Raw genomic sequence first — 71,635 nt, 5'->3', positions numbered from 1 at the left:
ACCACTATGAATAAAACTAAAAGATTTTACAGTAAAATCAGCCTCCAATAAACTACTCATACTCAAGGAAACTGTAAACATTTTTATTCGTACAAAGAAATGTTAACATTAGAGAACATACTGTGAAAAGAAAATATATACAGGATTCTGTAAATGTGAACAGTTATAAACACAAACAAAAAACAAAAAAACCCCACAAATAACCCTAGCCTACCATACTGTAAATAAAGTTTCAGAACTATAGTACAGTAATATTTGCAGTGGTCGCCATTGTCACCCTCTCTTTCCTGGCCACCATCCTCATCCCCCTGGCCATCGACGCGCTGCTCTCTGTCAGAGTTTCTCTCAAATGGTACCCTGTAAATCTGTTTCATGGTCATCTGATGTTTCTTCAATACCCGGTCTATTGTGGAGATGCTGATAGAGTTTATATTTTGGAACATTACATTGTCTAGCAGGATTGCATTACGAATCTGTCTCAGTGTGATGGCATTATTTGCAATGACCATGTTGCATATTTCTCGTTCTTGTTGTTCATTTAGAAGTTTTCTTCTGCCACCCACTTGAGGCTGTCGTCCAATCCTAGACATACAAGTCAAAGGTCAACACTGTAAATTTGTTACAAAATGAGTTACCAATGTAATTGTACTGCTGTTTTATGGTACTAAAAGTGTGATGCACTGCACAGTGACTGGAATACTATTCACAGTATTTTCTCCATTTGTTTTCTTTGTCATTTTTATAGTATCATATGACATCACATGAAGATATTACGGTACTCTAGGCCTACACACACACCAACACTGAATAGTTCAATAGCATAGTTCTGTACCTGTTTTCCCTGTGAAAGGTTTGGATGATGGAGGAGACTGTAGACCGAGGCACATTAGGCTGCACTCGGCGACCTGCCATTGTGAGGCGATGGTTTATAACGTGGTCAATAAGGGTGGCCCGGATTTCATCTGGGACATCATGGTGCCTCCGTGCTCCTCGGCCTCTTCCCCCTATTCCTCCATGCATTCTCACTCCTCCTCTTCCTCTTCTTCTTCCTCCTCTTCCTCGAGCAGGAAGTTGCTGTTGTACTTGGCGAGGTGCTTCCATGTTCACACTGCAAATGAAACTGGCCCCGGGCCAAGCTCTGTCTATATACTTTTGGCAGCAGCCATAATCATAGACAACACCTGTCAGGTATCTAAACAACCTGTTTGATTGGTCATCTGAGATGTGGGGAACTTCGTTAGTTCTAATTTCACCTGATTGATTGTCAAGTACTGTCATAACTTTATCAAATGTTCCAAGATATTCTTTCATGGTATTATATCTTTGACTAATTTTGACAGTTGAACAGACAATTGTGCATATGATGACTTACACAATGAAACCATGCTGATATGTTTTGGAGTGAGTAACCATTTCACTGAAAAATCAACTAATCAGTTTAGATCGCCAAGATCTATTTATTTGGAAAATGTGCTAAATGTGGGCTCATTGTGCTAACTGTAGCTACTTGTACATAATCATTTGAAAAGAAGCACAGAGTCACTTGAGACATGTACTAAAGCATTTGCAATTTGATAAAACCAATGAGAAATGACATTCTGTTGTGAACAATTGCAAGGTGGTTTGGAGATTTGTCCATGTTATTTTGAGAATGTCATTTCGGTTTCAAGAAATGAGCCAAACCAATCGAGAAAAACTGTAATCGGCTGAGCTTAAAAAGAAAATATGTAATGACACATTTGTTATGCATAGCACCGCATCACTAATTCAGCATAACATTTCAGATAGATAGATAGATAGATAGATAGATAGATAGATAGATAGATAGATAGATAGATAGATAGTAGATAGATAGATAGATAGATAGATAGATAGATAGATAGATAGATAGATAGATAGATAGATAGATAGATAGATAGATAGATAGATAGATAGATCGATCGATCAGTTTTGGAGCTATACATAACTCTTTGTTCTCTTCCACAGTGTGGCTTTTGTCCTGGCTTCCTCCCCTCACTCTCACTGCAGATGGCCGCCCCTCCTCGAGCCTGGTTCTGCTGAAGGTTTTTTCCTGTTAAAAGGGAGTTTTTCTTTCCTAATGTTGCCAAGTGCTTGCTCACAGGGGGGTTGTCTGATCATTGGGGTTTTTTCTCTATTATTTCAGGGTCCTTACATTACCATATAAAGTGCCTTTAGGTAAGTGCTGCTGTGATTTGGTGCTATATAAATAAAACTGAATATAATTAAATTTTTCACCGTATTGCCTTTTGATCATTAGACCTTAAACTGGAAAACAGTCCCCTGTTCTTCTGGGTTTTATTCAGCTTATAGTTTATCCCTGAGTAGAGAACATGGCATGAACACCGTCGCTTGATGTTTTCTGTTTTCTCTTGACATTCAAAAGGGAGATCTTTTGGTTAAACTGAAAGCCTTTGAACTTGTGAAGATCATGTAACTTTGCCCCATCCCATTTGTTTCCCCTCCAACTGCACCTACTCTAAGATTTCCTTTATGTTCTCTCTGACTACACTGTAAAATACAGCAGTCAAAGAAACACAGTTAAACTGAATGTTGTGGATGCACAGTGAACATCAGACTCGCACGCAGGTTTTGTGGATTTGGTTTTCTGTCAAGATGCAAGGTGGTGCAGGAATGCGCAAATGACATTTAAACCTCTTCACATGTCCGCAGTTATTTTATTTTTTTACCATAAAGTTTGGCAAAGTACCACGATCTGCAGTCGTAAATTTGTCATGGTCAAATTTCCCCTCTGACTCCAGCTGGCACTGCTGCACCTACTTGCACCACTGTGCATGAGACAACCGGATATCTCCCAGAGAGCAAGAGGTTTCTGTGTGTGTGTGTGTGTGTGTGTGTGTGTGTGTGTGTGTGTGTGTGTGTGTGTGTGTGTGTGTGGACCTGTCATTCTTGTCTGAGTGATGCTGATGTGAGCTGAAGTGGCATGACTCTGGCTGGCTATGGGGGAGGTATGACACAGAGCCCAGACTGGATTGGGTTATGCTGTTTGTGTGTGTGAATGCGTGTGTTTGTGTGTGGCTTGGCAGACATGAGATGAAGGGATGCCATGCCCCTCGGGCGCTCACACACTCGAACACAAACAGCCACATCCAGCATCGGTGAGCATGAATGGTCATTCAGCACCAGCCAGCAGTATGAAAACAAGTCAAGGGGAGGAAAAGGGGGAGGATGAAGGATGGGGTCTCACGCCAAAAGAAACATGGTGGGCTCGTCTGTCCTCCTCCCCGTGTCCTGATGAGCACCCCAGGCAAATATTCTGTGAATGAGAGCATATTTGTGGGAGCTACACTTCAATTTCACCCTGCACAGAAGAAAGAGGAGGAGGTGGCGGAGAGGTGATTCATCGATGATGTCATACAAATGAAAAATGTTAAATGAGTCTCGGTGTGCAATAGAGGATGTGAATTTTGGCTTGCTTATTCATCTGGTAGTTATATTGCTGTACAATTATTCCTTACAATATTGCTGAAAAACCTCCAAAGGACCTTACAATGCACAGGTACACGCAAAACATTAAGGTGGGGATTATTCGAGGTCTTTCAGAGTGCTAGATAAAAGGACTGATACTGCTCTCTGTTCTGTCTGCAAGCTAAAGCTGTTAGCGTAACTTAGCAAGAAGACTGAAAAGAGGACAAGCTAGCCTAGCACTATTCTAAGGCTATTTAACGCATGGATAAAATGCAGACTTTGAACATGATTATATTTATACTACAGGGTATATGTAGAAGGGTATACTAAATCAGTGCAATCCACATTAATGGATTAAGAAGGTAAATGGTCAGGACAGAAAGAAAAATAACCCACATGCTTGTAAAAAAGAAACAGAATATGCTATATGCTATACTATAGTGTATAAAAGTTTAGCTGAACCACCTGCACATGTAGAACTGGATTTTTGTCAGACATGCTGAGTGACATGTCTTGGGTATCCTTAACAAATGAAGTTGGACATTTCTGCATCTCTGTTTTTACACAAATAAATTAAAAGACATATAAATTCATACTTATTGGACTTCATATAGGCTGACAGGCACAGTTTGTCAGGTTTGACAAGAGGAGCTGTTACCTCACACATAACCTTTATGCTTAGCTAGGCCAGTCTAGGCTTTAGGCTAATCTAGGCTTTAGGCTTCATATTGAGCGCAGAGATGTTCAACATGTTTCAGTTTAGCACAACATGATTTTTTTATTTAAACGGAAGCTATCCTTACAGACTGAAGAACTCTCCAGAGTGAACCCTACTGCTCACCCTGTGATAGGCTTTAGCCCCTATGACTCTGAACTAGCTACCTTCACCATGCATGTTAGTTCCCTTTCACGCACTTTTGTTGAAAAGGTTTTCATTCATGAAAAACACAAGCATGTTCAAGGCACCACTCTATCGATGTTAAACTAGGATCTGTGTTCTAAAATAACTGTTAGTGAGAAAGCCAATTAGCCTTTTTCCTAAAAAACTCAAGCTATTCCTCTGTTTAGCCAAAACCACAACTACAAAGAATGGAAATTACATTTTGGACATTTATTCCACTGTTTTATTCATATATCAAGTACAAATAAGTCCTTGTGGAATATAGAGTGTCAACCCATTTAATATTTCTGCTTCAACACCTAATTATTAGCGGCCTTACTGCTAATAAGGATGGCGTGTGTGGGACACTGGGCCTTTGACGTCTGGCAGCAAATCCACATTAACGAGGCGACTTTATAATCACTGAGAATTTATGCTTATTGGATAGAACAGTTTGAAATACAGAAAATGACGAGGTATGTCTTCTCTAAGATTTTCTTAATTCTCCTATGGCAGTAAAGTGTTGAATGAGGGTTCTTACAGACTTTGCTGCAGGTGTCTCAAATACTGGCGGGGGTTTAAATTACCTTTAAACATGTGGCTAATGACTGTGCTGAAGCAGTCCTGGCTCAGTGCACAGGCATCAATATAGAGCTTAAAGTTTCATAGTCAAAAACTGTCAAAACATCAACTGTAAATTCTCCTCAGAAGAAATGACTCACTTTCTGTGTTCAGCGTTCACCAAGAAATAAAAAGAGGAGCACAATGAGCACCTTGTATTCAGTGTAAGAAGGCACAAATCATGACGTGAAAGACAGCAGATAGAGAAAGATTCTGTAATAACACAGGTGAGTATTAAACACAATTTACTGAGCTTCTATGACAGTGTGGAGTTTTCTCTCTTTGTAATATTGTACCTGAAAGGACCATGAGTTGACAAAAGCATAAAGTTAAATAGAATATCAGTTATGTAGTAGCTCATCCAGCTCACAATACATAAAATGTGTAGTACAGAAAGAAAGAAGGTTTTTTTGTCATGCACAGGGTACATCGCCCGTAGAAACCATGGCCATAAAAGGAAAGGAAGGAAAATATGTCATATGGCTGTCACTATTGGTCACAAAGATAATGCTTCTAGTGATTGATGTGGTCACTACTAAATTGCCAGAGTCACGTATTTTGCATAGAAGATGCAAACTCTGCAAACAGTTGCCTTTTAATCTCCAAGCTGTAGTAAAACTTGATAAAAGTGCAACGCAAACAGGAAACAGAGAACATTTGCGTCAAAGTAAAAGTTATGCCTTTTAAAAAGTGTTGGTTCCAGCAGTGAGGCACAATTTTTACTTTGAAGGTAAACAAGAGTTTCCACATATAAACGAAAAGGACTGGTGCTTGTATAAAATCTGCTCTATTGCAAGGAGGTTTACTGGTGCAGCATTGTACACTTCTTTACAACCTGGCAGATGCAGAACACTTTTCCCAAGCAACCGGTTATCAAAGTGTCAATTGCTGATCTCTTGACCTGGGATCAGGGCTTTATCGATCAATTTTACAGCAATTGCTAGAAACCCCGAGAAACCACTTGCATCTGGTTGTAGACTTTTCCCCTAGTGCTTCTCTAGTGTATAGTCATCAATTGTTCTGTAGGCTGTAGGCATGTTCTGTAGTATGTGGCAATTGATATTTCAAGTATTATATGACTTTGTATTTTATGAAGTTTTTTCTTTATCATTTGTGTAGGAAAAATGTATCAACATTGACAATCTTATGTAAATCACATCACAGCCCTGTTTTTGGGCAGCCTTAACGGAGTTTAAGACATTATTTATACCAAAAAGAAATCATCTGACACTGACCCTGAGCAGGGTTTATATGAAAACCCATTATTAGGTTATCATTGTGTGCAAGTTTCACTGAAATCTGATCAGCACTGAAGGAGGGGTAGTGACAAGTGACTGGAGTAGTGAATTTTGGGCAGGTGAATGATGGTGGCTGTCCATGGTGCAAACTCGTCGGTTCTTTGGCCAGGTGAAAGAAAACTAATGACACTGCTGGAGTTTGTGAAAAAATATTGGACGATAAATAACTATCGACCAGATCCCTGAGCCAATGATCATGACGCATGAAATAAATAAACACCATTAGGCTAAAGCAAGAATTTTCTAGATATAGATATATTGTTATCAGAAGAGGGAAAGTTTCCGCTGTAGAATGAAGTGTTATTATGAAGTTCCATTAACTTAAAAAAACAAAAACCAACCAACTCTTTTCCATTTTTGGAAATGGGTTATATTTTATATTATTCATTAATCTAAGTTAAAAGCAGCAGCCAGGAGCATCTGACAAGTTTTAGCAAAAAGGGATTTATTCCCACCAATCACATCCCCCAAAAAGCGAACCTCAGGCAAACCTTTAGATGGCCTTGTAAGAAGTTCAACAGGCAACCTCACAGTGAGAAAACACGTAAAGGTTGGGGCCACCCAAAAACCACCTGATGGAAAACAGCCCTTGAACGACCAAGACTATGAGGCCAAAAGTCGGAAACGACTGTAGTCATTTTTCAAAGAAACCACAGGTCCGCTGTTTCTTTCTAACAGATTAAATGTGAACGGTGGTCTCGAATATCAGCAGCATGCACTTTGTGCCCCCATTCATCTTAACTGATCTGCTTCTTCATCAGTTTTGTGGCACTGTAACAACTTACAGATAATACCAGGGCTACAAATCCCAGAGGGGGCAGATAGTAATCCAGCCAAGGCAAAAAAATTTCACCTTAAGGGTTTTGATAAGTGTTTGGTCAAATTATTAATGTTTTTACCTTTTTTTTCTGATGAGGACAAACACAACTGTGCTGATCGTTTTCACAGTCACATATGCCTACTTTGAAATGGGGCACAAAAACCACAACACCACAAAAAGAAGACTCACAAGAGCAATGTTACTTTTCCAAACCCTATTATAACCAATTAGACTGCCCCACGCTGAGTGATAACATCTTTTGATTACTCTCTGGGAGGAGGCTGATACTATCTGGCTCTTTCCTTGAAGCAGCACGACCTTTTAACACGCCACTGTTTTACTGAAGGGGATCCCAGTCCCAGCAGAGTCCTTTATCTCTGATGTAGGACACAGTGGTGTCAAAGAGTGCCTTGTGATCCCTCTCAAGGACCAGCAGGAGGTATTTTAATGGATGTCTGACCCGTGGTGGTGAGAGCACGTCTCTTACAGGGAAACCATTGTGCTACAGCAGAAACACACAAAACAGCTCTCCTTTTTTTCTGCTACTCGCTGCCTAAAAGAAACTGTCAGGCAACAAAATGACACGTGTTTCACCTTGAGACTCGGCCATCAGTCAGTGAAGTTCCTGTCTGAACACTCATCATGGTTCAGATTTTCTAAGCTTGGAAGATCTAGCTTTAGTAATAAAGCTTCCAGAGGTATAAAAATAAAATTTTTCTGATCACCCAGGGCTAACTGACTGCAGCTGAAGCGAACATATACCCACATAGCAAAATTGGTATGGCCTGGATCTGGCCCACACAATGTGCTTACACATGGCCACATACCGCAAAGAATGAAGGCCCTTCGGTGGCCCAGACCTGGTTTGCCAGAGGTGGCCCACACATGGGCCAGACACAAGGCCAGTTGCAGACACACTAGTGGTCCTGTGCTGGCCCATGTGTGGATTACCTCTGGCAAACCTGATCTGGGCCACAGAAGGGCCGTCATTCTTTGCAGTATGTGGGCCATGTGTAAGTGGTGAGCAGCCACGGCCCAGTTGTAGACACACTGCTGGCCCTGTGCTGGCCCCAGATGTCAGCCTAATGTGTACCTTAATCAAGCCATGCAATAACAACATGTGCCAAAACATGCAAACCAGTGCAAAAGTTACATGACAAAACTCTGTTCAGACAGTGAATGGACTAATTCTTATATAGCACTTTTCTACTCTCCCGGATTACTAAAAGTGCTCTATAAAACATGCCACATTCTCCCAACCAAACACTTTCTCTTAACTGAGTGCTTCCTAACTACATACACACTCTTGACAAATGTGACTGGAGGATCCAGGGATCAAACCACTAACCTTCTGATCAATAGGTGACCTGCTCTACCTCCTGAGCTACAGCCACCCACTGGCAAAGATGAGCAAACCGTTACTAGGTTTTGGAAGTGTACACTCACAAACCTGTCAAACCTGCATTTGAAACGTTGGCTACCACAGCAGTATAGTATTGCAAATGGCATTTGGGTCTTCTAACTAAAATAGAAAAATAGGAACATAAATAGCGCCATCATTGCCAGACCTGGCCCACATCTGGTTGACATACACCCTGCCATGACACCAGTCCGTCAGAAAGTGCCAGCTTGATGCCGGATCCAGGGAAGACCTGACCCATATCTGGATGACATACGTCTTATCATGCCAGAAGTCAGCCAGCAGATCCGGCTTGAAACCAGATCTGTTTGCTATGTGGGTAAACACTAAGACAGTAGTAATAAATAATTCTGTGTTACAAGGTTGTTGTTTCAAATATGTGTTTTTCATGGTTGAACAAGCAACCTGCAGTATATTAGCAACAGTGCAAGTGTTGTTTTAAAATGCAGTTTTGCTAGGATAGCTCCAACACAAGTCTTCTTGGGCACTTTATATAGTAAGGTCAAGTCCCTACAGTATTAAAGAGGAAAACTCCAATACCTCTCTTTGTGAAAGCACTTGGCACCTTCTCCCTTTCAACAGATAGAAATCTGCAGCAGATCCACAGTCTTGAGGGGTGATCATCTGCCTCAAGCAGTTGTTGTTTGAAGCAAGCAAAAATCCCAAGAGGTCTTGGGGTTTTGACCCTTTTCAAGACTTTTTACCTTTTCTGTGCTGTAATGGTGGAGTCATCCAAGAAATTCCTTCAGGCAAACTTCAAAGGGAAGGAGAAATGAAGAAGGTGTTGTTGCAGCATCTTTTATTGCCTCTCCTTTGTTTGAGTATAAACTGCTTGCAAAATGGGTGATGGCTTGCAGATAGTTAGAGTACAGAAGTTAATTACATGGTCATTATTGAATTGTAATAATGGGCAATGTTTAAAGAGTGACATGGACGATATATGAATATGATGGGATGACTTGTAAGCCAGGATCAGTGTGCGTTTGGCTTGACTGTAGAGTGCAGATGAAAACATGGACATGTATTCACGGTCTGCAGCTGAAGGAAGTGCCTTAAAGCTGCATTCTCGCTAATGACCACCAGACCTCTAATTGCAGAAAAAGTCCAGGTTTATTTAAATCTCTGACAAAACATCCCTGCTTCTCGGTTTATTTATGACCACAGTAAACATTTTCCTGATGAGTTTATAGTTTTGATCACTAGTTCTAAGTCCCACTTAATACAGCATGATGATCATTTTTGTAAACTATTGTTTGATGGGGGTATTTTGCTTTCTTCGGTTTGTCAGTCAGATTGAGGCTGATGATGTCAGTTGTTTTTTTCAAGTTAAAGCATCAGAACTTGAGAAATCTGTCTGATGTCACAGTAACAACATGTATATGTTTTATTTACATTTTAAAGGCTTAACCAGTCCTAATGGTGACACCACAAAAGGTGTAGACCTGCAGTATACTGGTAATTCGTCCAGGCTGTGCATCACCTTTTGCCCTGTCACAGGTGGGATAGGTTCCTGATTTGGTTAAGTGGTAAAGAAAATTGATGGATGGATGAGTTTTAGATGGATTTTCAAAGTAGTCTTCCAGTGCAGCATGATAAAACAAAATTATTATTATACTCCATCATAATTATTTTTTAAACGCCCTCATAAAACTCTCAGTGATAGCGCAGAATGGTGTTCAGCATGTAGTCCTTAGTGTTGATGCATTTTCTGTCAGAGGTCACTGCCTTAAGAAGTTTTGGATTGTGAAGCCTGTCAGTGCTCATGAGCACTTCACATAATGGGCTGCATGGCTCTCGTTGGCTGCGCGCTCTGAGGCGTCACCATCTGTCATCCTGCAGCAGCAGCGTCTGCGCGGATCTCCTCCCATTGTAGAAACAGCTGTAGACCATGAACCGTGGAGTTCGGATCTGACACGGATAACCTGGGCATTGATTTGAAGTCTGGGTGGGCAGCAAACTGGCAGGACCAGAAAGAGATTTTTACAAAAAAACAACAACTAAAAATTAATTAATTATTAAAAATAGACAAATAAAAATTTTTATTGATTGAAGATAATTTTAATAGAATCTGCTTCCACATCAGCTACGATGGAGAACCGGATTTTTTACACCCTGTGTTTACTGGCGGTCCTGGAGTCCAGCTGGAGTTACTTTCAATCTGAAGGTCTGGAAAGAGCCGTGCGTCAAGGTGCCGAAGTCTCTGCAGAGCAGCGCGTCTTTGCGCAAGAAAGCGCGAACCGGGACATGGTCACCATCAACATGTTCAAAGTGTACGAGAAATACAGTAAAGAGCCGCAGAGCCAGAAGGAAGGAAACACCGTGAGAAGTTTTATAGCTCTTCCGAGTGAGTGACAACACCTATATTTGTTTAAGTTCACCGATAAATATGTCAGAGCAGAGCCGCGCGTGGTTTTGTTTAACAAGATTTTCATGCGTAAAACTACAAAGTAAATATTCAGTTATACATTTTTATTGGATGACGTTAATTATTTGGTAAACATGTTAAAATGTTTTAGCACAAATTGAAGCAGGTTTGTTGTTGCTGATATCATAATTACTGTAGTCGAACACTAAGTCAGCGTATTAATGTAATTGGTCGAATTGCAAAAAAGGGGGGAAATTACAGAAGCAACAAAACTAATAATGTGTGGATCTGGATACCAACATGTATGTATTTATCTTTATAAAAGTGCAGTTCTCTCACTGTAGGGTTAATTTCATTTTTGTTTCACCAAATATTAACTTAAAAAAAATACAGGAGGAAAAAAAATGTCCAAATTAAACTTTAGTAGATAAGATAAGAGACTAAAAGATCTGAATTACTTTTAATCTTTCAAATTTTAACTTTTCATTTCTTTATCCTAAGCATCCTCAGCACAGGTGTTTTGTCAATCGCCCAGCAGACCTCGATTCCCTTTGTGCCAAACGTCTTCACCTCTGTCTATGCTGTGATTTACTGAACTGAGAAAACGTTATGTCTCAAACACTGTTGTTTCCTCAGTAGCTGTAACAGCCTAGGTGTCAGACAAGAGCCCATTATCACACTCAGACACCGCATAAAGCCTCAGAGGAGCTCTTTCTGCTATAAGCATTTCCATATGTCAATGATAGACCTGCTGGTCCGACCCAATGTTTGTCTTTCAGGCTGCGGTGGAAGTGCAGGAGACAAGATTTGAACTTCAATAGTGTAGCTTTCAAGGGTGAGGTTTTTTGGTCATGCACGAGGCAGGCATTTAACCGTGCCGTGCTTAATGTTTTCCATGCTGCTGCTGCTGCTGCTTATGTCCATCAGATGTGTTGAGCAACATTTTGCGAGTGATATATTGACATTGTTACTGAGTTGAATCAAACGTGCCAGCGTGACATGATAAAGGAGTTGCAAAGAAGAGAAGGGGAAAGGGTCAAGGCAGCAGTGCGATCACTTCACTCGTCTTTATTGTTCATTTCAGAGAGAGGTGCTCCCTCAGGGCTGTAGCATCTGTTCAGCAAAAGATCTGTATAGCTGAGCTCATCACATCACTGTTTATGTGTGTATTTCCTGTATTCGGATCATAAAAAGCACTGTGCGCGGAATGAAAATGTTTTTCTCTCAGACATTTTGTAACCTGAAGAACTTTTTCTTGCCAAGCTTTTCATTTGTCTCCTGATTCCTTTTCATATTCCCCAGGAGTCTCACAGGGCAGAGACATGTTCCAGTTCAACCTGTCCTCAATCCAAAACGCCGAGCTCATCCTCTCCGCCTCTTTTCACTTCCTCTACAAGAGGCCCCGCCACCACCAGAGACCGGCGTGGCGTTTCCGAACGCCTCGCCACCCGTCTGGAGGCATCCAGCATCCCGATCCTGCTCATTCGCGGCTCCTCTTCTATGGGTCTTCCCTAAACTCGGCTTTTCTGACACCTCTGGGAAACGTAACTCTGTCTCCTTTCAAGAAAAGCTCTTGGCAAACGCAGGACGTAACTGCAATGCTGAAACATGCCAGAGATGTCAAAGAGCTTGTGGTCATGGTGGAGTTTGATATGGGATTTGGGGGGGCTCGGGTACAGCAGAGGAGCCCTCATGGCCAAGAACGCCTCTCACCAGCCAACCTGCCGTATATCTTGGTGTATGCCGACGATCGAGCTATAGATGAACCAAACAGCGTGGCCATGTCACTACAGAGGTATGGGCCTTTTCCAGCAGGGGATGACTCATCCACCTCAACGTCAGCCTCGAGGATTCGGAGGGAGCTTCATCTACAGATCCAAACCAACGATATACCGGAGGCGCACTTCAATAACCTGAAGAACCACGAACTGTGGCAGAGCACATATTTCCCAGCAAAAGCAAAAACTGTGGTCAAAACGGGAAGAAAGCAGGGCCTGGTAAGCAGCGAGGGCCTGAGCAAGCCACAAGTGCTGAGCTTTGATGAGAGGACGATGAAGAAGGCCAGGAGGAGACAATGGAGTGAGCCCAGGGTTTGCTCCAGGCGCTACCTCAGGGTAGACTTTGCAGACATCGGCTGGAGCGAGTGGGTGTTGGCACCAAAGGCTTTTGATGCCTACTACTGCGCCGGGACCTGTGGATTCCCCATACCTAAAGTAAGACATGAAAACCTTCTTATTGTCACTCCAACCATTAGCTGATTTTTTTTAATTCAGTCAGTAGAATACTTCATTATTTTACCAAATCCACAAGTAGAAAAACTATTAAAACTATTATAAAAACATGACTTTAACTTTATTTTAAGGGTTAGGAAAGTTCTCTTGTTATTTTACTAATAATCAGTCCTTTACAACTCCTTACTTCCTCAGGTGGCACGTCCTTCCAATCACGCCACTATCCAGAGCATTGTCAGAGCTGTGGGAATTGTCCCTGGTGTGCCTGAGCCATGTTGTGTTCCAGACAAAATGAGCCCCCTCAGCGTCCTTTACCTGGATCCAAGCAGGAACATGGTGCTAAAGGTTTACCCAAACATGTCTGTGGATACATGCGCCTGCCGGTAGGGCCACTGCATGAGCCGCTGGAAACTGTGATCAATGAAGATAGGAGACAATGAATACAAAGAAAGTGTAGCTTCAGCGCCTAACAGGAAGCTCGTGTCAGATGGAAGAACAGTTGTAGAGAGAAACAGTGAGAATAACTGATACATACAGAATTTTCTTCCGAGATCTTGGCCTTGTTTCGTGTCTGCCAGGATTGGACATTGCCTTAAGTATTTTTCTGCTTGTCTAACAGTGTTCATAGATGCCTTTCATCCAAGTTTATTTTCTGAAAATGCTTGGGTGCCCTTAAAGAAACACGTGTTTGTATTACTTTTAATCTACAAGTTCCTGCAAGTAGATCAAGTTCCCACTGATCCTTAAAAAGCTTTTTTATTTATTTATTTGGAGCAGTTTATCAAGTTTTTTCTCTGTTTCAGTTTTTAGAAGGATGTTGTTTTACCATCACCTTGGACTCAGACTTAACTGGACTTGGTTTGGGAATCTGCTCAGACTCCTCAAAAGAGCTCAAAAGGCTGAATTTCAGCAGCTAATCAAATGTTCTGAACTGTGGTCAAACTGATAAGAAGAACTTTGGACACAGATGCTACATGTCAGCATATTCATATTTTCTGTTACTCAGCATTTGTCATGGAAATCATTACACACGAACATTAAGTGGTACTTAGTGAGTTTAGCCCTTTATCATGCATGAGAGGTCATATCTTCTTCAAACTATATCTCAGCAACTATTTGTTTATATCTTGTATATAATGAGTGTATTTTGCCATATGGTGACTGTTAATGCATTGAAAGCAGGGTTAAGCCCGTTCACCAATCACACATAACCAATGCACTGCTGCCACCTGCTGTGCATTTTGTTCAGTTGAAAGGATGTCAAACTTGGATGACTTTCTGTACTTCCTGTGTTTATTCACCACTTCCTTTAAACACTAAAACATAATTTATCCATAAAGACATGTACAGTTTTTAATGTGTACAGTAATGAAAGTAGATTTCCACAGTAACTAAAGGAGATATTGCTAAACTGTAATCAAATATTAATGGGATGTGCTGATGTGTGCTTTAATAGACCACAGACTTGGTGTATGCTTGGTGTATAAATAAACTGAATTGTACATACTGTCAAAAACACCTGTTAACGTAGGTTTTTATGTATTAAAGTATGTATACCTAACCATAACATGCAGTACTTTATACACACTGTACCTCTTGTCATGCAACATTAAATTTCATATATAAAGATGGAGGGAAAAAATTTAAATTTCACTTTAGAGGAAGTGCAAAATTGTTCACCTTCATTTTATAAATACTTATTTCCTGAGGATGATAATGCTTGAATCATATACCTTAATAATCAGCAGATGTCAGTCCAGTTTAAAACCTACTACAGACTTTGAATGAATATGCTCTCAACACTACTAACACCATTAAATGAGGAAATATATTTTGAGGTAATGGTTTCCATGTCTCCAGTAGATTTCCAGACACTTAAAGAACCAGTGCCAAAGGGTATTTGTGCTGACCTGAGACACTTTTGTGAACTTTTCCTTTAATTTCCAACTTCGCTGATGTTTTATTCAGCAAATTGGGACATTAGGTCTGATCTGTAGGTTTACTGATTTTATTTAATTTTATTTAATTTATTTAGAAAGAGGGACAATACATATTAATGAACATTTTAACAAATGTAAATATGCCAGATTATAGCCTTGGCTAATGTCCATCTGCAGACCCTCTGGCAGCTTACAGGTTTTTGCATTTTTTTAAATAGTGGCAGGTTAGTGCTTTTTAGTTATGAATGCTAGTCTACATGACCTGTAAATACATTTGATTAAAAAAAGTTTTGTTTTTGTTTGGTACTTTATATAAATCGATGTGATATGTGAGTCACTATTGATGATAACCACAATCCCAGCTCCAAATCCCAACCCTGCTGTCTGGAGACAAGAAAAAAGTATTTAAAAATACATTTTATTTTATTTTATTTTATCCCCTAATTGCCAATAATTGGGAGAATAATTTTTTTTAAAAAAGCACTTTTTGATAGCATAGTGTTACGATTAGGCTCATCACCAGTGACGACTTAAACTTCAAATTGTTAATGTAATGTATGTTTTGAAGATTCAGAGTAGCTGTCACAGGGCAGGAGTCACTTGTATGAAGCTACAGAGAATATCACCACATAACAGAAACAAACGTAGACCTCATGGAGACTATTAAGGTCTTTAATCTAACTGTTTTTATTGCCTAAAAATGTTTTTATTCAGGTTGGAGACTGATTTGCTACCTGATGAGAAAAGAATCTGGAACAAACATGCAGCATACTGACAAATGCCTGACCTTGAAAACAAAGCTTGGGCCAAAACATATTGCTGGTATGACACATGATCAAGTCCTCACTACCCTAAAACATTTTTATTATTTCTCTTTTCTTTTCACAAGTTCATCCAACTGATCAGGTGACTGCACTTTAGATCATATTAAAGTTTTCTCATCGTGTTTGTTTTCCTTCTGCGTGCCTACACTGTTTGCTGTACCCATGCCAGTACATTTGCTCCTCGTCTTTCATCACTGATGGACTCCATAGAGCAGACCTCTTAAGACCATCAAAGGGCCACAGCGAAACCCTTTTATGAAACCCAGTGTGAACCAAGTAATAAGAGACTGAATGATTGAGAAGAAGAAGAAGAAGAAAGAAATTCCACTATAGGTCGGATGTAAGCCAACGTCCCCAGACTCACTGGCTTGTGGTTTGGGCTCAACCAGTTCGTCAACATTCTTCCATATGCTGCTTTGCGTCTGGTTCTTCTTCGCACAGAAGAAGTGCACAACAAGAGATACAGTCACACACTTTTTTTAAGATTAGTCCACAACATATAGAACTTGCCTGATATGCAATCTCTTATTTTATTTTTGTATTATCTGTACTTTTACAGTAATGCATTACGGCTATTAAATCGCTCCAAAACTTCACATAGGGTCACATCTCATTGTTAGTTTCTTTCATTTTATGAAAGAGTTTCCATTGAGACAAGAAACTCAACATAAATACATTTTGAAATCAAACACAGATTATATTATATTAATATTTTATCAGTATAAATATGATTGTAGCATATATGTCTACATACTCTATCACCTCCTTAATGTTGGGACAATCTGAATGAAACAAACACATAATATCTATATGTTTAAAAAGAAACATTATCAATCCAAATTCTTTGGCTTTTCGTGTATATTATGTTAATTTCATCATCCCCCTGTGAATATGATGTTATGCTCTCCATTGTGTTGCCTGTACATAACTTAATCACCAAAATGTGTATCCTCAGTGGACTCTGTGGGACTAGCAAAAGTTTAACATGAGTATAATGGTTGTAAATAATGGGATTATTAGGTCATTGTAAAGAACTTTTGCATTTGCAAAAACAAGTAGTGTTTGAGCAATAGGCTAGAAAACTGATGCCAGAGATGTGAAATGTGAAATATGCACACTGATAGGTTGGATCCTGCTGTCTAATTAGAAATTTCTTGACATTTTGACCACAGCACTAAAACCACGAGAGCTACAATGCTAATCTAGCTACAGATTTTAACAAGCAAGGCTGTTACGCCTTCAAGCTGACATTTTATCACTTTTTCTTTCTTTTCTTTTTCTTTTGGCTGGTTTCGTTATGAAGCCACATCCGAGTTGGGGAAAGTAATTTTATAAATGTCTGTTTTTCAGAAACCTCGCAATTTCCAGCACCCCCTTCATTATCCCTGTCAACTGTTTACAGTGTCTTCATTAGCAGACACCCCTCTAATGATAACAAAGCTTTAAAGAAGGCATCGGCTGCAGTGATAAGCATGGCCAAGCTACTATTTTAGTTGACACAAGTCCCCCTGTTTACTCTGGGAGCATGGGAGCGGACACCAGGAGTCTGATATGTGTACTGAGAATTGCCATTTTCAAAATTTGCCACAGCAAAGTCTGTTTTCGAGCAGGGGAGACGGTGAAGTTCTCACCAGTTTAGTCACATTCAAAATGCAGCTCTCCAGAAGCTCCCTGTTCCAGGTGTGTTTAAGTTTGGTGGCTACCATTGGTTCCTGCCACTGTAAACCTATCAACAATGACATCAGAAGGAACATGGAGGAACTCTACTCTCAGCTCTCAGAGGACCTTCTGGAAGAGGAAGAGACAGATTCGAGGATGGAGAACCTCCTGGGAACCATGAAGGAGGGTTTTCTGAGACAGCTCAACTTGTCAGACGTTCCTCAGGAGCACAGCAAGATCATCCCCCCTCAGTTCATGATGGAACTGTACAACAAGTATGCCTTGGACACCTCGGCAGCCCCTCAGTCTGATGTCATACGAAGCTTCACTGTGCAAGGTATCTGAATTGGATTTAACTGGACACAGCAAAAGTACACTCTGAGTTACATGTAGCTGATGGCAGAGGGACATTCATGGATCATGAAAATGAGTCTTGTTTATTCCAGTATTCCAAATCAAGACTCATATCTGGAAAAGCCACCTTGAGAAATGCACATTTGTGTTATATCTGGTTTAGATCTTTGCAGCTAACACAGGTAATACAGGTTTCCCTCTTCAGAGCTACAACTAGCTGATAAACCCACATTGCTATTTTTTTGTTGTTTCTTGAAATGTTCAGCTGGGGTAATATTAACATTTCCTAGCATATATGAGCTGAAACTTCTTAGAAATAGAGAAATATTTACTTCTAAGCCCTCATCAGTGGCTTTTCCTTTGCTATTACATGATTTTATATATTCTGGTGAAGATGCAGGATGTAAAGTACCAACGAAAGTATCCCCAGATGATTTCCTTTGATTGATTAGCCAATGAGAACTACACATCAGTTTCTGTATTATGGTTACTGCCTGTGTGGTCTTTGGATCTCTAGTGTTCGTGAACTGTTTTTGGTCTCGACAGACAGATATCGAATCTATCAAATAACATAATATTGTCAATGTTAGGGTACTATTTCAGCAGAAAATGAAATAAGACTCGGATTTCACTTCTGACTGTAATAGGTACACAGTCCGTGGCCGACCATGACAATCCCTGCTGCTGTTTCAGATGTGTCAGTGATCAGGGTGTTTTTTCTCTTTGACAGATTTAACTCTCTCTATGACGAATGGGACAAAGTCAAAGTACAGGCTGCAGTTCAACATCAGCATCCCCAGCCATGAAAAGATCACAACTGCTGAGCTGCAGCTTTTCTTTTTCCCAAACTTCAGGCCAAGAGTCACCTCCCACAATTTCAAGATCATGGTTAAAGTCTACGAAGTCGATACGAACAATTTCACATCCTCAGCCCAACTGCTGGTGGGCAAAGAGGTGGCAGGCTCTCAGAGCACATGGACAACGTTTGATGTGACCACGGCTATTCAGAGCTGGATCAAGTCAGGCCCTGCACCAACTGTTTTTGACGTAGCGGTGGATATGAAAGATTGTGGGGATTCTGGAAGCGGGGCGGCAGGGGCCAGCTGTTTAAACATGAGCGTGTCCGTCGGCGATAATACCTCTGCGGCTTTGATTGTCTTCTCAAATGACCTCAGTAACAGGAGGAGGGAGATGAAGAAGGAACTAAGAGAGATGATCCTTCATGAAGAAGAAACCATCCTACATTCAGGGGCTGACTGGAACAGAGGATATCAGCTACCAAACGAGATCCCTGATTCTCAGCACCCACAGAGAACAAAAAGACGAGCACCGAGGGAACACTGCCGGCGGACCTCGCTCAAGGTCAACTTTAAAGACATTGGCTGGGACAGCTGGATCGTGGCGCCTCGGGAATATGATGCCTTTGAATGTCGCGGCCAGTGTTACCATCCACTGACGGATGAGTCATCTCCATCAAAACACGCCCTTATCCAGACGCTGATGAACATCAGGGACCCCAAGAAGGCCAACATGGCATGCTGCGTCCCAATCCAACTTGACCCCATCACAGTCATGTATCAGGAGAATGGGCGCATCACTATAAGATATCTGTATGAAGAGATGAAGGTAGCAGAGTGTGGCTGCAGGTAGTTTGCCCTTACCCTAGCAAAGGTAATGATCATCCTAAATTTAAATTTTATTCCATTTAGTTCAATGTTCAAGGATAACAGGTCATATGGCAACTTTCATGCCCTGTATTGGTCCAAAAGGTTGTAAAATATTCCAGAGTTTTTGTTTAGTTTTGTTTTTTAAAGTCTTTTCTATTAATTCTACTGATTTTTTTTTATTGATCTGTTGATTCAACTGATATATGCACATGACTTATATGTAGAAAAAAGTTCAGTAGCAAACTATGGCTTCATGTGGGAGTTAAACGCCACCCTCCCTCGTGGAAGTTCATAATAAACGCGCACCACCTGTATTTAGCTTTAAGTTCTCCATATTATTTTATTCTAACCGTGAAAAAAGCTGTGATTAGCTCTTCTAGACTAGAAGGGGTATTTCTAATCTATCATTGTGGACTAGAATTCTCTACAGCGTGAAAAGAGATGTCATACAAGGTACAGGAGTCTGTTGATTGTGCTAAAAATATCTCCCATCCCTAGGTTCAATTTTAGGTGAAGCTAGGAAGAAGCTAAACTTCAAGATAAGAACTTTTCTAGCAAATATTCTAAATAAATGAATACTAAGGAATAAAGAATTGCTCTAAACTATGCACCTATTTTTTGTCAGAAGTAAGGTACTATGCATAATTGATGAAAAAAAAAACTGGCAATCACTTAAATTAATACCCCAATGCTAACAGCATGACAGACTTGCTGCTTTTGAGAGTTCATTGTAAGATATGCGTGACGGTTTGTCAGACCAACAGGATAGTGGAAGAGCAAAGGAAAGGGACACATTTTGCATTTATTGTATTTAATTCTCATTATGTGTACATTAAAGGTTTTCCCTGTATGTGTGGAGTACATAATAAAAAGCATGTAAAAAGCAAAGTTAAACGAGTTTACTATTACAGGTAAAACAGGTATAATTATTGTTTGTAATAAGCTGGTGAAACACAAATTCACATATAATCACTGCTCATTTGCTGATATAACACATCTGTATATTGATATTGTAAGTATAAATTATTTATATTGATATATATCTGGTATTAGTCTGTAAATTATTAACATTACATTCATTGACAGCATAAACATGCCCACCATGGGCTACTACAGAGGGGCAGAAGTCAAAAATTGATAGGTGTGTATCTGTACTTATGATCCCTGAGAGAAAGAAATTACAGAAAAATGTATATTTAAAAGAAATAATAATTATTAGAATATTTGCTCTCAGTGTGCAGATTTTTACTCTCCTATATGTAGCATGATGTCATCATTTTGTTTCTAAGGTATTCCAACCCTGAAATTAATAAAAAATTCTCGGGCTCTTCTCAGCCAGAAGTCTCCTTTTTGACTTACTCACCTCCTCACCTGTTATTGATATTTCTGGCCAATAAATGAAATGCTGTGAGTGTCAACAGGGCACAGTTTGTCCACTAGAGGGCACTCTGCCACTTCCCTTTTGGCAACATCCGTGAGTCCGGAAAACCACAAGCACATCAACCAGCTGACCTGACCATAGCTGTCCAGAGCATGAATTAATTAATATGTTCCTAAAACAACTGTAAACAAATACATATAACAAATCAGGGAAATCTGTCTTTTACATGCATATGAAAGGAAAAAACAGCCAAAATATCAGATTTTTAATCATTAAATATCACCGTTGCTCCTAAAAATCCGATATCAATTGGACTCAAAACACAAGATACAGTTGGGGAGACTGGCTGATCCACAAAGACAATTATTCATTAGGTACTGAAACAGCTGCTATACAGTGGAAGACTAATAAGATGATTAGAGGCAGGTGATGAAATAGGAAATATCACAGTTATTCACATTGTGCAATACTGACTTTTTATTGCACAGAGTAATAGCGTTACAAAAAAGCCTGTATAACGTCTCCATGAATGCTATTTTCCAAAATTCCACAAATTATAGAAAACAACAAAGAGAAAGAGAAAGTGATGTTCTACATTTTAATGTAATCGTGGAAAAATGACTGTATAAACTAATGACTATGTGGAAAAAACAATTAGTTATCCCCCTTACACACACTCATCATACAGTAATCTATACTGTCAGCTGTGTAAATATTAAATGTCAGTGACATAGTCTTATCTGAGTTTGACCCACCATGTTGAAATCAATGAGGGGACAAGTTTGTGCAAACACTTCCATGTCCTGTAGCACTAAACTGATCTTGTTTTAAAATAACATTGGTGTCGGGGTCAGAATTCCTGTTTCCTGAGAACCAAGGAAAAAGCTCCATTAGTTTTTGCTTCATAACAGTGTGTTCCTTCAATCACCAACAGCATGGGACAACAGAGCTTTTAAGTCTCTGCTTCTACTGTTTAATATTATCATTTAAGAACAGCGATTAGAACAGCCACGAAAGGCAACATGAAATGGACACTGATGATTCTTGTGTTTGTTCATTCCTGAATGTGTGTTGGGAACTCAGCTCTAAATCTTGCTGACATTAATACGTTTTGTTGCGTGACTATCACAGCTAACATCTTAACTCTTACGACACTTCATTTCTACAGTCTACTTTCTGAATCAGTTCTGAATCAATGTTAACCCTTAGGTATTTTATTATCAGCGAAAATGATATAATCTGTTCTTTTATTTGACACAAAGTGACAACATCAGGAAGTATTCAGTGTTTTGAAGTTCTCGATAAGCACCCTGGGAATTGGATGAGACTGGAATTTGTTATGTAAGGTATGAGGCCGTAATAAAGGCTAAGACGTTAAGCTTAGCAAGTCTAGTATTTGGAATAAGCTCATGTCTGGCACTATTAGTTGTGAGCTGGTCTTATGATGTCTTGCTGTTTAAATCTGAGTAAACGATGGAAAGTTACCAGCTATCAATTTTCTATTATATCCAAACTTGTCCTTGTTGTGAAAATAAGGCATTCAATAGACATAAAAACTTTCCACTCAACTGTTTGTTCCTTAATTCAAAGTGTGGGTGTTACACACACTTTGAATTAAGGAACTTGTTACCCAGTTCTGATCCTGGATGTGTTTTAAGAAGGCTTTGTCTGTAAACTGTGTAATCATGTCACCAGTGAAATGACCCAGACATGACCCACTAAAGCTACCAACAGCACCAAAATACACCACCATCAGCTTTCGTAACAGGCAAGGAAGAAAGAGGTAAAAAGGAGTGGGAGTGTTTCAGTTGGGGCTTTGGCACAAATCAGTGCAGCCTCATTTATCACCTTTTTAGTACTGAGTATTCCACGGGGAGAATTTGGTAAATGATGCAGACTGTAATAGAAAAATAAGTAGAAAAATAATAAACAGTAAACTGTCTTTCAGTTACAAGTGTTAAAACTAGAGGTACCAGAACCCAAACCTCTATTACATTTGTGTCAAAAACAGTGAGAAACTGTACCTCCCATTTATCATTTTTCATTCTGTCTGCTATCGTCTGCAGGCTGAAGCACTACATATAATGCGATTAAAGGTTTATTGTAGACAAAAGCCTCTTATGTTGATGTTGCTGCCCAAAAAACCTTTGACAATGACATATTCCTTCCAGTGAAATCCACAGTCTCTGAACACAAATCAACTAACACAACCCAGAAAAAGCAAAGACGGAGGTGGTTCTCTTTCTATCAGCGTTGATGAAGATATTAGAGATGGCGCATACGACAGTGCCACTTCTGTTGATGTTTTTTCTATCTACTCTATCCAGCAACTCGTCATTCCAGCCTGCTCTAGTATTAGAAATGGCCAAGATTCTTTTGGAAAACTACTGCTTCCCTGAGAACCTGGTTGGGATGCAAGAGGCCATCCAACAAGCTATCAACAGTGGAGAAATCCTGCAGATTTCAGATAGGAAGACCCTGGCAACTGTGCTCACAGCTGGAGTACAAGGAGCATTGAATGATCCTCGGTTGACCATTTCCTATGAGCCTAATTTTGTCCCAGTGATGCCACCAACTCTGTCATCTCTTCCAAAAGAACAGCTGATCCGGCTGGTGAAAAGCTCTGTCAAGGCGGATATCTTGGAAAACAATGTTGGCTATCTACGGATAGATCGGATCATTGGGGAGGAAACAACAGTAAAGTTTGGCTCGCAGTTCATGGGAAATATCTGGGATAATATTGCTCACACATCCTCACTAATCTTTGACCTAAGGTACAGCACAGCTGGAGAGCTCTCTGGAGTTCCTTTTATTATCTCCTATTTCTCAGACCCTGAATCCGTTATTCATATTGACACTGTATATGACAGGCCTTCAAATTCAACCAGGGAACTATGGACCATCCCATCTATAGTGGGGGAAAGGTATGGAAAGAAAAAAGATGTCATTATTTTGACCAGTAGATCCACAACGGGGGCTGCTGAGGCAGTGGCGTATGCTCTAAAAAACCTAAGGAGGGCCATCACAGTTGGAGAAAAGTCTGCTGGTGGGTCGGTGAAAGTCCAAAAAATAAGGATTGCTCAGTCGAAGTTCTACATAACAGTTCCTGTGGCAAGATCTGTCAGTCCAATTACAGGTCAGAGCTGGGAGGTCACTGGTGTTTCTCCAAATGTCCACATCATTGCCAAGGACGCTGTTGCAAAAGCCAAATCACTTCTGGCTATAAGGAATTCTATTCCAAAAGTTGTCCAAAGAATCTCTGACAAAATCGACCGGTTCTACACGTTTACCGAAAGAGTTCCAGCTCTTCTTCAACTCTTGGAATCTACAGACTTCGTGTCTGTCGTATCTGAAGAGGGTCTAGCAATCAGACTCAACCAAGTGCTCCAGACTGTGTCTGAAGATCCCAGACTGACAATCAAATACATGCCAGAATATGCAGCCAATGTAGAGGAAGGCCATGAACATGAGAAAGTTCCAGACGAACCTGGACTATTAACGGAATACATTGATACATTGCTCAAAGTGGAAATTCTCCCAGGCAACACTGGTTATGTCCGCTTTGACAGGTTTGTCAAGTCATCTGCTGAATTAGAAGAGGTCATGGCTAAAAAGGTATGGGTACCCCTCAAAGATACTGCTAACTTGATTATTGATTTGCGCTATAACACCGGTGGATCCTCTACCTCTCTAGCCATTATTTTGTCTTATCTACAGGACACATCACAGAAGCAACACTTTTTTACAATATATGACCGAATTCAGAATAGTACAACAGAACACAACACTTTGCCTAAAATTACAGGACCAGCGTATGGCTCAAAGCGGGAGATTTACGTGTTAACCAGTTATTACACAGCAAGTGTTGGTGAAGAGTTTGCTTATCTGATACAGTCATTACATCGTGGCACAGTCATTGGGGAAATAACATCTGGTACCCTGATGCACTCAAAGACCTTTAAAATAGAGGGGACCAATATTGCCATCACTGTTCCTTTCATAAACTTTATCGACAACAACGGAGAATTCTGGCTGGGAGGTGGAGTGGTACCTGATGCCATTGTGCTTGCTGAAGAAGCAGTGGACCATGTTCATGAGATTGCTGAATTTCACAAAGGACTAAATTCCCTCATACAAGGAGCTGGAGATTTGTTAGAAGATCACTACGCAATCCATGAAGTCGCGCTAAAGGTTAGCAAGGTGCTGGTAAGTAAATGGGCTGACGGATTATACCGCTCGGTGGTTGACTTTGAGTCTTTGGCATCACAGCTGACAGCAGATCTCCAAGAGACTTCAGGTGATCACCGACTGCATGTTTTCCACTGTGAGGTTGAGCCTGAGTCACTTCATGAACTCCCAAAGATTCCTACAGCAGAGGAAGTGGGCTATATAATTGATGCTCTTTTTAAAATTGAGCTTCTACCAGGTAACATTGGCTATTTAAGGTTTGATATGATGGCAGACATAGAAGTGGTAAAAGCCATCGGACCGCATCTCATAAAATCTGTTTGGAGCAAGATAATAAATACAGATGCCCTCATAATTGATATGAGGTACAACAGTGGTGGTTATTCAACCGCGATTCCACTTTTGTGTAGTTATTTCTTTGATGCAGAACCTCTACACCATCTTTACTCTGTTTTTGACCGAACAACAACCACAATGACAGAAGTCATGACAATTCCACAGGTGAGAGGTCAAAGATACGGATCCTCCAAGGAACTATTCATCTTGACCAGTCATATGACTGGGTCAGCAGCCGAAGTATTCACTTGCACAATGAAGGACCTAAATCGGGCCACAATTGTTGGCGAGCCAACAACTGGTGGGTCTTTATCAAGTAGAACCTATCAGATCAGAGACACTGTCCTGTATGCCTCCATTCCTAACCAAGCTGTTTTTAGTGCCATCACTGGAAAAATGTGGAGCTTTTCGGGGGTTGAGCCCCATATTGCTGTCCAGGCAAATGAGGCTCTATCTGTAGCTCAGAAAATTCTAGAGTCAAGGTTGCTGAAGAGAGTGCAAGGTAAACAATAAGAATGCAACTAAAATGACTAGTTAATTAGTTTTTCTGCTTAGGCACCACTTCAATGTAAATGTGTGTGTTGTTGTGTTCCATGTGTAGCATGTGTGGCCTTGTAATTAGATGTTTTGTTTTGTTTTTTATTTAATTTCTTTGGCTCTGACAGCAAAGTGCAGGGATGGCTCAATAGGTAGAGTGTTTGCCCCATGCACGCAAGGTTGCAGGTTCAAATCCACCAAATGGTCTCCACACACTGCTCCTCGGTTGCTAGATTGGTAGCTACCCACTGAATGAATGGGCATGCTGAGCTAAACTGGCACCTAAAGTAATTTTATTTTAAGTCATGGGTGTCAAACTCATTTTAGTCAATGGGTACTTTCCTCAGATTGATTTTAGATCCAAAATTGTGGGTCAACTCAAGGAAGACAGTGGTTTTAGAGAATCTTGAAACTCATGGGGACCTTGATACTTTCAAAAGAACTGTCTGTGTTTCCAGCACTTTTCCCTATGTTCCCACAGATGCAGGCACCTGTTGGTCTTTAAAACAGTCAATAAGTAAAATAGCATAGGAGTGATCTTATATGCTGCACAAAAGGATCAGAGATCATTCAGAGGTCAGATCTTGCAAGAACAAGCAACTGCAATATAACAGAACAGTCTAAAGATCAAAAAGGGGTAAAGAAACAAGTATATGCTGGAAATCTTCACATTTAGCACACCGTTCATTTACAAAACTGATGAACAGATTTGTCTCAGTTTCTCAACATTTCTTCAGCTCACTTTTATTACATGTATTGAAAATCACTGGATTTTTAAAGATCGAGCCCTCAAATAATATTACAGTACACTACAATAAAACTATAATAAAATTAAACTTTTTCCATACATTTTCACTCCTGTTCAGTTAAGCTTGCTTAATCACAAGAAGATTTTATTTAAAAATTAGAAACTTTAATTAATTCTCTGCTGTTTTCACAATTAATATTGCAAAGATATTCAGTGGGACAGAGTTGACCAAATGGCACGTTTGACACCCTGATTTAAAGGCAGTGTTTTTTAGTAGTTTAACAAAGAAGGTCTTCTATTATACCAAACTGTCATCAGTTGTTGGTTTGTTTTATATTTTTTTGGCATTAGGCTTCACGTAATCTAGTCTTTTTACTTTTTTCGAAGGCCTTTCTACAGGAACTCAACTTCACTTCAATATGAAATTTTAAGCTCCAAGAGCACTTGCTTGTTATTCCATTTAGAGAGACTTTGAGTAACTAAGTAGCACGAATTAGTATTTGATCTTATTACAGAAGGGAATGTATAAGCTGTGGACATTTTAACTGTGAAAAGCATGTGATAGTTGATGATTCCTTTACAATACATTTGCCCCATTTAAGTGTGAATATTGTGTAAGTAAAACAACTTCCAGTTATTCATAATATAGGAAAGGTTTTCGTATTTTTTCTTTCTTCTTTACTTGTTTTCTCTGTGTTACTCTTTAAAATTATCACATTTTTAATTATATGTAAAATAATGTGGATATTCTTTCGACCCTGTCACGTGAAATCCCTGTTTGTTTTTTGTTTGAGTTTGCCTACTTGTTTTAGTGTACTTTTGCTTAGTTTACTGTAATAATGCTCTATTTTTTATTTTTATTTTTTTGTTTTGGTCTTTAACAAAAGAACAGTCCAGCAGAGGGAGCAAGTACCAAGCAAACAAACCTAAACCAGATCTCCCTCTTTAGTTTTCATTTGTGATGCTTTGCTGTTAAATGTGTATAATTTCTAAAAAATAATAAAGACTTAGGTGTTTCTCAGTTATTGATGGAACATTATTGATGGTGTATTCGGCATTTGCTGGGTTTTTAATGTTTTTACAGTTATTCTCCATTTCCATTGTTTTCCTTCTTCAAATATTATGTAAGATTTAAGATATAATGTTGACCCCCATTTGTATATTGTATTTGCAGGTAGTGACTTCCCCAGGTCATATCTTCACTACCCTTAATGCCTTTCTTGACCTTTATCAATTATAAAACTGACCTTATTTGACACAGGAACCTTTCACTCCAGGATACATTGCGTAACTCTAGCACCAGTATCTTTAGCAGCACCTTGTATTACTACATCTACTTAGCTAGGTTGTTATTACCTTGCAGAAGCACTCAGGATAATGCGATTAGAGGTTTAATGTGGGATAAATCCTCTTATGAGTGTACTAACCAGAAACCTTGCAGCCAAAACAGTGCCATTTGACAGAAGACCTCTTTGGGGAAAGAGGTTTGGTTCAACAACGTGCGTTTTGTGTCTGCTCGCTTTTTTGTCAGGCTGAACTGGCAAAAAATGGCAAAGACTCTCGTTCTGGTTGCATCTCTGCTAATTTTGGGAAATGTTTTCTTTAGCCATGCCTCCTTTTCCCCCAGTGTCATCGTAGACATAGCAACAATCATCTTGAACAATTACTGCTCACCAGAGAAGCTGGTGGGGATGAAGGAGGCAATCGAAGCAGCCAGCAGCAACACGGGTATTCTCAACATGCCAGATGCCGAAACTCTGGCGAATGTCCTCAGCAGTGGGGTTCAGCACACAGTCAGTGACCCACGCCTGAAGGTCTCCTATGAGCCAAACTACGCTCCTGCAGTTCCCCCAAAGTTGCCTCCCCTGCCCCCTGAGCAGCTCATCGCAGTCATCCAGAACTCCATGAAGCTTGATATCCTGGAGGGCAACATTGGCTATCTGAGGATTGATCACATCCTTGGAGAAGAGGCAGCTGAAAAGGTTGGTCCTTTGCTTCTAGACCTTGTCTGGAGTAAAATCTTGCCTACATCTGCCCTGATCTTTGACTTGCGCTACACTGGCAGTGGGGAAGTCACTGGGATCCCCTACATTGTGTCTTACTTCACCGAAGCTGAGCCTCTGATTCACATCGACAGCATTTATGACCGTCCCTCGAACACCACCACTCCATTTTTTACTATGCCGGATCTGCTTGGGCAGAGATATGGTACAACTAAATCCATCATTGTCCTAACCAGCAAAAACACCAAGGGCATTGCCGAAGATGTTGCCTACTGTCTTCAGAATCTGAAAAGGGCCACCATTGTTGGTGAGAAGACAGCGGGAGGCTCGGTGAAAACTGATAAATTTAAAGCTGGTGATTCTGACTTCTATGTCACTGTACCAACTGCTAAGTCTATCAACCCCATTACTGGCTCCACTTGGGAGGTCACAGGTGTCACCCCAGATGTGGAGGTAAATGCTGAGGATGCTCTTGCTACCGCTATCAAGATCATCAACCTCCGTGCCCAAGTTCCAGCAATCATTGAGGGATCAGCAACCCTGATCGCTGACAACTATGCCTTTGAAAATATTGGGTCAGATGTTGCAGCAAAGCTCAAAGAGCAGCTGGAAAGTGGCACGTACAATATGGTTGTCTCCAAGCAGAGTTTGGAATTGAAGTTGTCTGCTGATCTGCAGACCCTTTCTGGGGACAAGAGCCTGAAGACCACCAGCAACACTCCAGCCCTACCACCTATGGTAAGACACTCAGGCTTGAGGTTGTTATTTTGTTTCAGTTTGATGGACAAAAGTTCCTGTTAAGCAAATGAACTGGTGAGCTATTTAAAATATAATGCAAAATATTGGTCACAATTATGATACATGTTAAGTTGGTGCCTGTTGATTTCCACAGGATTATACCCCAGAAATGTACATTGAACTGATCAAAGTCTCCTTCCATACTGACGTATTTGAAAACAACATCGGCTATCTGCGTTTTGACATGTTTGGAGACTTTGAGGAGGTGAAGCCTATTGCCCAGGTTATTGTTGAACATGTCTGGAACAAAGTTCTCAACACTAATGCTTTGATCGTTGACCTCAGGTGAGTAATATTACTCGACATGACAGTCCAAGTTTCTATTAAAAACGTTCCTTGTGTCTACATCAGTCATTAAAGCTGCTATAGCTCAACAGTCTAGCTCTTAATAAAGTGCATTTGATCATTATTGAAGAATGGAGAATGCTTTTTCCTCAAATCGTCAGGTTGATGTCCAGAGATAGCCTAATGTGGGTTGACATCCATCAATAAAAAGAAATCACAAATGACCATTAAATTTAACTAAGAATCAAACCTTTCCATGAATGAATTTGCAGGAACAATCTCGGGGGGCCAACAACAGCTATCGCAGGCTTCTGTTCCTACTTTTTTGACGCGGACAAGCAGGTTGTGTTGGACAAGCTTTACGACAGATCATCTGGAACCATCACAGAGCTCCAAACTCTGCAGGAACTCACCGGTAGTTTAAAAAAATCCAGTCTGTGTATTTTTTTGAATATGTGCAATAGATTTCAGTAGAAGACAGATGTTTCAATAAGAATCTGGTAAAGATTCAAAACCAGAGCTGAAACGAGACGTTCATCTGGTATCCAGAAACTTGTCTCCAAATTGTTCCCATTGCTTCATATATATATATTATTTATATATTCATTTATTTATATATATATTTATATTTGCAAGTCTGATGAAACAGTGATACGCAGATTTATGAACAGACAAAAAGGCACCTTTGCTTTTTAATACGAACAGACCAGCTGGCCCTGTGCTGGAGGTTGTAATGCTTTCTGAATTTAATACCAGTCTTTCAAAGTTATCTGCAGGGCAGCTGTGGTTAGAATATATCAAACTATTTTCTCATCTGTACCCTCACCTGGAACCCCACGATATAATCCAGCCTCTCTGGCATACAGTTATCCATATCCCTTTTCTACCAGCTTGTTATCATGCTCAAACTTAATCCTTTCCATTATTCAGAAATAACTTACTTCCCTTGTTTACTTGACTTTCAGCCATATCTCTATCTACCTTTCTCCTATTCAGGTGTACGGTATGGCTCCAAGAAAAGCGTAATCATCCTGACCAGTGGAGCTACTGCTGGTGCTGCAGAAGAGTTTGTTTACATCATGAAGAAGCTGGGCCGCGCCATGATCATTGGCGAAACTACAGCTGGGGCGTCCCACCCACCCAAGACCTTCCAGGTCGGCGAGACCGATATCTTCCTCAGCATCCCCACTGTTCACTCCGACAATTCTGCAGGGCCAGCCTGGGAGGGAGCCGGCATTGCACCTCACATTCCCGTCCCAGCTGATGCTGCCCTCGACACCGCCAAAGGCATATTCAACAAGCACCTCGCAGTTAAAGAAACCAAGTCCTGAACAAAGTCATGGGGGACACAATCACCTCTTTGTTTTGGCAGCCAAATAATCTCAAGAGTCTAGACTTGTTTAAGAAGTGAACAACGTAGGTTTTATGTAAAAAATAAAGTATAATCTGTTGCTCATAACTAAGCCTTTTTAGTCTGTTCTTAAAGTAGAGGAAAGTTTTCTGTAGTTTTCATTTCTGTCAAATATTACTGTGCTGAGGTGGTTGAGAATGAATGGCTCTCAAAAGCCTATGCAGTTCTTTGTGAAGTTAGTGTTTGTCAAAGACGTCTGGAAAAAACATCAACAAAACTTTGCAAAATTATAATTAGGAGCTCTGTATAATAATCAATTTGTTACTCTGATGAAGAAACCATCACATGTGATGTTCTTACTGTGGATACAACATGCATCGTTTTTCCACTATGTAGTGAACTTCGTGCCATGTGAACATTTCTGGGTTTTATCAGACACAATAAAAAACAAACTGAAATATATGACGGAGAGTGTCGTGCTCATTTTTTAAAGCATGACATAAGATAAAATGTTTTTGCATCACTACAAAAGTTGTTTCATTATTTTAACAGTATATTTGGTTTATTTTTGTATAAAATGCAAGATTTACAGATTAAGGGAGAAAGAAGACTTTACTTGATGTACAGATGGTGTTCAGTAGGTAGAGTAGTGGCCCCATGATCGGAAGGTCGGGGGTTCGAATCCAGTGAACGGCTACCCCAAGGTACCCCTGAGCAAGGTACCGTCCCTACACACTGCTCCCGGGCGCTTGATTGGTGGCTGCCCACTGCTTCACTGAGTGAATGGGTTAACTGCAGAGAGGAATTTCCCCACGGGGATCAATAAAGTTTACATTACATGATGTTTAGCTCTGCAGAGCAATGCACATTTAGTTTAAGGGATGATGTGCAGTTTTTCAGATGGTGTGTTTTTTTTCCTCAGTGATATTTCAGTTGGGAAGATTACACCATGTTATGTGAGAAACTGAAGAACTATGTTTGCCTTGGATAGATAAGTGAGCACATGTTTTGAGCCTGGGGCCACGGGATTAATGGAAAAAAGGGAGAGTGTCCAAGTGATGCAACAAGGCTGCTGTTTACTTTTCAGGAATCTATTTTTCTGCCTGGTTTTTGTACAAGTGACAGCATAATAGATCACAGCAAATATGGCTTTGGAAGAGGAAATATGAAAAGAGCCAGAAAACTAGGACTTTTTCCTGGCAATTACTACAAAAATCAGTGTAGAAAGTAAGCTGAAAGAACAAAACAACTAGATTAGATTTTGTCGGATTTTGTTAGCTGCACTCAGCCTGAGCTGTCCTTCTGATGTACTCATTTCGAACTCTGTCCATTCTGGTCATTCTTAGCATCTCCAGCTTGGCCTCGTGTATTTTGGACAGCACCACCATCATCAAACCAGACATCATAGCAGGTGTACCATCCATCTTGTAAATCTTGCCGTTCACTCTTACTGCTATCCTCCTGTCGCAAATCACTCCTGACACTTGTTTTGACCCACTCCACCCTGCCTGCATGCTCTTCTTCACTTCTCTCATGCACTGTCAGTTGATTTGGATAGTTGATCCCAGGTATTTCCACTCATCTACCTTCACTAACTCTACTCCTTTCAGCTTCACAGTTACATCTCTCTTCCTGTTTTCTGTCCTGTTTCTATTAACTGTCATTTCTCATTTCTTTCAGATGTTATTTGTTCAAGATGTTATCAGGGTAGCAGCTGATTTTGTCAGTCTTTCCTGGCATACACTTTTGTGTGTCAAAAACCCTTTGGTCATATTGGTATTTTGGAGCAACAAATGACCATATTTGATCATAGAGTGAATGATTACCTATTAGCTAATGAAAGCTCAGATGACAAGATGCATTCAAGCTCCAAAACTCAAAGAAAAGCTAAACAGGTTATTTATTCAAAACAAACCAAAGCAAAACACACATTTAAAAACAGGACGCCATAATATCTAATTAAGTCATCATTTAAGTGTATTCATGGCTGTTCAAAATAATCGTACACCTATTTCTAAAAACATATTTTAGAAGAAAGAGATTACCTCATGTGATTGATGTATGGCAGCACTCACACTTCATGTGAGGGTTTTCTTTACCCTTTAAATGTGCCCTTCACCATATCTGCCACACTCATTACAGTCTTTGCTTCACTGAGTTGTAATTACAGTGGATATTGCTGCTTATAGTTAACCATCAGCAGCATGCTGAAAGTAAACGAACAAATGAAGACAAAGTGCTAAAATGCTAGGCTCGATAAATAAACGCGCTGGTGTGGCTTGAGGACGCAGTGCCACAGTGAAGTTCATATACCTTGTATAATTGTAATGATATAAATTGTTGTCACCCATGCGCCGGTCTGCCACGTGAGGGAGGCGCAAAATGGGATCTTGAGCCATTTTTTTCTTCTTTTTTTTTCTTTTTGCCTCCCTTCCTCTCTCCTCCTCAAGATGAAATTTGAAACCTGGGCCATTTCAGCCAAGTCTGTCCCCCGGGCTCTCAGTTCCTCCGGCTTCAAACACAGCTCTGCATCACCCAGCTCCATTTGGCTTCTTTAGAACTAAATCACTTTTGACACACTGACAGGAAAATATTATCCGTTTTTACGAACCACCCATTCAATTAACTTTTTATTTTTTGCAGGTTGTTTTTTTCTTTTCTCTTTCTTTTTTTTTTGCCTGTCAGTTGCATGTGGATTCAAAACTATCCGAAAAAGAGCCTGAAGACCACCAGCATTAAAAAAAATAATAAACCTCTCTGAGTCAAAACACTTCTCCTGCTGCAATCAGGCCGGGATGCGGGTGGTCCTGATTGTACACTGATCTCAAAATAGTTGAATCATCACCGGCATCCTTTCTTTTGTCTCGGTAGCATCCCTGTCTCTCCACTTAGAGTATTGTTTGTGGGATGTAAAGACCCGCTGAAGTACTTTGGCTTGTTTTGGCATTTTTTCCCCTCTCCATAAAGGAATTACGCTGTTTCGCCGGGAGGAGAGATTATGGCAAGATTTTTGTTGAACATAAGTCTCGTTTTGGTTTTGTTCGGATTATTTTTGCTCTCTTTTCCATCTGCAAGAGCCGAGCCGGGGCTGCTGGATGAAGAGGAGGAGGAGAGCTCCTGCCAGGGTGCTTTTGACCTGTACTTCGTGCTTGATAAGTAAGTGGAGGTTGTTAGCAATACACCACAAATAAGCTAACTTTTTGTTGTTGTCAGAGGTTTTTTATTATTATTATTGTTATTTTAATATTCTTTTGAAGCATGTCATTCTCAAAGTGTGAACAAACTAGCCGCCGCTGGTTTAAAGAAATGGGAGTGATAGAAAAGTTAAACTTTTGACATAAAAAAAAGACTGAAAAAAGAAAAAAAAGTCGGGCTCGAGAGCTTGCATTAGCCGATTAGCATCTGCGCGTGTGCGCGCGCGCGCGTGATGACGTTGGAGGGGAGGCTGACTGTCAGAGTTCAGGCTGCTGAATAAGCGAAAACACCGAGTGGGGTTTTGGAAGCAAATCCCGCGATATGTGTTGGCTTAAATTGTTTAACCCTCGTCTTCTATATCTGGCAATTCGTTTTTATAAAGAAATAAAACTTTTTAAGCAGTTTCCTTTATTCCCATCCATTCCGAAGGGATTTTTTTAATGTGACTGCTCACCGTTCGCTCTTTCATTTCCACTCTGTACGCCCACATAGGAAAAATGTTGTGGTTAAGTGACATCTTTGAACTGGACTTCAACAGCTGGAGAGAAAATAAAATGTCAGAGAAACTTCTGGAGTGCCTGCCCTCTCTCTTGCTCGCTATTTCCTAACATGTCATTTTTTCTGCATTTACTTTGAAGACATGAACATGACTGTGATTCAGTTATATTCATTTTATTTTAGAGCACAAATGGTACAAATGTTGTGGAGAATCTGTTTAAAGCAGTGATGCTGCTCTCATGTTTTGACTGCCAGCAGTTATCTTGAGATAATCTTACTATGATTAAAAAACATTTAACCAGCACCTACAATCTAATTTGCGAACATGAACCAGTGCCAGAAATGGGAGGGGAAAGAAGAGGAGACAGGAAACAACAACATTTATGGATAATGTGGTATTAATTTGGTGAAGGAAATGTTGCACACAGCACCTTTTTTTTTTATTTTTTTGGTGGGGAGGGGGGGCTTCATGGGGTATTTAAAGCATCTCTGTCGCCATTGGCTTTTTTCAGAGGGGAAAAAAGACTCCATATGTAAAGACGGTAAAAGGGTCTTCCTATGTCCATTGAAGTTTACAGAATCTTAGTAAGGCTTAGTTTTTTCCTGGAACTCAGTCCCAAGAAAACACATGCAAAGACACACACATACACACACGCGCAAAACACAGGACTGCTTCCCAGATGTGGACGGCTGTGTTCGTCTTGTGCTGTGAGGTAAACACTGACACATGCTGCAAATAAAGAATCTGCTCATTTTTTCTGTGTGTCTGATGCTATTGTTAGCACTCTTGCGTGCTGCGGTGCCCACTCCAAGGTTGACTAACAAGTCATCATTTGCGGACTTCAAACGAGAGGAAGCTCATTAGAGACCGGTGTCGGCCTCCTACAGCCGTCGCTCACCACCGATCCCTGAGGCCTCAGCTGGCTTTATGAGACACAGTCTCAACCCTGTGCCCTGGTTTATCTTAATGAAAGGTGAAATCATTTAGCTTATTAATACATAAGCGCTGTAGTCATTCTCGTTTTTTTTAAATATGTGAGGCAACACTGGGTGCAAGGTTGTGTGTTTCATTCTTTTTGAAGTGTTAAGTTGCTTTATAGTAAGATTAAGCCAGATTCACAGATTTCAACAATGTTGTTTTTCACTTTTTAAAGATCAGTTTTAAAGCTTAAAGCTGTGCTAGTGGAGCTCTGAGGCTCTAGTTAAGCAGAACCATACTTTGAGTTAAATCCTCACAAAGACATTGCTAACATGTTGGTGTTTAGCAAGTAAATGTTAGTGTTTATACCCTCAGATCAGTCGGATACTGACTCATTTTCCAATTCATACTAAACACACAGTACAGTTTAGGTTCTTCTGTTTCAGTCCTCACCATCATGATGGACAGACTAACCACCTGATCGATCGACTGCAGATCAAATTGGTAGTTTGTAGAAAATTCGATGGATCAGTTTAAATGTAGAAAAAGGGATGCATGCTGTAAGTGGAGTTTATTGCAGCCTTGAGCATATGATGTCATGTGATGGCTCAAAGTTGTGAGACGCTACTTGTTTAGACATCTGGGTAGCTGCACTCTGATGACAAGGTGGCTAATGGCTGCATGGCAGTCTGCTGAATTTGAAACATCTGGGACAGTTTTTGGAAAAAGTGGTTGCTGTAGCAATATACCTTATTTTAAAATGGTATGTGCCATGAAGATCTCTATGTGAAATTCTCTAGGAGCGTCCAGTCACAGCCTGAAATCCAGTAAATATAGATGTTGGGTCTCATTTTAAGCCCCCAAACCACACACATCTAAGTTCTACTTTAATACACAGGCCATTACATCTAATATAATACAGATGGTTGTGTAAATGGATGCCTTCCAACACATATGGTGGTAAGATTTACAGTATACATATGTAGAAAACAAAGGGTGTCCAGATAAAATGTTATGAAAGAAGAGTTTTCGCTGACAAAAACTAAAAATTGTGTTAGTAAATAAAAATTATTAAAAAGGGTTTTAGGCACAGTAACCATCCATAGTTAATAATGTGACATCATATCCCTTTGTTGTGGTGTATTGTTTATGGTCCTAAAGTTAACACAGAAACAAGACTAAGAAGTGTACGAGCAGCTCTGCGAGGCTGTGCTGTAAGCATGCTGACATGCTGCCAAAACGCAACATGTTTTTATCAGCTATTAGCAAAAAAAAAGAAGAAGTTTAATGAAATAAAGGTCAGCGATATGGCATCATCAAACTCGTGCTAATTCCACAGAAGTCAGTGTATTAATCTTCGTTCGTCTCTCTACTGGGCCCCTGGCTGTGGACAGCCAACCCTGGGCTGTTCGTGGCACAGTCATTTTCTAAGTAAACTGCGCATGTACACTACCAGTCAAAAGTTTGGGCACACCTTCTCATTTTATGGTTTTTCTTTATTTTCATGACTATTTACATTGCAGATTCTCACTGAAGGCATCAAAACTATGAATGAACACATATGGAATTATGTAGTAAACAGAAAAGTGAAATAACCCAAAACAAGTTTTATATTTTAGATTCTTCAAAGTAGCCACCCTCTTTGCAAACTCTTGGCATTCCCTTGATGAACTTCATGAGGTCGTCACCTTAAATGGTTTTACAACAGTCTTCAAGAGTTCCCAGAGATGCCTAGCACTTGTTGGTGCTTTTGCCTTCACTCTGTGGTCCATCTCATCCCAAACCATCTCGATTGGGTTTAGGTCAGGTGACTCTGGAGGCCAGGCCACCTGGCACAGCACTCCAGGACTCTCCTTCTTGGTCAAATAGCCCTTAAACTGCCTTGGATAATAATAAAGGATTTAGATTTAGGCTTTTGAATAGCAATAAATCTCATAGGATGATAGGGTCCCAAGACCAATACTAACATGCCCTGACCTACAGGCTTAGGCTTACAAACAGCGTGCAAACTAAACTAAACCAGCCAACAGATGATGTCCCGACTTTCCAAATAGGACGTTATGAATTTATCATTTAAGTTAGCTTGGTGCGCTGTGCATGATGTTCCTAAAATCATGAAGCCTTTTAACCTCTGTGATAATATGTTGCATATCTTTAAGTCCTATATAGCTGCAGGTTTGCATACTTTTTGCATTTGCTGATTCAGACCGGGTGGGACGCAGCTTGCTGTTTTATATGGAACACATTGCCTGAGGAATGGTTTTGGGTGTGTTCATAGCAGATAAAGGAATTCACATATAGGGTACATGTTAATGTTCAACCTCAAAATGAAGTTTGCATTTCTTTTGATGGGTGGGTGCAGATTCAAATATGGTAAATCAACAGTATCCGGTGATTGAATTTATGCAAAAATCCATTACAACAGTGTTATGCAGTACTAGTCCTTTTTTCCACATCCTCTTTCCATTTTACAGTATTACTTTTATTGACTACAGATGGGGAAACACATTATTCAGTTTATTAATTGTGTTAAAAAAATAACAGTTTATCTGTTATTTTCTCATCAAGTCTTGTCGTTGTTTTTGCAAAATGTTTCTCTTGTCTTTTAATGTAGTCACAAGTTAGCGCTCCGGCTGGGCGTTGGGTCATGCTTCCGGAATCCAGACGAGTCAGTGGAAAACCTTAAGTGCAGCTGCAGTCTGTGAATACATTTCAAATGTCTGAATACGTTCTCGCTGTGGAATGACACCCACTCTGTGTTTTGCTGTCTGGGGCTTTTTACAAAATGTTGCTGTGACGTTTACAGCAAGGACAAATGCCTGTTGACATGATATTGTGTTATCTGTCATTCAAGAATTTGGGTTGCATAAACAAGACTGGGGGAATAAAAAGTAGATATACTGTATCTCATTCTAGCTCTAATATTTGATGCAGAAAGAAGAGCATGCTTTGAAGAATACATAATGTTCATCAGCTTGTTACTTAGTATCAAACCTAACGATTCCTCTCGGTTTTGGAATAGACACGCAGCGTTAGCTCAGCAATCACGCAGTAAAGACTCTGACTTCTGCAGTGGCTGTAAAAGTAGGTTAGTGGTTTTAAACAAACAAATCCTTGTTCCCACTCAGTTAAGTTGGTGCGGCATCATTGGCTGCAGGCTGGGGTGGTGTGGGTAGGCCCAGTTGGAATGGTAGATGGACTCCTTAGTGGAGTTTTTTTGTTGTTTGTTTTTTGGGGGGGATTGTTTTTTCATCTTCAACACTTTGAACCACGAGAAGAATGTCGCACCACTAAGCTTTAAGGTGTAGGGAGCTTTTTCCCATATGCTTGCTGCCCCCTGGTGATTGCATTTAATTTTTATTTGTCTATTTTTTGCATTTGGCAACTGATTGCAAGTTGTTGCAGCAGCCAGCTGGTTGCCCAGAGATGCATGTGTGCAACACTTTCAACCTCTGGGCGACCACTTTCCATCACTAGGCACAGACCAGCTGATTGGAGCCAACCTATTTACAAATTAATCACGGTTCATATCAGACTGACTGCAACCACACTCAAGCAGATTGGAGGTTTATATAATTGCCAATTAATTTCTAAACATGGAGAGATTGCCAACAACTATGGGAGTAAGCCAGATAACCCACACTAGACAGTGAAAATATGCAAACTCCACACAGAAAAGTCCCATTCTGGTTTTAAATTCAGGACCTTCTTGCCGTGAGGCAACGATGCTAACCACCACACAGCTGTACTTCCCATTCCAGCTGGTTGTATCCAGAATACTTCAGTAGCTGCGTCAATGTTTGCAATGGAATTTGTGTTTTAGAGTTACTTCTTGGAATTTGGGTGTAAATAGTTAATGTGAATGTTCTGTTTAATTTGAATTGCTGTCGAAGCAGATCGCAACATATTTGCAACAGACAGGAACAAATTTGTGGTTTTCTCCAATTTCACAGTATTATCACAAACAATTCTGTACTCGACCCCATTCATTAGCAAACTGATAGAAGACGAGATTGCAAGTTTGTTGCACATGGTCTTAACAATTTTGGTGATACTGTGGTCGGCAACCACTGTTTTCTCCACTGTGACTGCAACGTTGAGCAATTTTATTATTACTTAGCCAACTGGAGGTAATAGAGCAACCAATTGATGCAACAATAAAATAATTTCAACTTTTTTCCCTTAATTTAATTTGTTGTTAGGAAATGAAAGCCTTTTCTAGATCATGTATGTTAATGGTCAAATAGCTGTTAAGGTCTGTTTCGGTTTCCACCAGCTCCAAAGCTAATCGTCAAACCCGTCACTAAATTTGTGTGTCAACTGGTGCTATATAGGTACTTTACATCAGGCTTATTGCTTTCTTCACATGGCTGATGAGAGCAGTGAAGCAAAAATAGCCATATACCCAGAGAGGTGAGCTGAGAGATGCTACAACACTTAATAAACTTAATAAAGTGCAGAGCTGTGTGTTAATTATCTGGGTTTGGTGAAAACCTGAAATATTCTCCAAAGCAGCTTTAGACTGGTATTTTCTTACATAATGCTAATCGTGTTGCAGTGTGTCATTTATCCCACTTAACCATTGAAAGCTCTGAGCTTTTCAGCTCATTATACTAATTAGCAAATATTAGCAGTCTATCACTCTAAACTGAAATGGCAAGTATCTCTTACAAAGAGATGACTGAAAAGTAGAAAATCATGCGTGTGTCAAGACTGTTCAGTGGATGGAAATAAAAAGAAAGCCAATGAACATAGAAGGTCATAAACGCTTCAAGTTCTTTGTGCTGTTGATGCCCTACCCTGCTTGTTCTGTCTCCTCTACAATGTTTTTCTTCTTGTCTTTCTTCTGCCCCTCCCCTCCTGCTGAACTTTGTGCTTTCGAGATATACACACAGTCTCTGAGTAATTTTCTGCAGGTCCACTCACTGCGAAATCTATCCAGTCAGCAGAAAAAGACATTACTGAGAATGATTAAAGATTTTTTATTCTTCAGGGCTACTCAAAGCCATGGGGGGACTTCAACCCACAAGTCACAGTGTGTTTAGCATCAGTGACTAGTAATGATGCATAGTACCTCCCTTTGTGCTTTTAGCAATTTTGGAAACTCAAGGTTGCTACAAATAATCATACATATGCATAATGTTGCAGAAGATACAATGTTCCCAATACTGTATAATGCACAATAGCTTGGTCTAAGGGCTGAATGTAAACCTGAATGTAGCACGTATGATGTGACTCAGCTGCAGAGACAAAAGAAAGCAGGACCACCCGATTGTAAATTCAGCAATCTAACCTGAAACTATGCGTCTTAAAACATTAGAAAAATAGTTATTACCTAAATAGATATTGTCACATTTGATCTTCTGTATTAACAAGGAAATTGAGTTTACTTCTACTGAAAATCAGATGGAATTGCACCACAAGTAATTTGGATGTTCAAATGCTTCATTCTAGCGTGTCTGAAGCGCTGCTCCCTGAGATCTCACTTTAGTTTGGACAAAGAGCTTAAATGTGTCTCTTACCCGACATTCTTCTTCTTCATTTCCTGTCCTTGCATCTAAAATTATTAGACAAACAATTCAAGAAAACCCCTACAGGTTCCCTACAGGACAACGTAAAAGCAACCATTGCTGCACTTGAGAGCAAAGCTGCAAAAGCCACTGTGAAACGGCAGAGGCCCTGTAGCTGTATTTTCATTATAAACCTACACAAAACCTACATTAAACACCTTTTCCTCCATCTGATTTATCTGCAATATGTTCATCAGATTATAGTACATTCAATGTTCTTTTAATGTCAAATTATACAGTGTTATGTAATTGGCTGCCACAGTATTTTTCATGTTAAGCTAAGCGTGCTTACTCTTTTTTTTTAATGGATTACAGTGTTTTTCCAGGAGTGGTCTTAAATCTGGCAAAACAACTGAAAACTAGCTATTTAGCGACACAGATCTCCAGTCTCTGTAAAACAGAGAACTGCACAGTGACTAAACAGACTGTTTACTTGCTGCTTCGGTCTTCTAGTGGCCATGCTGGCTCAGACAGACCAAAGCAGGTCAGAAACTTGGCCTTGGAGTTGAACTAAATCACTGAACCACTGGCATGTTTTCTTGCACTTTGATATGAGCCAACAGGTTTTTCCCATTATCTCACTCCCACAGTTGAATTGACTGATAAAGCTCTTTATCTTTCCCTTGCTCTGTCCTTCCTTTTCTTTTGCTTCTTTGTTTCTCGGCTCTCAGATGGCTTACAACAAGACACATGGTTTTCATCTCATTAATACAGAGAAAACGCTGTCACTCGGCTATGACAAGTTGCTATGACACAACTTCACACCGCCATTGGGCGTCATCACTTAGTCGGCAATCTGTGGCCGGCCCTCACCTTTCTGAACTTTTGCTTTCTGAGTCCAGACCGCACACTGCTAAACTTCGGTGTTCAACTCAGGTCATTAAAATTAGATCAAGGGATTGTGGTGGGAATAAGACACCGTATAAAATGGTGTCATCAAGAATCAGAGAATGAAAAGGACCACTTCCTCTCCCAGCACTGTTTGGACAGGTGAGTGAAACTGCAAGCTAGGCCTCAATCCCACGACTGTAGCCACCTCAGACAATCACAACTGCTCCAAGGCAAACATGAGCCGCAGTGGTCCAGAAGCACAGATAAGCAGCTAAAAACCAAACGTGGATGTCCTCAGATTCACCCTCGTGTTAAGTAAATACTCAAGAATGATCCCCACACTTCGTCACAAGTATTAGCTGCAAATTTCACCAGACTTTTTATTCTTTCTCCCCTCCTCTGTTGCTATAATGGAACAATTTGCACAAGAAACTGGCTGCTGCCTTTCCTTCAGGTTTGAACCCGTCTGCATGTGTATGTGAGACTCTTTCTGTTTGCGCTGCACTTTTTATTGAACTAAATGCTACAGTCTACCTCAGACCTTTTTTTTCTTCTTATTTTGGGAGAATTTTGTTTAGCTTGTAGGTCTTGTCCTCTTTCTCTGCTCAGTCAGCCTCCCAGGAATGTAAGCCTTGATGTGGGCGGAGCAAGTCATCAGAACTGCAAAAACACAGAGAAAACGCTTAGAAGAGGCTTTTTTCCCCAGTTGACCGGCGTTTGTAACCATTCTGAATTAAAGGGTAAAACCACTAAGAGTTACATAATACATAGATATAATAGTGCAGAGGCATTTTGGCTTCATTTGAGCAATCAATTGGTTTGTTTTTTTAGCATTTGCTCTTGATAAGGTTTTTGTATGAGTCAAAGAAGTTCTGATAAACCACGCTGACAATATTTGAAATTTCTATGCAGTAGCTGTAAAATAAGTCTTGAGCTTTGTAAGTCAGACATTTCTCGTGGGCAGCTGTACTGACTGATTAAATGAGCAGTGGAAGTATTATTTCCTACTTTAAACAAAAATTATATGAAACAAATACATCTAACAAAGCATTTAATGAAGGCTTAGAGTCTGGTTTGGCACGATAAAAAGTCTTGAATGACTGAGGCATGATGGGAAACTCCCTGGTATTCCCTGGCTCTATCCTCCCCAAATCCTGGCCAAATTCAATAATTACCCCTCTGCTTCCAAGCAATAATACAAAAACACCAGGGGTTAAAACCTCTTTGACATGCTATTGCAGGAAAATAACATTAGTCACAATTCATTTCCATTTCAAGCCAGGCCATGCAACTGGCGCTGTTTTCCAAAACACCCAACTCCTATAAGAAAGGCTAAGTTGGTTCCTGCAAGTTTAGCTATCCATGTAATACAAATACACATGACTATTATCAGCTTAAAGCATGAGAAACCTGCTTGCAAGGAATGGTTGATTCACCTTGTTGTGTCTAGAGGTCTCAGACAGCTATATGGACCATTAGTGTGCAAGGAACTCATTCAGCTAGAAAGTAGGATAACAGAGTGGATGTTTAGTCTGTTTCCCATTTTCTCCCATCACAAGGATATGAACTTCCACTTTAAGCATATGACATGCCTTTGTGTTTCGTCTCTTTCTTAGAGAACTGCATGGATGAATGCAGGTGAATAAGTTGAATTAAGATTGAAACAAACAAACAAACAAAAAAAAAAACGTACTCATATCAGTGCTGAAAATAACACTGAATAATTCCTGCTTCATCCTTTTCCAATTTTACCACCATCAGTTGGCTCATTTACATGGTGTTATCAATCTGGCTTCTTCCCTAGCTACTTTATGCCCAAAACTCTCTCCCCTAATGATCGCTCTTAATAAAATCGCCCCACAGCACACATGGTGTCTGGCTAGAGGAAATGAAGGCAGCTCCACAGGGTATCATTTTATGATAGTTCACTTTTATGGAGGATCATCTAGGGAGACCACGGTCTGTTTCCTCATCCTCAAGGGCCACGTTAATGATACAGGAGTTTGCTAAATCATACTCCCGTTCCTGCCGCAAATGACTATTACCACACATATTTTCGTTACAAAATAATCCATATTCATAACAAAATTAAGTTTTACATTTATCCCTCTGAGGATCACTAACAAATGGCGTATTAGATTAACTATTTCTTGCTAATGAGTATGATAGGATGTTTGTTATGTTTGGCAGCTCAGGAATGAAAGTCAAATTACTTTAATTAAATAAATTAAAACAGTACTTTTATTGCAAGTAAATGACACACACTAAAGGCACTGCTAACAGGTTGAGCAGTTGTGTTTTGCCTGGCATATATACAGCTTGTTCTTCATGTTGTGGAGCTAATGACTAGACCCCCTGTCATTTTTGGCTAACGAAGCTCTTATCCTCTTGTATGAGTACTCTAGCATATGAAGGTTAGAGTCTAACTGATACAGTAGATAACTTATGAAGTTGTTTTTTATGTTTTCATTTTCTTATTTTTATTTGAACTGCTACAGTCACTTACTATGATATCAAGCAGAGTCATATTTCTCACATTTTTCTTGATATAACCTTTTTTTAAAATGTGCCATTCGTTTTCTAGATCTGGCAGTGTGAAGGATCACTGGAATGAAATCTATGAGTTTGTGAAGAACTTAGCAGAAAAATTTAAAAGGTAAGAGACACTTAATGACCGTGTGTGAACAGACACAATTAAGCCAACAGATTTGCATAGATAAATGGGATAATATAGGTGATATACAACGTATAGTGCAAGATCAACATTTGGAACCAACATTGTCAGTCTCCAAACAGCATGTTGCCTCGTATTCGACTTCCTGGAGCCCAGAGATATAAATTACTGAAGAGAAAAGCACATTTTACAGAGTAGTCACTCTGGTAAAGTGAAAAAATCTGTCCTTACAGCTACAGCTTGCCATATGCTAAGTCACTCAGTATCCGGGCTGATGATTCACTCAGTCTCCAGTAGTTGTGTCAGTGACTACAGGCAAAAATGTCTTTATGTATGTGAGCTGGCTTGGTTTGATGGACTGTCTTTAGTTTAAAGTTCTTTTCCTCCAAATGTCTCTAAGATCTCTCTCATCTCTCTAAGATGCAGATATTGCATCTATAATTTCAAAATTGAAATATCATTCTTAAAATATGGCATATATTTAAAAGCAAGAAGTTTCAATAAATAGCCAGCTTTCAGCCAGACTGAAAGGCTTTTTCCCCACACGGTTTGAAGGCCACAACACCTGGAGCTTTGTGGCCTAGTCATAGCAAAGAACAGCTCCTCCTCAAAGCTGTAGTTTTTTAACTACTATGCAAAAAGTTTTAAACAATCCAAAGCTGTCCTAACTTACTGTCTCAAACAAGAAACACACATTCTTGCTTCAAATAGTTGAAGTGTGAGTAATTCCTTTCACCAGTAAACAGAACTTTTCCACATCTGAAGATTCAGCAATGCAGCCTCAATATCAACATTTATGTCACTGTCACGCAACAAAGGGTTCAAATCCTGCACACTGGAACAACTTCATGTCACATGGCTTCTTTGTGTGCTCTAAACAAATAACTGATCTCAAGCTAGAAACACAGATTGCTGGAGTGAATCAGTTAAGTCGTTTGTCTCCAGCAAGATATCTGTTGAAGAAAAGAGAAGAAAGAAAAGTCATGAATACGAAGAATTATTTTATGTTTTCTAGGAAAATTGTTATATTGTTTGTGTTTTATTGTTATTACTTAGAATAACTGTTTCTGATCAATCTCAGATGACATAGAAATGTTTGTATTGCTCACACAGGCTGTTACTAATATCTTTACTTCCTGGTCATTCTTTTGGGTGAACCGTTAATAATACGTGTGATGCTTTATTTGCTCTTTCTTTTTACCTTTTATAGTCCTATGCTGAGGATGTCTTTCATAACATTTTCCTCAAGAGCGTCCATCATTTTGAAACTGACGGAAAACAGGTGAATTAATTTCTCTTATATAACCTTACAATGAATACAACCTTTTAATGTCAGTATTTAGACACAGCTAACATTAGCTGAGTGTTTTCGTGTGCAAATTTTTGTAGCATGAAGTGATCTCACGCGACAGTAAACTTAATCCACTGCATCAGAATCAATGCAGATAAAACTGAAAATTGGCCCATGTCACTGTGGAACTGTCACAGAATAACATTTGTTGAATAAGAGACAAGAATGAGAATGAGAGCACTGATAATTGCTATTGTGTAAACAAGTTTCATTTCTAACAGAAGTGGCTATAGCTTAGAATAGAATAGAATAGAATAGAATAATCCTTAAGTAGTGAAAGTATTCAGATATTTTGCTTAGTTAAACATGTGAATACATTATAAATGTATTTTGTGTCCTTCATGGATAATAAGCCAAAAAGTTAAACATTTTGCATGAGTTAGAGGTACGTTTCACTCGTTGGGTGCAATAGGTCAAAATCCAGGTCAAGCCCCCAAATATGTCATTGTCAATAAATTCACAGCTCAAAGGAACACAACACATAAGAAGCAACGATTTTAATGCAGTTAAAAAAAAAATCTTAAATGCAAATATTGAATACATGTAAGCAAGATGGGATCCCCCAGAAGCTAATAGTAGTAAATTAAACTAATAAAGACAAAACTGAAAACAGGAGTGCTAGGAAGTCCCAAGTGAGTCAGTAATTAATAAGCAAAAATGTAAACAGCAACTGATGCAAAATACTGGTGCTCTGAGAATCCCCAGAGCACTATTTCCTTTGGCTTGGTGTGCAAGTGTCTTGTTGTGTTTTAAAAGTATTTTTGAGAAAAAGTTCTGAACCAGTTTTGTGTCTACACGTAACTTTTAAGCTGTATCTATAGGCACTTTGTTATTAGCATCTTATTATTTGTTCTCATTTCTTTAGTTGAATCTACAAGAAATTGGCAAAGATAACATAGTTTAGTGGATAAATAGAATATAAAATAGTATTTTTGCACCAAGAGTGGGATACCCACCAATCAGCTGAATCACCTTGGCATACTCTGCAGAGATATGCCAAGGTGATTCAGCTGATTGCTGGGAATCACATTGCTCTACATACATACAAAGGCTGAGGTATGCCAAATTATACAAGAACTGGACTGAAAATTAGTGGCAACAGGTCTTTGTGGAATGATGAAATTTCAAATTTTTGGTGCAGATAATCACCCTACATATATATGAAGGAGGTCAGCTGAGAAGTATAACAATGAGCATCTAGAGCCATCTATAAAATATGGTGAATGATCTGTCATGGTTTGGGGCTGTATTTCAGTCAGTGGTAGGAATCTTGTAAAAATTGATGGAATTATGAATGCAGAAAAGTAGTTTCAGAGTTCAGTCCACCATGCAGTGTCAGGAAAGCATCTGACTGGCAGCAGCTTCATTCTTTGGCTTGACTATGATCCCAAATGCACTGCCAATGGAGTAAAAGTATAACTGGATAGAAAAATACACAATGAAACACTGTCAGTCATGGATTGGCCTCCCCAGAGCCCAAACTTCAGCATTATTGAATGACCGTGGAGAACTATTCCTGAATACTTAAAGAAATTATAAGAAAGCTTGAATATAAGAGTTGAGTTTGTGTTGAAGAATAATGGTGGTCATACCAAATATTGACTTTCAAGCTCATTAGAACTGTACAAACTCTGTATTTGCTTTATATACTGTATTTCCATAACCAAAAAAGTTTAATCAGTACCGTAGGTTAGCTTCCAGAAATGCACAGGCAGGACAGGAATCCAATTTTGCTTTGTTACTTTCTGCAGAGTCGACATCACGAAGGGTTTGAACGCACTGAACAGAGAGGTTCCCGGTGGAGATACCTTCATGCACCTCGGATTACAGCTTGTGAGTGTGTGCTGTAATGTGTAACATTTTTACACTGCAAAATCAGTCTGTTAAGAACAGAGCTACTCAAGGCTCCTTTATTACCTGTTTAAATCTGAAATGTGCTGTGACTTTATTTAAAGGCAAATCAGCAGATAAGGAAAGAGAACTTTGGTAAGCATTAATAAACATAATTATCTCATTTTTGGGGCAACAATGGAGCACATGGTGAAGTTACAACACAGCGTATATGATTTGCAGGTACTGCCAGCGTGATTATTGCTCTGACTGATGGAGAGCTACATGAGCATCAGCTTAGAGATGCACAACATCAGGTAACAAATTCACACTAACACTGATTTTCACGATGACTCTGGTTAGAGCTCAGTAACAGGGCTAAACTGGAAGCAGAACTGCTCTCATTAGCTTCATGACTGACAGTTTTCCGGAGTTTGCTCAACTTTTTGCCTTTGTTGTTCAAACAGGCGAATGAAGCCAGATCTCTGGGAGCTATTGTGTACTGTGTTGGTGTCAAAGACTTCAACGAGACACAGGTAATTCAGATGTAACAAATTTGTGCAGTATATGGAAGTTTATTCCCTTTAATCCCCCAAATATAAGACATTTGATTAGAGAAAAAAGCAAAAATTCACCACAGGACATGTACTCTACCACATGTGCTCATTATTCTGGAAAAGAAGAAATCTTACAAATTGGGTAACCCATCATTTTCCCTGTGAACCAACTCTAGTGATTTTTAACTCTGATCTCTTCAAATGTTCTCTTACTGTACAGTTCTTTACCTCTAAAACATCTGAAATTGCTTCAAATGAGTATGAGTGCATTTGAGGCAGCTTTCCCCCTGTCATGGCCTCATCTTTCATTGTTGAAGTTTATTTAGCCTCCTTTGATTATTTAGTTTGTTAATCCTTCCTCTGTTCTCTTCTGTTTGTGTACCTCTGTCTGAACTTCTTTCCCACTGTAGCTGGCCACCATTGCAGACACCATTGAACATGTGTTTCCTGTGTTGGGAGGCTTCCACGCCCTGCGGGGTGTCATTGATTCGGTAAATAAACACTTTTCCTTGCAGAGAAACTATCCCATACAGGCTCCATTCAGACATCTGTATTTACATATTCAACACAAGATCCCTTTTCACTGCAATGTCATTTTAAACAGTTGTTTATTTGAAAGCAAAACCTGACTTTTGAAAACACTATTGTACAATTTCATAATGACTGAATATCTCTTTAAGATTTTAGATTTTATTTTCTCTCAGACCAGTTAATACAACTAATTTTAAGCTTTTAAAAGGAGCACTGACTTGTCTAGGTTTCAACTCTCTGCTCAGTATTCTGTCATGCAACACGCAGAACTGTAACTCTTTGTGTATACTGGCTGAAACACACACAGTCAGAGTTCAGTTCAAGCAGGGTAAGCTACTTCAACTTGCGTTCTCTCCTACAGCTAGCATGGTGAAAAAAAAGCTTTTTATCAGCTCACTGAGCAATATTTTGCTTTTTCAGTTTTGGATCTGTGACAATCACAGTGACAGTGTAGGATCAAGTGAATCAAGGACCAGGCGCGCAGGTTTGAGACTTGTTCACGAACATCTGGCAACCACCGGTCATGGGGTGAAATTAGTATTCATCAACTGGTGGAGAGTGGTTGTTTGAGGTTTATGGCAGTCACTGGGAAAATGACTGATAAATCTCGAGTCACATGGTCTTGTTGACTGATCAGTGACCCCCATTTTTCCCTAGCAGCCTACCTGTCAGTTGGGAAAAATGTGTGTTCCTCAGCTGGTCGGCAGAAACATTCTTTGTGATTGCTTTGGTCGTTAGGATATTGTTGCGGTCTCCCGTGGTTTGCATGGAAGTGATGGACTTGTCTACAAACACTGGCCAGCTGCTCTCTGAGCTGAAGTGAAAATGTAAGAACTGCAATACAAACTGGAATTGGAGACCTTCAATGTGAAAGTTGTTTCTTTTGAAACATGTTGGCTGAAGCTCTGAGGCAAACCTCCATTTCTGTTTAATACCACTCAGCTAGTAGTTGGAAGTGTTTGCAGACAGACGTGAATCTACAGGCAAAGCTGTCACAAGGAGATTTTTGGTTTATTACCCTCTTCTTTCTCACCCACCAACAGCCAGCAACCTCCAGGAACGACTGCCAATCAGTCTGGGAAAATGTAATTTTCCCTTGAAATCTGTGGCTGTATCACATCCAATTTTAGGCAATGACATCACATGAGAAATCTCAATATACTCAGCTAAATCACAATTTTCTAAAGCCTAATATTCTCAGCTGCAGTCGTCCTTTTGGCGAATAATAAACAAAGGTAGGCTCATAGTCGTTAGCCAGTGACCAGATCATTTCCAGCTGAAATGATTGTCATTTGAACATTTAATCCGTTGTAGCTCCAAGAGTTTGATAATGGTCAAATAGCTAAAAACATTATCTTATGTAATTACCAAATCATTTTTCCTTGACCTTAATGGAATGCATTGTGTGTCTCACTGTTTTATTACGCAGAGTATATAAAAAAGAAAAAAACCCTGAAAAATATCTAAGGCTGGAATTTCTTTTAAAAGATTTTCACTTCCTATTTAAAGGATCGGCCATTTTTAAGTCTTGCTTTTATTAATGCTTTAAACATCTCTGATGTAAAAGTATTAAGATTGGAGAACATAACCATCGGAAAGTAAGTTACACTAGTCCCTTCACTTTGATAATTTAAGATAAAGTTGTCACAATGAGATGTGCAGAGCGTAGAGTCAGAGTCATAAAAGGCAGGATTCAGAACTCGGAGGATCCAACAGCTAAAAGCTTTAATTGCTAAAAGGTAGGATAAAAGGTATATCAATTTAAAATAAATCCATAAAGAGAACTGAAGATCTCAAAGGGTTGAAAAGAGGGGAAAGAATCGCAAGCATTACAAATCATGTGACAAAAATCAAACAGGATTATTTATATGCACATAACTAACTGGGGATTGGAAACAGAATGGGGAACTAGAGGCTGATGGAGGTAATCAAGACATAAGATCTTTCAAAGCAGGAAATAACAGGAAATAACTAAAAGAGCACTAGTGCTTACATAAATACTTACACTTAGCAAGATCTCAGACAGGGGAACAAAGAGGAACCAACACAAAAACAGAGAAATGAGACAAAGGGTGCGACCTGCAACTGTCATAGATAAAAATCAAGACATTAACCACGACACATGATCGCAAAACTGAAACTCAGAACAAATCAGTCATCAAGAAAAGACAGAAATTAGAGACTCAATAATAATATCACCAGGGAGAAAAACTCATCATTGTACTAAAATAATAAGGAAATCAAAACATGAAAGTATTCAGCTGTATTTGCAAAGCAGTGAGAGTTTTGAGTATTCTGGGAAGAGGTTTAACCAACCCAAACTTGTTTTTTAGACACACACTGATAAGTATTATTAAGGATTATTTTACATCAGATGACTCCCAAATATACTCAAAACATATTAATTGAGCTCTTGGCTCATGAACAAGGCTAGTATCAAAATAAATGTGGAAAAATCACTGCTGTCTTTTCTCCCCCAGATCATCAAGAAATCCTGCATTGAAATTTTGGCAGCTGAGCCTTCCAGTGTTTGTGCAGGAGGTGAGGAGCTATAAAACTCACACATTCACAATTACAGCCTGAACTCGGTCCCTCCTGAGTCATCGACACATATGCCAGCAAACCATTGCTCCTTCCACTGTGTCATTTTCATTAGTGGGTGCCCGGTCTCGGCTTCTTTGAATTATGACAATCCCAGACTGAAAGAAATGACCATTTATGGCCATCCAGGTTACTTACAGGAAATCTGCTGGGATGGGGTAACACGGAGGGAATAATATTACAGTCTCATTAAATATTAGAGTCTCATTAAAAGGAGGGACCGTGAGACGGGGGGCAGGGGTGAGATTTCCTGCAGATATGATGTAAAGTAGACACCATTCTTTACTCTCCTGCCAAGAGAAAGATTATGACAGTTAAAGCAACAATAAATGGACATTAAAAGCCACAAATGAACAGATAAAAGCAGGGTTGGATTAAAAGTTTCTGGCAATAGCAGAAGGACTTTGACTGTTTTTCACATCTGCCTTTTATGAAGCAATGAATTACTTTCACCCATAAAGAGGGAAATTATTTAACTTCACACTGAATATTATACCATGGCCTGCTGCTAGAGCAAGCTGCCTCACAGATTTAACCTTAATATATACGTATATGGCTGATATATAACAATAGTTTCAATTTTTGACAGGCAACATTGTAACTATTTAAGGTCCAGCAGAGACATTAGTTCTATTTATTTTATATTATTCATTTTTATTGTATTTTAAAGCAATGTAAGGAGACTAAGGCCCATGCTATTTTCTCTACATGACAATGGTGGAAGAATAAGCTCAGTTTCACTCAGGTCCACTACAGTCAAGATATTGTTATTTTCTCATCCACCTTATGACATGGATAAGATGGAGAAAACCCTTGTATTTGCAAAGGTGCATAAGTGCAAGCCAGGGAGGACATTAATAACAGGAGATGTGGCACTGATTTAGTCAGAAACAGCGATAAGGGTGGGTTGCAAGGCAGCTTGCAGACGCGCAGCAACTGTGGAGAGGCTTAAATAGAACGACCTGTGTGAGACTGATAAGCTAAGCTGAGCTGAGCTGGAGGCTTCTTGGCTTTTCTGAAATAATACTACATTATTAGAGAGACACCACACCATGCTGGTGTGCAACTGTGCCACATTAAACAGGAAAGTGAGTTTTGTTTAGGATAAAGTAATAAAGTGTCAGATTTTTCTTAGCAAAGACTGTCTGCCAAGTGTCTAAAATGTAAAATTACCTTGTGTAACCAGAGTCTTTTCAAGTGGTGGTGAAAGGGAATGGGTTTCTCCATGCAAGAAACATCGACCAGGTGCTCTGCAGCTTCAAAATCAATGACACCATCACCATCAGTGAGTACACCTATGCTTTGTTTCCTTAATATAAATCAAGCTGAACTGTGACGGATGCATGTGTTATTAGTATACAGTTTCTATGAGGAAAAAGTAGAAACCCTCACAAAGAAACAAAATTCACTTTTCACTCGTGTATGTTGTCTGTACATGCTACATATATGCCACATAGCTCAGTTCTTTTTTCTTGTAGATGAAAAGCCAGCTGATGTAGAAGACACATTCTTATTGTGTCCAGCTCCTGTTATCGATGAAGTTGGAAAGTAAGTCCCTCTTCTTTATAACTTCATGATTTCATTTAGTTATGCAGATCCACTTTCATCACCCTTTCAAGCAAAAGTGCTCATACTTCAGTGCCGTCCATGTGCATCTTAGACCACATAAATATATTCGCATGTATATGTGCACAGACCATAAGACGCCTGCTGTACATTAGCTGTTTATGATCCCCATCCGAGGCCAGATTCCTCCGTTCTCGATCCCAGTAGAGCTTACCAAAATAAAAGAGGCTCTCTCACTGTGGCAGCATATTCAGTGGTAAACCCTTCATAAATACGTCTTAGTTCTATCGTAAATTAGAACAGAGCAGTGAAAACTAAAGCAAATTCTTGGTAGACATAGATAGAAAGTACTGCCTCAAGAAGAAAAACGTAATAAAAGCTAACACTGTTCCACATCTGCATGTAAATTGATACCACATCAATAGTTTGTTTAAAATTTGCTCTGAAGTGTCCAAAAATGAATCAGTTCTGGTATAATGACTTTCAAATTATTGTAGTCCAAGTTTAGATGAGATTCAAATCAGGGATCTGTGCTTGTTGAGGTTCATGAAGCTGATTAACAGTACAATAGAAAAAATGAGCTGCATTTTAAAGTTCAGGATCACAGGGCATTAAAAAGAAGTGTTTCTGTCAGTGTTCAAAGGGGCAATGAAGGGCTCTGAAAACTAAGACAACTGAGGTTGGCCTACTCGAACTTTGACCACATGACGGTCACACAAGTTCTCGGTGTAACCTAAGAAGGGGCCAGAATTGCTTCTCATCAGCTAGCTGTGTTCTCCTTTTAGAGCCCAACTATGCTCCAACATCAACAATCCACAAACCTCTCTAACCTAAGTCTTTATGGGAAGAAAAGTACACTGGGCCACAGAATACAAGGTTGAGTGGATGGTGGTAAAGACTTTAAACACACAAAGTAGGCAGGCGAGACCTTGTCAGCTAATACCAGAGGTTCTCTTCTCACGCTTTCTTTCTTGACTTTTTTAGGGTACTTCTTGTATTTCTATAATTGTTTACAAATTCCTTTATTTAACACTAGAGGTAATATTTGTGCTGGCTGTGGTACGGTAGCAGAGAGAAGTTGATTTGCGTCCTTGGAGAAAGATTTAGGAAACCTGGAGTGATGGCTCTGATGCTGAAACTTCAGTCGAAGGTGGAAGGACTGTAAAGCAGATGTGGTGGCATTACATCCCCACTACTTCCCGCTGATTAGATTCATTTGGATCTTTGTTTGTTGTTCTGATCTTACCTTAGCACTTGTAAACTTTCAAGTTCTTTCAAATCTAAACACCACCTCCAGACTCTCTCTTTTACTCCACTTCTGCAGCTTTTAGTGCCAGGCTGGCTCTTTTTGACCTATTTGCTAGTTTCTGTGAAACCTCACCACAGCTCCTGCCTGCCCATCTGTTTATTTTTCTCTCTCTTTTCTGTCTTTTATCATTACCTCCTTATTTGATCCCATCATCACTCCTCTGCGCTGTCTGCTTCTGCAGCTTCGGCTGATCAAAGCTATGTAGCGCCTACCCTGGCCTTGCCATGTGTGTTTATGTATGATTCTCAGCAGAGTGTAAAAACTTCTTAGTGAGGTTTTGAAACTCTTCTGAAACTCAGACTAATAAAGTAGGTTCTTGACCAATTAATCAGTGTATCGTTTCTATACTGCACATCTGAGTGTGAGTGGGTGTTTATCTCTCCTGTCTGTTTCACTTCCTTACTTAACAGCTGTCTATTACACCAGCCTACATTTCCTCCCCTGGTTTTCTCTAGCTTTTTATTCTTGTAATAGTTTCCTTTTATGAGACACTACATTATACTACAGACCACTATGATTAGTGATGGTCATTGGCCTTTTACTCCCATTGGCATTTTTTGCTGCAGTAAACTTGATGACATGGCTACATATCAAAAGGACTTAATCTCTATTTAGCCCTTAACAGATGCGCTAGTTAGCATTAGGATTTGGTGCTATATAAATGACATTTTTATTGGTTTTATTGGTAATATGGAAACTAAAATGCCGTCAGTCAGCCACTGAGATCAGCTAGGATGCATACGTGGACTGATGCTATTAATACCACACTCTGTCTACAGATGTCCAGACCTGAACTAAGGAGACGGAGTCGGCATCCATGCAGAAGTGATCAAACGCATGCTCGGGTCTAGGCTATCTTTAGGTTTCGATCCACTCGTGTCCAGATGTCTGTCGTCGGCACGATCCGTATGATGTTGATCATGAACTTCACCCACTAACCCAGCTCACCTCTCTGTCTGCACCCACCTTCTTTCCATCTGTCATACCTCTTTCACATCCAGGCATGCTTTTCATCCATGTTTTTATGAAGTGAATAACAACAGGCTTCGGAGAGGTCTCTGGGGGTCACTTGAATTGTTTTTCACCTCTCAAAGGGAGAAGGGATTCAGGCCTTCAGGAAAACCTACATGGTTTCCACTGGAATACAGACACAAATCTGTACTCTGTACTCTTTTTGGCAAGTTTATACACTTTTGAAGTGAGAAAAATATTTACTTGAGATCTGTTGAACAAATTATTTTGTAGTTCCAAGTAGATATGATGAACTGCCTTTAAAGAGGAGAAGTGGTTGTTGTTGTTATTCCTCGTGATGCTTTTAGCATGTTGTCATTTCTTGGAAAAAAACAAAAAAACACACACAACCTGTCCAGAACCATAAAAAAATAGCCCGAACTAGCAGGTTGTGTTTTCAGTTCTTCCCTGGATTGGCTGCCGTGCCTGCTGTGTTGCACAATCAGTCACATGAAAACACTCTAAACTTTCTGTCTTTGTTTATTAACCGTTGCCGATTATTTTCTTTTTTAAAAAAAAGGTTTGGTTTATTTGGAGTCAGATTGCACAATTTGCGAATGATACGGGGCTCGTAAACAAGAGTCACACGACTCAGCGCATACCTCATCTATTAGGAAGAGTTTTTAATAACATTTCCTCCTGCTGGGTTGAGATTTTCGCAGCTGGAAACAGTCAAAAGCAACCTCTTTCGAGTTACTGCAGAAAAGAAATTGCTCAGATTTCAGTTTTCTCCTAAGCTAAAAATCTGTCACTTTCAGCTCATAATCCTCCGCTCTTGTGGTCGTTCCCTGTTGGTTCAGATTTCGTTCTCACATGTAACGAACCACCTCGCCTTTCGCAGACAGTTCGGTGACGTTATTTGGCACGAACCCAAGTTTAAATGACATCATTCCCATCAAACAAAGTCGAGCTTGAGCTGGAAAAACTTCAGACAGACTAAATAAACCGATCTAAATTCGCTTAGCGTGGATTGTAATGTTATACCCAAACACTGATCTACTCTCCTTTCCTTCATCCGTGTGCGTGTGTGTGTTGTTTCAGGGTGATTTATCTCCAAGTGAGCATGAACGACGGTCTGTCCTTCATCAGCAGCAACGTTCACATCACCACCACAGAGTGTGTAAGTGGAAGCTTCATGTATCCACGCAGGGACACTGCAAAGATTTTAATTGTGCAAAAAATAGAAAGAAAAAACGTTTGTGTAGTTTGTACTCTCCTTCTGCTTCTTCTTCTGCTTTCTCCAACATTCCTCTCTTTTCTTAGTTGTCTCACTTTCTCCACTCTCAGTTTTGTTTTTCTCCTTTTTTTTTTTGGTAGCCAAACCACAGAGGTTGGTAGCAGTGAGCCACCCAACAAAGACCTTATGAACCTCCGTGTGTTGGGCACAAAAAAAGGTTAAAGAATCTGCTTGGTGACCTTGGAGTTCCCGGTTTAATATTTTAGTTTTGTGGGTGAAACATCTGTGACAGATGCACTCTTGGTACTGCTATTTAGAGGTGGTGCATGTGTGAAACGGAGCAGCATTTCAGTCCATGAAAACAAGTTAACAAATGCAATTTAAAGCAGTTTAACTAAATGGAGTTGGTATGTTGGAACATATTAAATAGGCCCAAAAAACAAAAAGATATGCAGTCTTTGAAGCTGCACCGCCTCCATCCACGCAGCATCATATCCACGAAGACGCTGCAAATTTAAACAACTGTGTTGTGGTTCACGATAAAGAGACCTCAATTAGACATACCATTGCAATTAGCTGCCTCATGGCACTAAACTAAAACATATAGACTGAAGTCACACCAGGCTCGAGAAGGCACGGAAAGTTGTCAGCTGGAGATTGGAGGGCCTGGTGCAATAAACAACGTGCAAGTTGGAGTCTCTGAATCAAAGCTGAAAGCAAAAGCCACAAACCCACTGACCCCCTGCATCCTTTCCCCAGAATCTGTCAAAGTGTCACACTGAGGGGTTTCAGCCTTTGTACTTAGCCCACAAAAAACACCCATATTGCATGGGAGAAAACGCACACTTCACATGTGAAAAAGCAGCAAAATGCAGATGTGGCCACTATTAAAATTTTCAGCATTGTTTGCTAGCAGTAACCCTGCCCTATCACCCCCACCCCACCATCTATTGTTTTAACTTTTCTGCAAATTAAGTTGTTGTCACAGGAAATCATAATCCGGGTGATTTTTAATAAATAATCATTTGGCACCGCTGACGTGCTTTCTGCAGCGGGCCCCACTGCTGAGTTCAGATAAATCCTCCACAGCTTTGCCACAAGATAGATAGATAGGGGAAAGTCTAACCACATGTGATCCTCATCTGTGGTCTCTAATGAGAACCATGTTTGGCCAGCGGACGTCTGCCTAGCTTAAAGCGAGAAATGTCAACATAAGGATTCATTCAGGGATGGCAAAAGCTCACATTAACCACTGTCCTCGAGAAAGGAAAACATGAATATTAGAGCCTATATGCTTTTACTATTTTCCTTCAAATCAGTCATACCACAGCTATGATTAATCTGTTGTCGCTACTGCTATCAGTGCTGAAAATACTGTACTACTTCTTCTTGTCAGCACTACCACTGTGGATAATACGAGCATTCAGTCACTACATCACCGTTTTTATTATATATGTGTTGTCTATCTCACTACACAACAAGTAAGTCAAGATTTCTATGCGCATACATGGAAGGCTAGCACCTTATGCATGAGTGAAGAAGGGCAGCAAGGTCCCAGATCAGAGCTATGGATGTATACATGCCACAAATTTGGTAGTTGACGTACTTTTAAAATAATTTACAAGTATCTTAAAATTGTCAGCGTTACTTTCCCTTTTTACTTGTACTACTACTTTTATCAGGTGTTGTGCCAGTTGCCATCTTCCTTCTATCTCCTGGAGATACGGCGCCTGCATGTTTTTTTAGCTAGCATCTATGTCCAGCCTGTGAAACATGATGTGCACAGTGCACTTGTCGTAATGTTCTAGCATCGTGTGTTTGTGTCTGCCCTCCAGTTCGATGGCACCATTCTCCTGATCACCTTGCTGGCGTTGTTCCTCCTCCTTGCTCTGCTCTTCCTGTGGTGGTTCTGGCCGCTCTGCTGCACTGTGGTAAGAAACACCGACTAGTTTCACAAATAATAAACACTTGCATTGATGTTATGTTATTTTAAAATCATGGCATGTCTGTTATTTGTCTAAAGGTGATCAAAGAGCCTCCTCCTCCACCTCCTCCTGAGCCTGTGAGTCAAAACACACACACACGCACATAAATACAGCCTAACTAAGTAATACCCCAAGACTTTCCTGCACCTTTATTTCATCTGTGAAAGACAAACTCTTTTGTGTACCGGTGTTTAGGAGTCAGATGACGACGACGACGGTCTTCCCAAAAAGAAGTGGCCCACTGTGGATGCCTCATATTATGGAGGAAGAGGAATTGGGGGAATCAAGAGGATGGAGGTGTCAAAACGATGCATTTACGCTGCTGAAATAAAGTCACGATTAAATCTGTAGACAACAGATTACAGTGACCTTTTCTGTTTTTGTATGGTCTACCGTCTTGTAGGTGCGCTGGGGAGGGAAGGGTTCAACTGAGGAGGGGGCTAAGCTGGAAAAGCCAAAGAACGCTGTGGTGAAAATGCCAGAGCAGGAGTACGAACCCTATGAGCCAAAACCTAAGAAACCTCAGAACAAGAAGCCACCTCAGAGCCGGAAGTGGTACACGCCCATCCGGGTAAACACAGCTTCACAGAATCAGCACACAATGGGACACTGTAATGTAAAATATACCCACACACTCTGTTATCCCGTATAGACGCTCGTACTGTTTGCATTTAGTTCAGGAATTCACGCTCACCACTCTTACATAAAAACCCTCCTTTTTTAGAAAGTCAAAAATGTGCTTTGTTTACACTCAGACCACTTTGCATTTTTGAGTTTTCACCCACCGACTTTTTTTAAAGGCATGAGGGCAGCAGAAGTTTCCCAGCACACAGCGCACACGTATATACATGCTATATACATGTAATTAGTTGATAGTGCCATAGCACCAACACATGCCCATAGTGAGACTGCCAGCACAGCATAAATATTACTCCTAAAATAAAACCACTCTGTGTGACGCTTTTCATACAGTAAGCGTACTGTTATCTGTACACACTGCTGCATTCATAATTCATTCACAGCAGCCTAACAGCATGTACAGAAGGTGAATGTGAACACTGAGCTGTGGGGTAAATACTGTAAATTGATCACTGAATGTGGAAATTGGGCTGTGGCTGGCCCCATCTTTCTAAAACTTTTTGATGTGTGAGTGCACTTCTGTTTAGGATCCATGCCACCACTGCTTATTTGTCCAAGCAAATGCAACATCTTTTAGCATTTTTTTATTCGGTTAATCCAGAAGATTTTATCTCAAGACATTTGCCCTTCAGCGCTGTCAAATGTTAAATACTGTCTACAGTAAAATACACGCTGGATTCCTACAGTTGTTTTAGCTGGGATCAGCTCTTTCCTGTCTCTGAGAAGTAAGCCCACGCTCTGATTCTTGGCAGATGGTGTGTTTTATCATGCTTTATTAATTGCTTTATGTTGCTAAAGGTTAAAGCGTTCATGACCGGAGTTAACTAAAATATATCCAGCAGTCTTTGTGACTAATCAGTGATTCAGCAGCTTTATCCAGAGGGGAAGGAACTAATCAGTCAAATCAGCTGCCGTGGTGTTTGTTTGGGATTAAAAACCTGGTCTCGGCCTTGAAAAAGAACCACAGACCAAATGTTTGCTGATATAGAAAAGTCAGTATGAGCAGTCTTTTATTAGGTGATAGATTGCAGTGTGGAGAAGTGTGCAATTCACATCTGGCCAGCTGTTTATCTTCTTGCTCCTCTGCTTCTTTTTCAGGGGAAACTGGACGCCATCTGGGCTCTGTTCCGCCGTGGGTATGACCAGGTCTCTCTAATGAGACCCCAGCCCGGTGATCATGTAAGTATCTCTGTTTCATCAGATGTCTAAGAATTCATCTGCAAGGTCATCCCTCCTTCACTGCATTCTCTCCATCTTAAATTATATGTCATGTTTTTATATGTTCGTTTCGTATGTGCCATCTTGTTGATTTTTTTTTTTTCACTGGACAGCGAGAATTCAAAAGTAAGAAAGATTTATTTTTCATCTAATAGTAATACGAGTGGCACATAAATCAAGGGAGTTTTTCAGGAATAATGAACCCCTGATTTCAAAGCCTTGGTTTTCAAGCGTCTCAATTCAAAACTATAAATCAACTGAAACACTTGCTGATAGATTTAATCATCACTAGTTACCAAGGCAACTAAACACACATGCAAAGCCAGAGGTGGAAGAGCAACACCCTAACACAGAGAGCAGGCGTCAATGACAACAGCTACACTGTTCATTAAGTCACATTCAGCATAAAAGGAGGAGCTATGGTCAAGTTGGGTTGCAAAGTTGCTTGCAGATCAGTGGGCAGTCAGAAGTAGCCTAGTTTAGCAGTGCTCATGTGAAGTTTGCCTGTTAAATTTGTATTCCATTACCCCCACCCGGTCATGGCAGATGGCTGCCCCTCCCTGAGCGTCATTCTGCTGGAAGTTTCTTCCTGTTAAAAATGAGTTTTTCCTTCCCACTGTTGCCAAGTACTTGCTCACTGGAGTCATTTAATTGTTGGATTTTCTCTCTGTTATTGTAGGGTCTTTATCTTACAATGTGAAGCACCTTGAAGCAATTGTTGTTGTCTTGTTATTTGGTACTATATAAAGAAACTGGAATTGATTGTTGCAAAATTATGACATCGCAACATTGTGACTAGTCAGCTGCAATAAAAGTGCATCAATTAGTAGGAACAAATCTAACTCACTAATAATGGATGTATCCATTTACTTGCACAGTTTTGACCAAGTGCGTATTGAGTGTCTAAGATGAGCGGTGATCCACTATAGGCTGAGAAGTGGTGCAGTTTTAAAAGTGTCCAGCTCATCTGTGCTGTTTGCTCACCCTGCCCTCCCTTCCACCATCTGGGAGCGCACTTCATTCACTCCTGGTGTGGCTGTGCTGGCTGACACCTCAGCTAGCCCATTCCATGCTGTTGAGCTAGCCTCGATCTCACACCTGCTTCACATTATACGCCATAAATCGGATGTTAAGCCAAACCGCAGCTCACATCCTTGTAGCTCAACGGGAGAGTTTTGTGATGTGTTCATGCGCGTAAGCTGGTAAAAAGTCTCTCTTCTTCAGAGCAGATAAGCCACATGGTTTAGTTTTAACGCCTGAGGCCTTTCTATCAAAAAGCCTTAGATAAGAGTTTGGGCTGAATGTTGGGAGAGGAAGCTCTCTAGGGATGCTTTAGATCCCGCCGACAATCTTAGCAAAGACCGTTTTAATGTTTAAATGTGTTGCATATTATTTTCAACTCTGTTGGTCTTAAAGGCAACTTTGTAATTCAATGATAGATCATAACTGTGTTGCACTACCCTCAAATTCTCTATGGTTTGACTCAAAGCCATTTTGGTGACTTATACAGTTGTTAGCATTTCCTTTTTCCCCTCCCTTGATTCTTCTCCACCTTTTTCCTTTTGCCAGTTGTTTCCTCCCTGTTTCTTTTCTTTCCTCTCCATAGCTCACTCTCCTGCTGATCGGGACCCATCCAAAGCACTAGTTAAAATCCAGCCTTATTAGCAGAAAATTTCCAGTGATCTTCTTTAGCAGGAATTCCACATTTAAGACTGTTTTCTGGGCACAACGAACATGTACAGCGATAGAATTTGCAGCCACATAATAAACATTCAGATTCCCCAAGACCTAAAAAAGTCACCCTCAGCTTCCAATTCCATCTTCACCAAAGACAACCTGGCACACAGATAAAAAGAGATTTCCTTAATGACAAATTTCTCTTACTCAGAAAAGCTTTTTTAATGATGATTGCTCGGGCAAGCTCAACATGACGCAATGCCTATTTTGTTGAAGAAATCCTCTCTTTCCAACGATGTCGCCTCCACCAGTCATTTGTGGTTTGTAACAAAAGAAGCAGGCCTACAGGCCAGCGTGCCGGCTCGTTTCCAGGCAGAATAATATGTTTTTATTAAAGAGGAAACAGCAGAAACAAGAGTCAGAAACCTCATTCCCTTTTATGTTACCTGAAAAGCTAGTGGTTTTCAATTTCATCCTGAGGTTTTCAGATCTACAGTCTCACACTGCAAAGCTGGCACACATTCAAATCCATAAGAAAACTCTCTAAATTAGTTCCATCTGCATTCCCGCATGCATGTTTCTTTATGCTAATTGCAACAGCATGACTGTCACCCTGGGGACTGACTTCGGCTGCAGTCCTGTAACAGTGAACTCATTTTGTGGTTATGCAACTTCCTGTTTTTTTAATGATGGTAAAAACCCCAAAATATTTTAATAATCAAGCAGTACACAAGCTGTTGTCAGAAAACTCACAGTTTGCTTGGTTGCTCATTGGTTTATTTTCTGTCATTAAGACACAAAGTCTAAACCTGTACGCTGTAGACTGCACAGACAGATGTTTACAGTCCTCACACAGCAGTGGACCAATCAAAAACTCTGACCAAGAAAGAACTATTTATTATATCAAAACAAATAAGAAAGCAAATGTGTATGTCTGGGGGGTTTTTTTTCCAAAAGTATCTGATTGACGGTTAATTTGGTAACGAAATGATTGTGATCACTCTACTAGAAACACTGGTATTATCAGACACCCACGCAGTTGCTCAGTAGGATCAGATACAGTCTCAATCTTTTTTGGCTGTTCCATTTTCTTTTCACTGATAACACGATTATATAAAAAAGATAGAACTAAAACTTTCCCTTGCTAAAACAAAAGTCAGAGGACATTCAGTGATGATCAAGTATGACGATTCAGTTCAATTCAATTTTATTTATACAGCACAAAATCAGAACAAGAGTCGCCTTAAAGCGCTTTATATTGTAAATTAAACCCTTCAATAATACATACAGAGAAAAAAAATCAACAATCATATGACCCCTATGAGCAAGCACTTTGGTGACTGTGGAAAGGAAAAACCTCCAGCAGAACCAGGCTGAGGGAGGGGCGGCTATCGGCCACGACTGAATGAGATAACAGCACCAAACATGATTGTGCTTTTTTAATATAGGATGATGGATTCATGGTAATGAATGCAAAAGACTTGGATTGACTGACTTGACTAAAATTAGGTCATTTGGTGAGGAACAACCTTCTGCCAAAAAAATACCCAAACCAGCATCTGTTCTGTTAGTGGGACAGCTGGTCCTGAAAGAAGATGCCATTTAAATTAGCAAGTGGGCGATACCAGAGCCACATTTGTGATTCAGATGAGCTGTTAAAGAGAGGAAGTGTGTTTGTGCTCCTGAGCTTCAGGTACATTTACTTAAGGATCCTGTAGTGCTTAAAAATATGTAGTGTTCTATAGAGCAATGACTACACTTACTATTTCTCGCTCAGCAATGAACCTACTAACATCTCTGCTTCTTTAAATTGTTCATCAAAGGGATGTTTGAGGAATTTTTGGTGCTCCCAAAGAGGTTTCATCCACAGACAGCAGCATAGCTAAATCTCCAGCGTGACATTAAATCACTCTGTTTTTAAGCATTTTATTCAGCTGGTATTTGATTTTAACAGACATTTATGTTTGTCGAATAATCAGAAATAACACAAATATGACTTGCTGTCGAATGCAGTAGCATTGACTCTTTGCCATATGTGAATTTTCATCCCTAAAGGCCTGTTTTTAACCGTGGAAAAATACTGCAGCAGCAGTGTGTGAGAATGTGTCTGTGTACTTGAAGAGTTACAGTAAAAGTTTCTAAACTGGAGAACGGAGTTAGCCATTATGCAAATGTGTGTCACCAAACCGCATCCATTACACTGACGTCAGAGTGTACAGTATGAAGCAGAGCTAGTGCCTCCCCTCTTTGTCTTTCACTGACATAAACACGGAGCTCCACAGGGAGCCATTTAGCTGGCTGAAGGACACGACGTAATGCCTTTGGCAGATGTCTGCCAGGCCCGTCTTCAGAAGCCAACCGAACAAAACTCTCTCACACATACACACACATACATTTTGCGTTGTCCTAGACAATTTAATGACCTTGGTAAGACTGTAGACAGTGGTGGAGGTCAGTGAAAAAGACCAAGCGAGTGTGGCTTTCTTTAATCCAGGAAAATGTTGAGAGGTTCAAACCACAGCTGGGTGCTAACAGAGTGACGTTCAAGAAGCAAAGATGGATTAAGGATGAAGAAATTGAAACAAAATTCACATACAATTAATGTCAACATTTCTTAGTTAAATACTTATCTCAGCCCCCCACAGTGTAATTAGTTTAATGATTTTTGTTATTCTTCAAACACCTTTTTTGAAAAAGTTTTCGAGGCTTCTTGAAAGACGCTCTTCTTTGGATGTTGGCTGCGTTTTTCTGTTCTCTGTTAAAATGATGCCAGATTGATTCATTGGCTCTGGGGAGGCCAATCCACGACTGATAGTTCTTCACTGCGTTTTCTTTTGTCCGTCCAGGTGTGCTTTCATTATTGGTGGAGTATTTGAGATCATTGTCATGCTGAAAAATAAATCCATTGCAAATCAAACACTTTCTTGGTATTGCATGGTGGATCAAACCCTAATTGTAGTCTTGACCATGTCTGCACTGAGTTGTTGCAATGAGAGTGGCTGATTAGATATTTGCGAGCTGAGCAGGTGCACCTAACAAAGTGGCTGATGAGTGTATGTATGTGTTGCTGAAAAAGACACTGCTTAATCTGCATCATGCATTTTTTATATATTTACCTTATTTTTAACATCTAAAGTATCTCTTAGCTTTAAGTTACTCTGATGAACGTCAACTTCAGTGCCAGGGTGGAGTCTGTTGTAGATCCAGAGATGTTCTTGCTAAATGGAAGAAGACAGGAGAGGTTGGTTGGCTTGAATAAAGGGAAAAACTTAAGAATGGGAAATTCTCTCAGTTCAGTTTAGATTATTCTGTCTTTCATTTCTTCTCTGGCTATTTTTCTCTATCTGTGTCTCACTTTTACTCACTGTCGTGCTTTATCTGCAACACTGTCACATTATATTAACATTAAAGATCAAAATCCATCTTTCCTTGTGCCTAAGGTCTTTTTCATTAGAGTTTTACAAGTGACATCATTTCCCATTCCTTCGTTTTCCACTATGTAAAACCAAGGACCTGCAGCTCAAGTCGCTGATACTGCTTATTAGCAGATTAACATTACTTCATTCCACCCTGACTGCCAACCGCATGCAGCAATGCAGCGGGTAGAGTTTCATTGGTAACAGTGACCTCTGTGAACTCGCTGAAACCAGTGGTTGGTGTAACATTTTATGAGTAACTAAAATGTGATTTCTGTCTAAATAAATTTGATGCTTTTACGCCCTGATAAGTCAACCTGTTAAAGTATTCCAGCTTCACTGCTAACTTTTACCACCTCTGGCACAGTTCAGCCCCAGCCTCTAACCCTAATCTTCTCTCTCCATATGGACCGTCGGCATTCGGACCTACAGTTCTCAGTACAGAACATTGGACTAGCAGGGATAATTTGGAGTGGGGGCGTAAAAGCGGGGATTTAAGCATAATCTGGAACACCAGCTGGCCACACACACAGACTGGCACACACAAGCATACAAAGAGCAGTGACTGTACCATGACCTGAGCTCGGATGCCTTCTTAGCCCAGATGTAGCCTACTTTAGATTAGACACTTTTTTCCTCCAGATTCTTTTTAATCTAAAACAACTCTCATGTGTAGATTATGTATTATATATTGCATCAGATGCTTTTTATCTGTAGTATTTTCCATGTTATCATAAAAAAATACCACGTTTAACAACACATACTCTGTGTCTCAATTCAGATGTTTCATTCAGTACTTTTCCATGTAATACTCTATTAATTTATCTGTGCAATGCTTGAATTTTGGCAAGGTAGTGTGATGACTGGAAATGGGTACAGCAGCATTGGATCACAAATGCCATGCAGCTGCTGCATTTGCTGAACATAAGTAATATTATATTTTTCTATCCTGAAGATGAGAACGTAACATGCATAAACACACAAAAAAAACCCACCTCACGTACCATCACTGACTGAAAACTACTGCTGTTGCTATGCTACAATGATCCTACGGATGGAAACTGCTCCAAGATCATATTTACCCTAAATTAACAGCAAAATGACACAGGTCCTTTGTGACCAGTTGCAAAGAGATGCAGATGAGTTGAGCTCATTGGTACAGACAGACTGACAGAGATTGATTGTAACCATGTTGGTAGTATGTCTGAGAATAATTGCAGTGAATCTGAGTTTAACTGTGATTGTTTGGAGAAGGATTATCTACTCAAGGTAACCTGATCAGTTGCCTTGTAATCAAAATGACTCAGAAGTTTAGGGCGTTCCATCCCTAACCTCTGTGCGATCTGTTGGTCACCACAACAACCTGAACATTCGGGAGTTAAAAATGCGCTGGAGAGCAGGGTTAAATTTTGTTTTATAGGTTGCTGTCCTATTTTTACTCTTTATTTCATGCAGCTGTGCTTTTTAGTGTGAACGCATAGAAGGGTAAATTATAAAATTTGTTTGATTTTAGGAAGGGGTCGGAGTCTGCAGCAAAAGGCTCTGTGAGGATGGTCATATGGTGGTTTTAGTTAGCATGGTAATATGCTGACTGTGCTGATTTGTGGCTGTTTGATTTACATTCAAAGCCCTGTTAGCATGCTAGCCGGTAGGAAAAAAATTACGTCTATTCTCTGCATGACTCTATTTACAAGATTTCTTTGTATAAGACAAAGAGATCATTTCAAGATGAGCCTTATTACAGCTGGTTAGATATTTCATTGTAAACATTAGCATCGTGGTTGCTAATGCTAGGCGCCATTAGATATCATTCATCACCGTGACTATCTGCTAATACTTCAGTCTGGACTAAGTTTGGGGTCCAACCAACATGAAAGACCTGAAAACAGGATTATATAATTATTTTATGTTTATTTTAAAAATTATTTTAAAGCTTTTTTAATCCCACTTTTCTTTCTTTTCCTTTAGGGTCGATGCATAAACTTCACAAGAGTGAAAGAGGAGTCAGCGGCAGCCAAGGCCCCACCTCGTACCCCTATCCACACCCCTTCGCCACCACCACCAGACTACCGCCCCATAACTCGCACCACTCCACCATCTACCACTGCCACCAGCCCCCCTGCCAGATCTCCACCATCAGGCCAGGTGCCCCCAGGACCACCGCCATCACGCACTCCCCCAGGGCTTCCCTGTCCACCGCCATCGCGTCCTCCCCCAAGCCTTCGACCCTAAATCACACAGACAACTCTTCCCACCTTACCAATGCACCTGCTTTGATATCACATTGATATTACCATCCTGTTGACTAGTTCTTTCACTTTGAAGGTTGTGGTCCTCACTGCCAAAGGTACTCCTACTTTAAGCCAAAGATCAGCAGTATATTGAATGCCAGTTGTTCTGTGTGCCACATCTGGTATGGGATAGCATATCAAGTGAAACTGTTAGCTGACAATTAAGCCATTTTAATACAGGATATCTAACTGAGCTCTGTATGTAGTTTTTTATGTGGCAATTTAAGATTGAACCTCCAAAAAAATAAAATATAGTCACATGAAAAAGTTTTCACAGGCCTCTGTGCAGTTCTGTGAAAAACAAAGTGCAACCCAGGATTGTAGAACCACCATTAGCAGCAATAACATGAAAAGATGGATGGATGGATATTTATGGCATTGCTTAAGTTCACTTGACTCAGTGACTACAAGCTGTCCAGGTCCTTTAACTACAAAACAAGTTGAAATCATCACCCCTCCACCACAGTGCTTGACAGTTTGTATTAGGAAGTTTATGTTTATATGCTTTATATACTCCACTTTGGTTTTATCTGTCCAAAGGACATTGTTCTTCCAGAATACTTGTGATTTGTTCAGATGCAACGTTACAAACCTAAGCCCTGCTGTCGTGCTGTCATGTCAAGCCATACTGGTACAGTCTTTTTGTTACTTTACCATCGTGAACTTTAGTACTTAACATATTAACCGAGGCCTGTTGAGTCTGAGATGTAGCTCTTGAGATTTTTGCTGTTTCTCTGAGCATTGCATGGTCTGGCATTAGCGTGACTTTGCTGTGATGATGCAACTTGCTTCTACTTACTTTATGAACTCTAGTAAGGATGTAAGGACTTTTTAACAGAGCTGATTAGAGTCCTGGTAAACCTTTCTTTTTCATATGGCTGTGAAAAAGACTATGTGACTATTTGCTGATAAGCAAAAAAATTATTTTGCATAGCAGTTCAACTTAATATTCTGTCTCATATAAAGTGAATGGGGCTATTTGGGAAAGTATTTTACTTTGCATTTGTGAAATCAGGGAGGATTGTTGCTGGACAGCAAAGCATGTGGGAAAAGAAAAGTCCAAAAAGAAAGATTATTGCAATAGATGAAAGTTCTTTGTTGTCTCTATCAACTACTGAGTTAGGCCTTTGTTAAGTTAAAATCACAGTAACTGTGTTAAGTGCTAGGTAGAATCAATTGGCTTATTTCTCCATTGCTGTGTGACCAATGAAGGGTTTTTAAGAACTGGATTTCCAAGTAATCTTAGCTGATCATATTTTTAATGGTGTTACGTAACTGATAAGAAACATATGTTTTTCTAAATTTCTTCAAAAAGATTTGCAATTTGGTGCTGTTTTGTTACCCAACAACAACGTGCCAAAGTAACAAATCCCGACTATATAGTCCAGAGATGATCCAGTTATATAATTTGTGGTCAGGTTTTTGTACCTTTTGTGACAGGGAAGTGTACGGAGGTTTTGTGGAAGGTGTGTTTTTACAGTATATGTTTGAGATATGTTTTAAATACTTTGTTGGTTGATATCTTGAGGCTTTGGAATTTGTCCTTAACCGCATTTTCATGTAGTTGATTTTAGGTTACAGCAATTTATGTTTTTTGGTTTGTTTTGATTTTGGGTTTTTTTGTAACTGCGCACATAGACTGCTGGGAAATTACAATGTGTATTTGCTTTTTTTAGCAGTGAAGCTGATGAAATCAATCTTCAAAAATCAGGTTCATGTCTCTCCTCACATTTTTATACACAATGCTGATACTGTACTTTAATACCATTATTATGTGTATTGTATGTCTTCAGTTATATCATCACCGGTCACGTTGCAACTGCAGGGCAGTTCAAAGCGCATCTAATTTATTTTACTCCCCGACAGAAATATAGGAGAGTACTTGAATATTGACAAGGTGTCCAATCACCGAGATGAACACTGTGTGAACAGTTAGGAAACACAACAGATAACCATTTAAAGGTCATTTTAGGCTTACCAGCATTTATCAGCCCCTTAGCTACACTAAAAATGAGCATTTTCGTAAATCTGAAAAAGATTTTGTCTACATTAGAAAATCGTTCTAGCTAGCACATAAAAAGACAATTTTTTAGCCTAGCATTAACTCATCGTAATTGAGATCAAACCTGCCAGAAATTAGCAAAAACATTTAGATTTCTTGGTTTAGGAAAGAGGTTGAAACTGCTGGTATTCCTCCTATATCCGATGCCCTTTCAAGTTTTCTTCTTCATCATCTTTTTTTTTTATAATTACAATTTCAATGTACGTCATTCACTTGTGTCCTGTACCGTTGTGTTGCTACATGCATTGGTAACAGCTGAAAAACTCCAATTAGCTCATTGTAGTTCATACCTTTGATGTCAACGTGCTAAATCAAACCAGTTGGTTTGTTGTAATGTCCATAAACAAAATGTAACATTAGCAAGACAAACACATGCTTTGCTAGCAGTTTCTAGCATCGTATTTGGCTGCATTGCCTGTTGCTTGGAGGTGTTGTATGGCCCTACAAGGTGTCAGTATATACATCAGGGAAGAGGATGAAAATGGAGATTATACCACCAGCCACCCTGTTTTCTATGGCTCCGTTTGATATCCTGCTATGGATTACTGTTACCTTTTTGTTTTTATGTGCCACTGCAAAAAATAAGATTCTGCCTTAGAAATGTTAATTGTTTTCAGACTCCCAAACATTGTGCTTTATGGAGCTGGAGCATCAATAAATTACAGATTTTTGTATGTCTTGCAGACTGGGTATATTTTTTTTTATATTCTGCTAATTGAGTTCAACTGTAATAAGAAATAAGAAATGCAGCATACGAGTATAAACAGCAGTACTGAAGCAAATATGAAAGACGTATATAATTTTCTGTTGTTTGATGTGATTTTTTTTAACAGTATCAATAAAGGTTGACTCCTAAGCTTCTAAAGAAAGTTTCATCTTTGTGATCTTTATTAGATTCATATAAATGCCTGCGTTACTGATTTGGACAGTTTCATACTCTCCCAGCTGACTCCCCATATACATTTTGACTTCACTAATAGGCCCAAGATGTATGTACTATTTCCAGTCACTAGTGAAAAATGTTTATTTGCCGATCAGTTGGCATGTGGTCGCTGGCTATTCCTTTTGATTGCTTTGGTCATTTGCAGATGGACGAGTTCACCTGTAATTTGCGCCTCTCTGTAAACAGAATGCCACCAAAATAAAAACTAATGCATTACCACTGAAACCAACATGTAAAAGGCACAAGTTCGTTAGAAGGCAAACATTAACTGTTTATTCTTTCTTGCAGTTTTCGAACAGTTTCTTTATCATTTGGTCAGCAGTTGGAAAGTGTTTGCAGACAGATCGGCATCTATCATGAGAACTACTGGCAACCTGTTATCCAAAGCAGTGGGGGGAGGGTGGCTTACTGGGCTTAAGCCCGGGTAGTTTTGTCAGAAGCCCGGGGTCTTTTGGAGTGTAATTTTTTCATAGTTTGATGCCTGGCTGACAACTGTATAAAACAAAAACTTCACACAATATTCGAAGCACATAGTGCACACTGTGGGAATTTAAAACTGTGCGTAAATCCCCCCTAATATTGGTATGATCCGAGCTCAGACACTAAGCGACTGAGCGGGTGGAGCTGCTGC

At 39.9% G+C, this 71,635-nt stretch overlaps 4 protein-coding genes across 5 annotated transcripts; all 4 read left to right on the top strand.

Annotated features, from left to right (window-relative positions):
* Window positions 1-10,279: 10,279 nt before the first annotated feature.
* On the top strand, window positions 10,280-14,421 carry gdf10b (growth differentiation factor 10b). The gene is made up of 3 exons (XM_005938019.3): window positions 10,280-10,830; window positions 12,154-13,064; window positions 13,278-14,421. The coding sequence occupies exons 1-3, from the start codon at window positions 10,575-10,577 to the stop codon at window positions 13,467-13,469; spliced, it is 1,359 nt and encodes a 452-aa protein (XP_005938081.1). The 5' UTR covers window positions 10,280-10,574; the 3' UTR covers window positions 13,470-14,421.
* A 286-nt stretch (window positions 14,422-14,707) lies between these two features.
* Window positions 14,708-20,855, top strand: gdf2 (growth differentiation factor 2). Its single transcript, XM_005938018.3, has 2 exons — window positions 14,708-17,842; window positions 18,590-20,855. Exons 1-2 carry the CDS (start codon window positions 17,398-17,400, stop codon window positions 19,507-19,509), a joined length of 1,365 nt encoding a protein of 454 aa, XP_005938080.1. The 5' UTR covers window positions 14,708-17,397; the 3' UTR covers window positions 19,510-20,855.
* Window positions 20,856-23,091: 2,236 nt separating this feature from the next.
* Window positions 23,092-31,605, top strand: rbp3 (retinol binding protein 3). 2 transcript variants are annotated; one of them, XM_005938017.2, is made up of 5 exons: window positions 23,092-25,926; window positions 29,209-29,457; window positions 29,612-29,802; window positions 30,075-30,217; window positions 30,799-31,605. In XM_005938017.2, exons 1-5 carry the CDS (start codon window positions 23,164-23,166, stop codon window positions 31,131-31,133), a joined length of 3,681 nt encoding a protein of 1,226 aa, XP_005938079.1. In that variant the 5' UTR covers window positions 23,092-23,163; the 3' UTR covers window positions 31,134-31,605. The 2 variants fall into 2 exon arrangements, with proteins under 2 accessions (XP_005938079.1, XP_014194143.1); XM_014338657.2 differs by lacking the exon at window positions 23,092-25,926 and having other exon boundaries at window positions 28,135-29,457.
* Window positions 31,606-33,624: 2,019 nt separating this feature from the next.
* Window positions 33,625-71,241, top strand: antxr1c (ANTXR cell adhesion molecule 1c). The gene is made up of 18 exons (XM_005938020.3): window positions 33,625-34,309; window positions 44,751-44,822; window positions 46,051-46,122; window positions 47,943-48,024; window positions 48,147-48,177; window positions 48,265-48,338; window positions 48,489-48,557; window positions 48,989-49,069; window positions 51,590-51,650; window positions 52,897-52,995; window positions 53,189-53,258; window positions 56,638-56,716; window positions 58,609-58,704; window positions 58,797-58,835; window positions 58,954-59,055; window positions 59,162-59,329; window positions 60,496-60,576; window positions 67,677-71,241. The coding sequence occupies exons 1-18, from the start codon at window positions 34,152-34,154 to the stop codon at window positions 67,938-67,940; spliced, it is 1,698 nt and encodes a 565-aa protein (XP_005938082.1). The 5' UTR covers window positions 33,625-34,151; the 3' UTR covers window positions 67,941-71,241.
* Window positions 71,242-71,635: the final 394 nt, after the last annotated feature.

This window comes from Haplochromis burtoni, unplaced genomic scaffold, assembly GCF_018398535.1.
Source record: "Haplochromis burtoni strain Fernald_Lab_line unplaced genomic scaffold, NCSU_Asbu1 Contig_242, whole genome shotgun sequence".
NCBI classification, from domain to species: Eukaryota; Metazoa; Chordata; class Actinopteri; order Cichliformes; family Cichlidae; genus Haplochromis; species Haplochromis burtoni.
The sequence above is the reverse complement of the archived record's forward strand: the minus strand, read 5'-3'. Positions and strand labels throughout refer to the sequence as shown.

What these genes read in the sequence shown, in the direction of transcription:
- gdf10b (XM_005938019.3), top strand. Translation starts at nt 10,575, where the DNA reads ATGGAGAACCGGATTTTTTACACCCTGTGTTTACTGGCGGTCCTGGAG. An exon ending in AAGTTTTATAGCTCTTCCGA is followed by an intron (nt 10,831 to 12,153) that starts GTGAGTGACAAC and finishes CATATTCCCCAG; the next exon opens with GAGTCTCACAGGGCAGAGAC. An exon ending in GTGGATTCCCCATACCTAAA is followed by an intron (nt 13,065 to 13,277) that starts GTAAGACATGAA and finishes TTACTTCCTCAG; the next exon opens with GTGGCACGTCCTTCCAATCA.
- gdf2 (XM_005938018.3), top strand. Translation starts at nt 17,398, where the DNA reads ATGTGTACTGAGAATTGCCATTTTCAAAATTTGCCACAGCAAAGTCTG. An exon ending in ACGAAGCTTCACTGTGCAAG is followed by an intron (nt 17,843 to 18,589) that starts GTATCTGAATTG and finishes TCTCTTTGACAG; the next exon opens with ATTTAACTCTCTCTATGACG.
- rbp3 (XM_005938017.2), top strand. Translation starts at nt 23,164, where the DNA reads ATGAAGATATTAGAGATGGCGCATACGACAGTGCCACTTCTGTTGATG. An exon ending in CTCCAGCCCTACCACCTATG is followed by an intron (nt 29,458 to 29,611) that starts GTAAGACACTCA and finishes TGATTTCCACAG; the next exon opens with GATTATACCCCAGAAATGTA. An exon ending in GCTTTGATCGTTGACCTCAG is followed by an intron (nt 29,803 to 30,074) that starts GTGAGTAATATT and finishes ATGAATTTGCAG; the next exon opens with GAACAATCTCGGGGGGCCAA.
- antxr1c (XM_005938020.3), top strand. Translation starts at nt 34,152, where the DNA reads ATGGCAAGATTTTTGTTGAACATAAGTCTCGTTTTGGTTTTGTTCGGA. An exon ending in ACATCACCACCACAGAGTGT is followed by an intron (nt 56,717 to 58,608) that starts GTAAGTGGAAGC and finishes TCTGCCCTCCAG; the next exon opens with TTCGATGGCACCATTCTCCT. An exon ending in AGTGGTACACGCCCATCCGG is followed by an intron (nt 59,330 to 60,495) that starts GTAAACACAGCT and finishes CTTCTTTTTCAG; the next exon opens with GGGAAACTGGACGCCATCTG.